General features: G+C 40.1%; 1 protein-coding gene across 1 annotated transcript; it reads right to left on the reverse strand.

Annotated features, from left to right (window-relative positions):
- Window positions 1–6376: 6376 nt before the first annotated feature.
- Window positions 6377–57334, reverse strand: LOC126469682 (exocyst complex component 3). The gene is made up of 12 exons (XM_050096835.1): window positions 56987–57334; window positions 40522–40630; window positions 39400–39548; window positions 23323–23521; window positions 22955–23209; window positions 22719–22874; window positions 19061–19186; window positions 18520–18696; window positions 18262–18437; window positions 10657–10774; window positions 7719–7871; window positions 6377–7641 (listed from the first exon to the last, which is right to left on the reverse strand). The coding sequence occupies exons 2-12, from the start codon at window positions 40609–40611 to the stop codon at window positions 7030–7032; spliced, it is 2211 nt and encodes a 736-aa protein (XP_049952792.1). The 5' UTR covers window positions 40612–40630; window positions 56987–57334; the 3' UTR covers window positions 6377–7029.
- Between the last annotated feature and the right edge of the window lie 14755 nt (window positions 57335–72089).

The raw sequence follows: 72089 nt of genomic DNA on the forward strand, positions 1-72089 counted from the left end.
AGGTATTTATTAGGTGTCAGAGGTCCAACTACACTCTAAGACAAAAAAAAGTGATGCATCAGTAAGCAATTACCCGAATGGGATGGAAATTGGTAGATGTGATCCACATGTAGTAACTAACACAAGATTACAGTTTCAGAAAAAATTGACGATTTATTCAAGAGGAAGAGGTTTACCAATTGAGCAAGTCAATAACACATCGGTAGGGACAGGAAAAATTCGTTTAAACGATAACACGACGAATAACGCAAATTGAGTAGTTTTTAAGGAAGTAATGCGAATTCGGCAGTTTTTAAGGAGGTAATGCAAATTCGGCAGTCGTTAAGGAAGTAACGCAAAATCAGCGTTTTTCAACAATATTTTTCTGTGTCCTCGGAAGAAATGTCATAAATCTAATGATGTCAGAAACATACTTAATGTCGAAATGTTCCACGTTCAACCGTCTTACTACTTTTTGCAGATGTGGCGTCACTAGTGGCCTTTCGACTATCGACTTTTGCGAGCGCGTACAAATGACCACTGTGCGAATTCCGATTGTCTTTTTTGTAGTGAATGCGCCACAGTATGCCGTTTCAAAGCAATGGCGCAATGAAAACCTATCACAAACACATCACAATGGTGAAGCCTACAGTAACTGCTGACGAAAGGGTGTGAGAATTTGAGATTGGTGGTTTATATGCTCCTGATAAGCTAACAGTGTTTTGTAAATTCTGCAATACCAGAGTTTCGAGGGAGTGTAAAGATTCAACAGTGAAACCTGTGCAGACTGAAAAACATAAGGGCAACAAGTTGAAATAAGCCAGTTTGCCAATAAAGCAGCAGTCTAAAATTAGCAGCAGCTTTTAAGCTGCAAAAAAGAAGAGCAATGACCAGAAATATATATCTAGAGATACACTAGACAGTGGTGTGATACCCACCCATTGCCTGCCATATGGCCTGACAACCAGGAGTAATTGTCTGGTGTGCCATTTCATTTTAGCAGGACCCCTTAGGTTGTCATCCACGACACCCTTACAGCACAGCAGTATGTCAGTCATATTCTATGCCGAATTTTGTTGTCCTTCATGGAAAGCCGTCCTGGGCTTACATTTCAGCAAGATAACACCCAATTGCACACAGCAAGAGTTTCTACTACTTGTCTCCATGCATCTTTTTAGAAAAAAAAAAATGCATCGGCTGAGATGACGAACTGTAATGACGGGTTGAAAACAGGAAAAGTCTCGACTTCTGAATAATTTCGCATTAATATTACTGATGAAAATTCAATTTATCTTTCCCTGAACATGCATTATTTTTAGTACTACAGAGGCTAATTAGCATCTGGAAGGTACATACCACACGAAAGGATGTAGATGCGCAAGTGGCTTACTAAAAAAAAAGAGGCACTACAAAATTTCTTCGAAGAGTGATCTCCCATTTTCGTGGTTATTTTCATTTAATAATGTGTAATGCCATAATATTCTGGGGCAACATGCCAGCATCGAAAACAACTTTCACTGTATGGAAAAAGAGTAATTTGAATCGTGTATGGGATACCACCTCAAGATAGTAACATTTTTCATGAAATCCGTATAACTACTGCAACATCAGAGGACATAGGCCTATATTCCCTGACGTGTTTGGTCATAAATGGCTCTGAAACTTCCTGGCAGATTAAAACTGTGTGCCAGACCGAGACTCGAACTCGGGACCTTGCCTTTCGCGGGCAAGTGCTCTGGTACAAGTAAAACTGAGAGGACGGGGTGCGAGTCATGCTCGGGTAGCTCAGATGGTAGAGCACTTGCCGCGAAAGGCAAAGGTCCCGAGTTCATTGAAAAATAATATCGAAGGAGTAAGAAATAATATATCTTTACTTCAGAACATTTTAAGGTATCTGCTAGACGCCCATTTACACTATGGACGAAATCTTTAGCAGCAGTAAATAAGACGATTTCTATCTCAGTCTTGTTATGTACGGAAATGGAAATCCTTGTGAACTGTCTATGAAAATAGCCATTCTCAACTAAGGGGGAAAAACTGTGGAACATACCACTGTCTATAAACTTCACTACTGTGTTGTAGTAGTAGTAGTAGTAGTAGTAGTAGAAATTTGTATTTATATTCAATGTATTTCTATTTGTACTTCATGTATTGTCTCGTTCCACATCTGAGCAACATGCTCACATGTACAAATTGAGACAACACATATACCATAAATAAACATCCTTTGTTTTCGTATGTGAATGTGTTCCATTGGTTCTAGAGAACAGAATTCTCAACTGATTTAATTTCTTATTTTTGCTATCTTAGACACTCAAGTATCCAAATTCAGAACACCAGAAGGATTTCTATATTCTAAAGTGTCCTAAGAGGCATACAGACAGTTGTTTTTCTCTCGTTCTATTTGTGAGAGGACCAGGGAAGGAAATGACTAGTAGTGGTAGTGGGTACCCTCTGCCACGACCGTATGGTGGCTTGCAGAGCATCTGTTTAGATGTAGAAATGCACTGTGACATTCTTGAGACAAGCACTCATTTCTCATTCCTACTAGGAAGCCTCTGCAAATGACAGATATTTTAATTTTGGATTCAGAGGTGACAGGATACATGGAGAAAGCTTACTATCAAGGACATTAGTACAAGAGCTTCCATGTGCAGCTGCCTATGTCCAAACAGAGATATCCAACTCTAGAATTGAGCGGCTCAGAGGGAGAATGCCATGCTCATATCTTTTTCCATTAACAAGGGGACCTTAAGGTCTCTGAAATCCAGTTCATGATGAGAAATTGCATGTTAGCAGTATACCTCAAGGGTGCACTTCCATAAAAGGTAAAGCACACTTGCCAGAAGATTCTGAGAAAAGGGCTGTTATGTTTTATGCACAGCTTGTATGCCGGACAATTTATATGCTATGGTAGCATAGCGAAATGGCTGGGCCTTTAGTAGACTCGTTTGCCATCAGTGCCATCCTGGTAAGCTCACACCTTTGGGAAACAATTTTATTTTTTCAATTGTTTTAAAAATTGTACTCTTAAATAAGTCAATGACCAGAAATATTATCAGTTACATCACAAACAAGATAATTTAATTTATGAAATTACTGTTACAACTAATTAACATAAAATATGAATTTTAAGTAATATTTTCTTTTTAAAAATTTGAATAATTTCAAGTGCATCTTAATGAAGGAAAATTAAAACTTTGATTACTATTGTCATTAAAATGTTACTAAAAATTTGATGATAATATAAGCTGTGGAGAGATTAAAAATATTCACTGTAAATTTGAGGAACCAGTTTCTACATGGAAGAGTAAACTATAGCTGTTGCCCTGTTGTACAAAAAAATAGGCATACTGTCAGGTGTCAACACCCTCATGGAACTAATCAACCAATGGTCCCTACCTACTACAGCATGATATATACAGTTGTACCCACCCTTACTCTTCTAGAAACTCTCAATGTGCCAGTTCATTCTTGACTTTCGTAGAGATTCGAGCATTCTCTACTGTGATGCATTACAGGAATTTTTGAAATATTATGAATTAAAAAGTCTGTTAATGAAAACATCGTGAAAGTATGAGAAGCTGGAGATGAAATCAGTCAAGATTCAATATATAGTGAAATGTTGAAGGCAAGGTTGATGAAAATAGTTTTGCCTACTTTTTCAGTCGCAGTCATGTTGTACACCAACAGAAAAACTTTCTGGCTAAACATAATTACATCAGAATCTTCACTGTCAATTTCTCGTGAAGCAATGTCAAAGGGTGAAAAAATTTATGAATGTACTATGGACACGCTGGCTCTGACAAGGAACCTTTTTCAAAACTCTAAGACTGTAACTCATCAGATGAGGCCGATCCCATTGGGGAAGACTCAGCCCGTTAAAAAAGAAGGAATATTTATCCCCATGGGAAGAATATAAAAAGGAGGCATTTAATTTGATAAGTATCAACAATCAATTCCTGGACATATTATCACTTTGTTAAAGCCAGAGAGAATTATCAACACGTGACTACTCCAAATTTACAATGATGGGCTTTAGTAGCAGCACATCAATTTACAGATTTTGAATTTAAAGCTTTTGACAAGCTGGGTTTATAAATTAAAAAATAAACATTGAATTTGTCAATGAAAAGTGATGAAGCTTGTTCCAAAAAAAGACAGCAAATATCAAAGAAACCTTGCCTTCTGAAGACATTTTTTGAACACAAAAGTTCAAATTGATACTTAATTTCAACAAAGATGATGATATCAACACTGACTAGAGAGGCAGATTATTGCAGAGTATTTACAAATTCATTTTGCTATCTATTTTTATGACTCTCTGACAAAATACTTCAATTTCGGTTGTTGTCTTTTTCCAGGTGGTGTACAACTGGACTCTGGCTGAAAAAGGAAGCAGAACTATTTTCATCAAAAGGAAGGACACAAATAAAATGACACATGTACCACTCAATATGATCTCACTCTGTGTAGGAAAGTCTACCTGAATTATTTGTTCGTTTACAAGAAGCAACCAGTAACTTTGACCCCTGAGTTTAAAAAAACAGTAATCGAATATGCACAAAAATATAAAAATGTCGTAATAATGTCTTTGAAATCTGCCAAGCTAGTGACTACTGTATATTGACTTTTTCCAACAGTATTTTAAAGTCTTATTAGGGAAAAGAACAGTTTCTATTAATTATTCAGTCTTGGAGTGGACAACCAAAGCCTGAATTGTATGATGAAATCTTTCAGAACAACAAGAAATCACTGACATGTACAAATAAAGTGATTCCCCCACAATGTACTCTTGTCCAATCCTGTGATGTCCTTTTTATAGACAGGTAAAAAAAAATTAATAAAGTGTGTACAAAATTGCGCTTATCTGATTGAAAAGAACAGAAATAAATTCCCATGAAGACTATAAAAATAAAAGCAACTGTCATTGCCAATTTCAATGAAATGATCCAGTATGCCTGGTATGCTTCCAGGCTATCTGATGAAAGAGAAATTTTCATGAATGTTAACAGAGTGTTTTCCAATAAACCAAAGGTAGGATCTTGCCTGACTCGCCCATATGGCAAGTGAGTCCGCTACAGACACAGCCATTTCACTGTGCTGCCACAGTATATAAACTGGCTGGTACATGAGCTGCATGTAAAACTTTAGAGCTTCTGTTTTTTCTTCTGGCTAGTGTGCTTTAGAACCTTTATGAGGTATACTACTAACATGCAAAGTCTCATCCCAAACTGAATTTCTGAGACCATACAGACCCCTTGTAAGGTGCAGGGAATTTTTTTTCTTCCAAGTATACAATTCCAATATTTCTACATGTGATTCGAAGAATGACCCTGCCCAACCTATAACACACATCCCAATTATTGTAGCACCAAACGGCAATTTGCAATAATTTGATAATGGTTCAAGATAGCCGATTTAAAAAGGGTTCAACCTAACATTACCTATTATGTGGGCAATGGGACATACATGAATAGAACAAACTGAAGAACAAAATTTTGCATAACGGCAGCAGAAAGGAATATTCCTGTCTCTGGTGAAATGTATCTTGTTCCTGTGAAGCAACTTAGTGACATGTAACACAGGTCTAAAGTCCACCAGCTGTTTTTATCGAACATTATTAAGAGAAACAAAACTTTGTTACTTCAACAAATTACCTTCATGCAATAGTCAGAACACCTGCTTATACAATCTTCTCGATAATTACAGGTCCAAAAAAGTCTACAAGAAGAAAAGCTACTGGCTAAAGCTAACACAGAAAAAAAATGCATAAATGCTACTTCTAATTCATTCTCTTCACATTGTCCCAGTCCAGAATTTAGAACTATATATTCCCTAATAGTTATCTTTCCTGTTGTTCTGATATTTATAGAAGTTCTAAAACAGACACCACTTGCGTACCCTATTTTTTTGCAAGTCAGCTCTGTTTCAGCTATTCCTATTTCTCTTCTACCTCTCATACTGATGGTACAATGATTGACAATGATTACATCTTGCAAACATCATCACATCACTCCGTTTTCAGGCCACAAATGGCCCATCGGGACCAACCGACCGCCGTGTCATCCTCATTTGAGGATGCGGATAGGAGGGGCGTGTGGTCAGCACACCGCTCTCCCTGTCGTTATGATGGTTTTCTTTGACCGGAGCCGCTATTATTCGGTCGAGTAGCTCCTCAGTTGGCATCATGAGGCTGAGTGCACCCTGAAAAATGACAACAGCGCATGGCGGCTGGATGGTCACCCATTCAAGTGCCGGCCACGCCTGACAGCGATTAACTTCGGTGATCTCTCGGGAACCGGTGTATCCACTGCGGCAAGGCCGTTGCCACATCTTGCAAAGGTGTTAGAAAAAAAATAAACAGGTGATTAAGATTATAATAAAAACATATAAAAATGATTGAAAATATTTATATTTTCTTGCACATTAGTCTTTTTATCAAATGTTTTTCACACACTTGATTCCAGTTTCAATAATGCTTACATTACAATTAACTTTATTTACATGATTCTGTACTTATACCACATCTTTCCAAAAAACAGTTAATTTACAGGGGGCCTTATACCACATCTCCTTCCAATCATTACTAATTTAATTAACAAAACTGACACACAAACACACAGACACCACCTATCTACCATTATACACAATTTACATGATTCTGTACCTTATACCATTCTTTCCACATCAAAGTTAATGTACCTGATTCTGAACCTTATATCATTTCTCTCCCACTACTCTTTATGTCTGCTATTACTAATGTTGATATGAACTTGGTTATTTACAATTTATTTTAGTATTTACATATTATTGCACATTTTGAAGCCAACAGCTAGCGCACTATTCTCCATACAAGAGCAAGTGTACTACTTTTAAACATACACACAAAATTGTAACAAATGTACTTTTTCACGATAGTAAAATGGTATTTACAAACACTGAATATATTAACAACAATTACTAACAACAATTACTAACATACATTTCAGCAATTTGTGTCCCGCAATAATGACTAACAAGCACTTCATTGAAAGAGGAACTCTACTATTAATTCAACTGAGAAAAAATAGTTTTTGGAACAGAAGCTCTTTGTCTACTACTATTTGTTTGGAAAATATAGCTAACTTTTTCAACACATTCTGAGCGGGAAATATCTCCTCTTAAACTTAAAAATTGTACCAGCTGATCTTTTGTGACATCTGGATATTTATCTACAAGACCATGAAGATCAAGTGACAGTATCTCTGGATCCTGAATCTTTAGAAGCTCAGCCAAATTGGCAATTATGTCAAATGGCGAGTCAAATTTTGACAGCTTTGGAGCAATACGAACAAAGAAGTCTTTCAATTGATTAGCTTCTTTCATTATCTTGATAGCACATTCTCTCCGTTCTTCATAAGATTTAAATGAAAGTTTCTTGTGAAGCATGGCAGAAATATACCGCTTTGCAACTAAATTTTGTGCCTCTGATAGAACGTAATCAAAATTCCGTGGTCTTAAATGACTGTAGTCAACAAAATAATCATCCAAGGTTACACATATCGTATCTACAGCTTCACTTTTGCCAACCCATCTAGGTGTTATCAGACTCTGAAAATGGCTGTCCAAGTCCAAAAAGGCTTCATCAAGAAGATACTGTGCAGCATCGTCCCTCAGTTGCTAGGGGGAAAAAAAAAATATCAAAAAATGAACCTCGCCCAATGAAACTGGGCACAATAATTAAAGTAGCAACTTACTTGGAATGTATTTAACAAAGCCTCAAATTTCATGCCTCCCTCATTGTCACGTACACCTGGAAGCCAATAATGCTGCTTCATCTGCTGAGCCAATTCGACAAAGTGTAGACAATTGTTAACAATGGTTATCATGTACTGTGTGAAGTATGGCATCTGCGAAAAATAAAAATAAATACACAATTTCTTTTGTCAAAAGAATACAATTTGATAATATGAAAATAAAATAGAAAATTCCAAGAGTGATTAGGATGCATACTATGTGATCTTTATAAACAAGAATATAGAGTTAAAATATTTAATTGCAAAACTAGGAAAAAAAGACACCTCTAATATGAGAGCAAAAAGGGTATTATCCAACTGGAACTCTTAAACTTTCTTCTCTCATACTCATACATACATTTTTTCAAGGTTGGTGCCAATATTATTGTGACATGAATCAAAGGAAGACCAATTCTAGAAACAGGAACCCACCGTACACTCAGGCACAGATGCAAGGTTGATTTTTCTGGGGTGGTAGGTGGGGTCACAGTGTCTTTCTTTCTTTCTTTGTTTTTTTTCCCCCTCCTTGGCATTGACAAAATTATAGTTGAGTGGTAGCAGCACACACAGTGAACCGTGCTCATTGTTCACTAAATCTGTATGTATCTGGCCCATAAGGCAATTACATCACACCAGTTGTGCAAGGGCAGAAACTCCTTAAAACGTCCACAAGTGGAGATGACCTCATGACCCTGGTGTCAAGTTTCACCGAGACTAGAGAAGCAATATGTAGCACAGCATGGTAGATGTAGTGCCGCATATTTCAGATTACCACATTTACATTATGTTTAACAGCATTCGAAGAAAAATAACCAATAAATCCTCAAGGTGTCAAAAGTTAGCATGTTCAAGTGCTTTTGGACAGTAGCCACCACTGGTTAGTAATCTCTCTCTCCAAATGCTGTTAAGTTACTATAAAGGTATGAACAAAACTTTTCTTTTCAGCTAAAAGAAATACTGTATTTACTCAAATCTAAGCCGCACTCGAAAAATGAGACTCGAAATCAAGGGAAAAAAAATTTCCCGAATCTAAGCCGCACCTGAAATTTGAGACTTTAAATTCAAGGGGAGAGAAAAGTTTTAGGCCGCACCTCCAAATCGAAACAAAGTTGGTCCATTGTAATATGAGACACAATTTAGGTCGAATGAATGTCTATACAGCTACAGTAGTTTGGTTCGAGTCGTAAGCTTAGCAGTTAAGCTTTACCAGGTAGCCATTGCTCTGTGTCAGGTGCTTCATCCATATTTATACGGGTACCCTTCCTTTTTCACGTGCTTCGTCTAGTTCAAATTGATTGCTTATTTTTCTTTGATCTGATAAGTGCCGTTCTCTTTGATTTAGGTGTTTACGTCACTCTAAGCTGAATATGCATTACTGTACTGTGTCATGCATTGTTTGTCGCATTCTGATAATGTGTGTTTACAACTTGTCGCCACTTACAATAAAAAAACAAAAGAGAGGAATCGTCTCATTAAGGAAACAATGGAAAGATACTGCTATTTATTGTTACTTACACTGCTGCTTTCTTCGATAATGATCAACAAGAACCAAACAATACAATGCGTATGATAGAAGATGTTCTGAACAAGAGTTTAGCGAAAATTTTTCTCCGTTTGAAAATCTTTGCAGACGCCTCTTTAGTACATTACATTCTGCACAGAAATTAGAGTCATCTTAGATTTAAAAATCTAGTCAATTGCCGTGCTTCATTTCTGACTACCACTATTAGGCATAAGAATAATACGAATATAAACATGACATTATATGTATATTCTTCCGTGTTTGCTGTTGTCTCACTCACTCAAGTTTCGTAGTTGATTAGGCAGACAGGATTTAAATGAGATAGCAGCAAACATGAAACAATACATGGCAAAACGTTTATATTCGTATTATTCTTGTGGTGAAGAGAATACTGCATGTGATTCACAATACATAAAAGTTCTTATTAGCAACCATCTCTTCTCCCACGTAGGGAAAAATTCCGAACGTAGAGTTGGCCATATTGACAAACATCCCAAACAGTCCTGCCAGTCGAATTTTCGTAGTACATTGAAATGCTGCTACATTCGAAGATGAACAATGTGGAATTTGTATTTACTTCATTGGATAATCTTCCACCTTTTTTTTAATTTATCTACTGACGGAGAGGTTTTGGCGCCAGTATTTATCCTTGTGGCTGCAAAGCATGCCTGTGTAGCGCTACATATATTCGACGGCAGAACTTAGTTGTGGCGGCACCTACTAACATTTTTCAGAACTTCTGCTTACTTTGCACTCAATTCTAAGCTGCAGGCGGTTTTTTGTATTACAAAAACCGGAAAAAAGTGAGGCTTAGATTCAAGTAAATACGGTATTGAGACATTTTTCTCTTCTTCCTCTCAGTAATTAGGTGGCAAGAATACTCACAAACAGAAATTTGGCGGGAATGACACAATGATGCCTTAAATTCTTGTAATGCAAGAGTGAAATGACAAATTTGAGCTCATTATACAGCAATCTTCATGTAGTGATTGAACATTCAGTTGGCTTCCACTGTGACCACTCTGTTTCATCTTTTTTGTACTGCTATCCGGACTCTTGTTACCAGCGATGATTTAATGAAGAAATTTACTCAAGAACCTCCTCAATCAGATTACAACAAAAGAAGTAGTGATGTCACACTACACTACTATGTAAAGAAGATTTTCATTTCATAATGTATCAAACTTAGCTTTTTAAATAAATTACAAAAATGTCTTATTGAAACCTTGACGCAATTTTCAAAATGAGTACTGCATAATAAAGAAATATTAGGGGAAAAGTTCATTTAATGATATGAAAACATTCCTGTGCCTGCACACTGTACTACATGGTGCTTATGCTTTAACAATGACCACAAACACTGAAACAATGACCTACCTGACTCCTATCTTCAAAATGCTTCTTTTTGAATTCCACTATCGCTTCACCATACATCTTTCCATATTGTGTTACTTGTTCCATGCTGAGAATCAGTGCTCTAAATGTGAGGTCCTGGCTGGAATTTTTTGAACACCAAATTAACATTTTAAGTATGAACACCTCAAAGACACATTACTTTGTCTAAAAATGTATAACTTTACACTGCAGATAATGGGGTGTATCAGTAAAATAATATTTGGTTGTCCTTAATAAATGAAATTTTGATATGTTCTTTAGTGCACGAGTGAACTGACTACCAAGCTACTCTATGCAGTTTATCAAGTCATTGTTTAGCAGTTTTCAGTATTATGGGCGAAACATACCACAAAGAGCCAGTTACACAAGTCAGTTAACACGACATGTTGACAAACTCACTCACTCACTCACATTAAAGGCTACACTACATTTGAGGACAACAATTTTACTTCTAAAGATGCACTGTGCAATTAAAATACTCGTAAAATCCTCTCACTCTGCTAGAAAAGTTTATTTATTCTTATTCACAGATGTCAACATTCAAATGAAATGGAAAGTATTGGTTTGGTGATTTACCCACATTTATAAGGGTTAAATAGCATTAGTCTTCCATAACTTACTTTTGACATAGTTCAATAATTCTCAGATACCAAGCCTTGAGATTGAGCGTTACACCAGTTGGTCCAGAATACAGAAAAAAATTGTCTGTGTCCTTGCTCAATCATCTTAGTATTTACTTGAAATTAATAAAAATCAAAAATCATTATGGTCATACCACCATCTAAATTACATTCCTTCCACTTCGACATTGTTTTAGATTTAATGTAAAATGATTCTTGTGAAATGAGAACATCAATTAATTTTTAAATTCAGCCAATGAAATGCAGGATAATGAGAAATATATATGAAATGCAGCATAATTATTACTGACACTAATGTACAGCCAGAACAGAATCAAACTTTGGATGGAGAGTACTGCTATTTACACAAACATTGAATATTCCAGAATGTTGGTATTTATACAAATATTTAAGATCACAAAATATAGAAGCAAAACATATTTGAAGAACATTCCATAGACTGTAAGTACTAAACAGCAAATAACTGCTTGTCACAGGGGTTGAACTGGTAAACCACAGTACAGCAACCAATGATGCTAATCACTAAACCACACTGACGCACCATTGGATGTGGCGCTGTTCAGTATCTAGAAGAAACAGTGACCTAATGTTTCAGAAATTCTCATTGGAGCAAACTACTGCACTCTGACTCTAGATCTTGTCAGTTGTCTTCCATATGGAGTCACTGGTGACTCCTCACATTCTGGTCATGTTGTTACATCATCTTCACTATGATGAGCATTGAAACTAGCCCCTCCTGTCAAAGCTTTGCGATCAACCAGTTTCCTTGAACCTACCTTTGTCAATCTGCACCTCTGGACTGTAGCAGGGCTTCACGCAGAGGATATGAATGACATATCTGTGCTTTTGTCATCTTGATGAAGGGTAATAATATTCTACTTTGTATGTGACATCCGACAAGCAAGGAAGGATATGATATGGCACAAAGTGGTACTTTATCCTTACTCCATGCACAGGCATACAAATTCAAACTGAATCCTGTGGGCTATATCTCACTGTCCCTGATTGGTGCTTGGCATTGCAGCACTCTCTTAGATTAGATTAGATTAGATTAGTTTTTCGTTCCATAGATCCGTGCTGAGGAGATCCTCGTGGATGTGGAACATGTCAATTTTTTGTAAGCTGAAATAACAATACTAATAGTATGAATATATACAACACATCATTTGTTTCTATTAAAAAATTCGTCAATGGAGTAGAAGGAGTTTGCCACTAGTAAGTCTTTCAGGCTCCTTTTAAACTGATCTTTATTTGTAACTAATTTTTTTTTTATATTTGCTGGCAAATTATTGAAGATGAGTGTTCCTGAGTAGTGGACCCCTTTTTGAACTAAAGTAAGTGCTTTTAAGTCCTTGTGCAGATCATTTTTGTTGCTGGTATTGTATGTATGAACTGAGCTGTTTGTTGGAAAAAGAGATATGTTATTTAGGACAAATTTCATTAAGGATTAAATACACTGAGAGGCAGTAGTTAGTATACCCAGTTCTTTGAAGAGGTTTCTACAGGACATCCGTGAATTTACTCCACAAATAATACGTATTACACGCTTTTGGACTCTGAAAACTTTTGTTTGCCTTGAAGAGTTACCCCAAAATATTATACCAGATGACATTATGGAATGAAAGTAGGCAAAGTACGCAAGCTTTTTCACTTTTATGTTGCCTATGTCTGCTAACACTCGAATTGCAAATACAGATTTGTTAGGCGTTTCTGTAGTTCTGTGGTGTGCTCCTCCCAACTACATTTATTATCAAGTTGTAATCCCAGGAATTTAAGACAGTCAACCTCTTCTATCTGCTCTTCTTCATACTTTACGCATATTCTGGGTGGAAACCACTTACAGGTTCTGAATTGCATATAGTGAGTCTTTTCGAAGTTCAATGTCCATGAGTTGGCTTTAAACCATTTATTAATATCGATGAAAATATCGTTAGGAGATCTTTCTAGAACTACACTCGACATACTATTTATTGCAATACTTGTGTCATCTGCAAACAAAACGAACTCTGCTTCTGGCAGTGTAACTGATGAGAGATCATTAATGTACACAAGAAAAAGCAATGGCCCTAAGACGGATCCTTGTGGGACACCACATGTAATTTCTTCCCATTCTGATGATGACTGATGACTTAATTCACTAGTTCCTTTCACTGACACCCTTTGTTTCCTGTTAGTGAGGTATGACTGTAACCATTTTGCAGCACTGCCTGTGACACCACAGAATTCTAATTTATTTAAAAGGATGTTGTGGTTCACACAATCGAATGCCTTTGACAAATCACAGAAAATACCTGCTGCTTGTAACTTGTTATTTAATGAATTAAGTACATTTTCACTGTAGGTGTAAATAGCCTTCTCGATATCAGAACCCTTCAGAAATCCAAACTGTGTTCTTGATAATATGTTATTTATGGTCAGATGGTTGAGAAGCTGCCTGTACATTACTTTTTCTAAAATTTTTGAGAATGCTGGCAAAAGTGAAATCGGTCTGTAGTTTGGTGGTATCTTTTTATCCCCTTTCTTGAATAAAGGCTTAACATCTGCATATTTCAGCCAGTCAGGAAATGTCCCTGTTATAATTGACTGGTTACACAAGTAACTTAGAATTGTACTAAACTCTCAAGAACATGCCTTAATTAACTTTGTTGATATTTCATCATAAGCACTAGAATGCTTTGTTTTTAAAGATTTTATTATGGAAGTTATTTCTTTTGGTGAAGTGAGTGACATATTCATGTACCTGAAGCTATTTGTAAAGGCTAGTTTCAGATATTCAAGGGCATTATTTACTGATCCTGACAATCCCATTCTATCAGTAACGGATATAAAGTACTTGTTAAATAGATTTGCCATACTATGCCCATCGGTTACTAATGTGTCATCTACCCTTAGTGCTATTTGCTCCTGTTCCTTTCTGGTTCTACCAGTCTCCTCTTTCACTATATCCCATATTGTTTTTATTTTGTTCCCTGACATTGCTATCTTCTTCTCGTAGTGTATTTGTTTAGATGTCTGAATTACTTTTTTTAATATTTTAAAGTAATCATTGTATTTAGCTAAATCATCAGCTTGGTCCACAGATACATTTTCCTTTTTGTCTGACAGGAAATCTTTATTCCTTGTGTAATCCATGGTTTTACTGTAGATTTCTGTTTCATTTGAGTAACTTTTAGAGGAAAGCAGTTTTCAAACATGGTACTGACATTGTTCATGAATATGCTATATTTTTCATTCATGTCATGAGCACTATAAATGTCTTTCCAGTTCATATCTTTGAGCAGTTTTCTAAAACACTCAATTTTTGGTTGATTGACTACTCTCCTGTACTCAGATGTAGCAGTCTTGATAATCTGCTTAGAATTCACATCTAAAACAAGGAGCTGCATGTCATGATCTGACAGTCCATTTATAACAGGTTTTATGATATGATTTTGTTCATTTGATTTGTCTATAAAAATTTTATCAATGGCTGTCCTTGAGGATTTAGTGATCGTAGTTGGAAAGTTTACAGTGTGTGTTAGATTGAAAGACAACATTACTAACTGCAGTAAATGTTTACTAGAAGATTGCATTAGAAAATCTGTATTAAAGTCACCAGCAAATAAAATTTCTTTGTTTCTTCCTGTTAAATAACCCAAAAGAGCTTCCAGATGATTTATGAATAGATTTTAATTTCCTGCAGGTGCTCGGTAAATAGTTACTGTTATATAGGATCTGTTATGGAACTCTACTTCTGTTGCACATGCTTCTAGATGCTGCTCTAAACAGAGCACCTGGGTGGCCAGGATCCATATGTGACCAAGCAGTATTGCTTCTTTGGTCCTGGTGATGTGGTGTTTCACAGTCATCCTGAGTATCGTCCAACTGAAACAACAAGAGTGTATCCATTGTCGTTTCAGCCTCAAGACCTTGGAGCAGGAAGAACAGTATGAAGCCCGTACTGTCTTGCTCCGCTTTGTTGTATGTGACTGTCATGATGAGCAGTACTGTACCCCAATATCTCAATTCGTCATCAACATACATCAAGAGCACATCTACTGGCATCTTATTAAAGCATTTTTGACCAACAGAATAATGCAGAACCTCACACATCAAAAACATCCCAAATAAGTGGCATAGTACAGGGGGAAGAAGACACTTGAAAACGAGAATCATTTCCTGATACATGTCATGTAAAATAAAAATAAAAGAAAACCTTGACTAGTAGCAGAAGTGTTATTTATAAACAAACCAACTCTGAAAACATTCCTGCAAAGAGGTGGAGGAGATTAGTGTTTAACATCCTGTCGACAGCAAGGACATTAGAGATGGAGCATGAGCTCTGATTAGAGAAGGACAGAGAAGGAAATCAGCCATGCCCTTCCAAAGGGAGCATCCAGGCATTTACCTTAAGTGATTAAGAGAAATCACAGAAAACCTAAATGTGGATGGTCTGATGTGGGTTTGAACCATCGTTCCCCCAAATGTGAGTCCAGTCTGCTAACCACTGTGCTACCTCATTCAACATTCCTGTAAAGAACATTGTGGACTTAGCAACTGATGGGGCTCCTGCGATGGAAAGGAGAGAAAAGGTATTCATAGCCTTGTGTTGGAAAAACAATAGCTTTCCAAAATTTCTGGCTCAACATCATGTAATACACCAGCAGTCACTGTGTGGAAAGCATTTAAATACGAACAACATAACGGAAACAGTCATAAAAGTAGTGAACAAAGTTAGAGTACATGAAATTCTACTGCAGTATTTACTGCTTCATACTAAGTTTGGCTTAGTAGATGTAGAGATTCACAATGTTACACTTTTTCTGTTTGAAACAAACCCTTGATGACAAGTTCTTCAATATCAATACACTGACATTCTTTCAGAGTAGAGAAGTGAATTCAAAAAAGCTTCCAAGATTTCAAAAGCATTTCAATTGCTGCACAGTCTGTTAAATCATGTTTTAAAAAGGTTGATGGTGAAGACTCCTCTCTTTGTGTCATGGAACATTGAGTCTAAATAAGTGTAAATGCTGAATTGGCCAGGATGGGAAAATGAGTGAAGTGTCTGGTGGTGTTAGGAGTAAACTTTCGGAAGAAAATACTGTTTCCAGTCACCAGTGAAGATGTTATTTCTCGAAAAGCTTATGCCTATGCCTACGGGTTACACTAACTCAAACTCGCTATGACAACCGGAGGCTGCTGCAGTTAAACTGAGAGGCATTGCGCCCCCAAAGGGAGGAACTAGTAACATCGGTCGTGGACTCAGCTGGCAGGCAAGAGAGCATTCCCAGTACTGACTACTGACACATTCTCATCAACCCATCTGGTGCGTCCCATGTGCCCCCCCCCCCCCCCCCCCCCACTGTCCTATTGATGGGCAGAGCTTGCATCATTGTGTGTCCCTTCGTCAGCAATACTACATGGGATAGTGTTTACATCGACTGAGCATGGGTGTTCCGCAAAACATCCAGTACTATGCAGGCCCAGGCTCAGCCATTGTCTTACCAAAGAGAAGTACAGTACATCACATGAAAGACAATGAAAAAGGAAAATTCAAAAAACCATTTTTCCTCTCAATAAAACGCTCACCCTTCACAGAAGACCCTGCTTCGGTGGAGCTGGAACTGATTTTCAAAATGATTTATCTTTAAAACCACTTTCTTCAAGCTCTGAAAACATTTCACCTCTTACTCCTAAAGTAAACTACTCAGTTTATGTCCAGTTTGGTCCTTAAGTGAAGGCAACGTTCAGCTTTACATACCTATGTGAGGTTTATTTTACTAGTATGAAATTTATACAAAACAAGTAGAGAAGCAGACTCATTAGTGAATACTGACAACTATATTTGAATGACAGCCACTACCCATTCTCCCAACACTAAAAAGAACACCTGTTGGTGACAATAAGTGCCACTCCCTCATTAAAGCTAGTAAGGCTGATACAAAAATCTGTTCTTACATTTGTAATTTATTACTCACAACACTTTTACATTTACTAGAAATATAAATTTACAGGCAATAAACAACTTTAAGATCTTTTAAAGTACTTATTTTTGTCCCATTTCTTTTAATGCCCCACAGTTGGACTCAAAAACAGTACAGTGGCTCAGAAGCTTCATACATTTGGCAACCACTGTGTTAGATGCAATTTTGATGATCACAATCATGACAGCCTGCAGTTTCTTGGCACATTGGTTCAACATGAAGTGTGATTGATTGGGGCACCACTGGAATGAAACAGGACATTGATGGTTTTACATTTAACGCTATCTGAACAGAAACTGCTACTACATCGGAGAGATTTTAAAGCCCTTGGTACTGATCCACCTTCAGACAACTCCACATCCCATATTTTGATAGTTTTCCTACGAGCACATGGTGGGGAACATTGATTGCTTCTTCAAAGAATGACTGGTACCAGTGCTTCCTTTGTTTTACATGTTCAAACATGTCTGGGATAAGGTTGGTTGGCAACTTGTTCATTAGCGTCATGTGGCAAACCACACTTTTGCTTTGTTGACCCATGTGGAGGAGGAGGCGGAGGAGGAAGGCGGAGGAGGGCAGATCTCAAGAAGTGTATCCCAGACCTCTTTGAATTCTCTGTCATGATATTAAACAATCTTAGCTTTTCCCAGTAACAAATAATCTAAGTTATATTATACAAAGGGGGGGGGGGGATGCCTCTTACTTTTGATTTGGAATTACATTTTATGTTTACTGCTTGGATATATGCAGAGAGAAATAGCAATTTAGCTACTATTGACCTATACATGGTCACCTGTTACGTATCACAACTTAATTAGTACCACACAAAAATTATTCACTAAAGAAACTGAGAGCAAGTAATATGCCTTTATAGTAAATATTACCAAGTACAATATTTTCTTTTAATCAGTGTAATTGCTGCATACCAGAGAAGGTGCATTCTTTCCATGCCGTAACAATACCAAATACTGAAAGTATATTACCTGATAGTTCTTGTTACCTGAAGATTCTGATCAATCATTTGAAACACAATGACTGGAGCAGCAGTGTGATAATAACCTTCTTGATCACCAACTTCTGGTAAAGCCCCACTGTTCCAGTCTGTTTTTTCTGTTTCCAACGTTTTTTGCATCCACTCAATATAGTTCTTTTGCATATTCTACAAACAGAAGGGGAGCCAAAAATCTGTTATTTTTAAAAGACAGAGTACTCTGAATTTAGTTCATGGTTAAGAAACTCACACTTAAATATTTCTGTTGTAGATCTTCTACAATTGCATTGTTTAGGAGTGGTCCAACAGACTGAATATTTAGTTCTGGGTGCTGCATTAGTTCTGGACCAACATACGTATTCATTATCCATGAAAGTATGGAAACATACTCATTGCCTTCCAGGCCATTGCTGATCAACTCCTGCAGCTGCAGAAAGACAAAATACAGTTGTATCAAAACACACAAAATTATAACACAGGAAAGTCCAATCCAAGCATACTAACTTTCTGCATTTTAGTATTCTAATGAAGACCAGTCTGAGGGCCAAAAAGTATCACAATGCAGATTTGTTTGAATACATAATGAGAACCGGCCCCAATCGAAAATCAAGCAGGAAAAGCAGTTACAGTTTCCAATTTCCACAGCACAATTTTTTGCTGTAGTATGTGTTAAGTATCTGTTATTTAGAATCAGAGCACAAGTTCACCTATTTTTTAGTCTGTTAAATAAAGTTTTAAGCATTGTGCATGGTTAGGAAGAATTACACTTTGACTTACACTTTTCTACTTACATGTCTAGACAGACATTTGTGATACATGTGAACATATGTATTCAAAATATCCCACTGTGGTGGAAAGCAAGGCACACACAATGTCTTTACAACTCTCAGGTCTTCCAGGATAAGCTGTCTTGTGAGCTGTGGGGGGAAAGAAATTAATTAGTGTGCACAGCAAATTGCAAACAACATTCATCGATATAGATGTCATCTGGAAGGATGAGGAGGAAAAATATTCTTCAGTTAAAGTCAAAGAAAGGAGAATAACAAAGCAACAAATATCTCCAAATAATATGACATTATATTGTGATTTGGCATAAACTTATTTTACCTAATTAGGACAGAAAATCAATGAAGCAGGAAGTGTTACAATGATTTTTTTTTCGTCATATGGCACAAGCATTTTCTTTCTGTATCATTTTGTGCTTCCAGAATAATAATTCAGTTTATTAATTTAATTCCACTTTGCATAATACTGAAAGTGGTACTGCAAAGGTTAATTCATTTAACGCACAATATTTAACCAAAAAATTTGAAGAGGTTCCACAGTAAATTAGGTATAGCCAGGATGGAAATATAACACAAAGAAAGTGTATAAGTGAAAGGTAAGACAATCATAATATGATATTATTAACCCTTTTCTTCTATATGTTCAAGTACACTAAACAAAACTGGCCACAAATTGATATTCGGGCAAGTATCAATGGAAAATTATTAACTTTGGTGGCCAATGGATGAATGTGTGACACTGCAGTGCAATTCCACCATGCAGCTAGCACGGATAGTAAACAGGGGACTTGTCGACACCAGGGCATAAAGTCTTTGCAAATTTCATTCGGAGTACTCAGTTGGACAGTAACTAAGACTTGCAAACAGGTGCCTGACCAATACATATAGATGTCAGTGTTTGACGGAGGAATTGAAGATGGGCTCAAACAAGACAGTTGGAGTAACGGGAGAATAGCTCAACATTTGAACAGGAGAAATGCCCCTATTCAACAATGTGGGCAGGAATGGATGGACCATGGCCGAATGCAGCATCAATAAGGAAGCAGTCGACCTACAGATATGATAATGTGAGGACAGAGCAATCAGAGGCACCATTCACCCAATGTGCAGCTGGTGCTCCAGTGATCACACGGAGCATTAGTAGGTGACTCTTCACAGAAAGGGGGTCAAGTTCACGGTGCCCTTTGAGCCGACCACCATTGACCTCTGTACACCAAGCCCATTTGTAGTGGTGTTGGCACATTTGGCCTGAAATATCGACTGGAGTAGAACTGCCTTCAGTGGTGAAGATGAATCCTGCTTTGAACTGAGCCTTGACGACTGTTGAAGATGTGTCTGGAGACACTCCAGACAGCAGTGGGATATCAACCTGAATTGGCCGCTGCATGGGCCGACAACCGGGAGTGATGGTCTCAGGAGCCATTTCATTTCATAGCAGGATGCCTTTCGTTGTCATCCGCAGCAGTCTGCAGCACAGTGGTATGTTACCGCTATTCTAGGTGCCATTTTCTTGCCCTTCATGGCAAGCCATCCCGGACTTATATTTCGACAAGATAATGCCCACTTGCACATAGCAAGAGTTTGTACTGCTTGTCTTCATGATTGCCAAACCCTACCTTGGCCAGCAAGGTTATCGGATCTCCTCCCAATTGAGAACGTTTGGAGCATTATGGGCAGAGCCCTCCAACCAGCTTGGGATGTTGATGATTAACACACTAATTGGACACAATTTGGCATAATATCCCTCAGGATCCCTTGTGTTTATGCTCTGGTAGCTTCGGTTATTCGCAAATTGAGCTTCGCCAATGAAGTACCCAACTGAGAAATATGAATAATCTGGCCAAGGATTCACTACTCCTCTTCGGTATCAAAAGGATGAACATGTCTTTACAGATAGGCACTACCACCAAACCTAGTCCACACAGACAGATTTACCATGCCATATCCTTACACACCCCCAATCCTCCCACTACCCCAAAAATTAACTACAAAAGACCACCTCCCTTGTCACCCCAATATCATCCTGGACTGGAACAACTGAACCATATCCTTGTCAGGGCTTTGATATTCTCTCATCGTGTCCTGAAATGAGGAATACCCTAATCAAGATGAGCAACTAGCTCCCCTTTCATCAATATGGGAAATAATTAACCGTGGCCTCCAAAAGTTCCAATTTACAGTCACTTTAATTTAAGAAATTCATAAAACATCTTTATTATGACAGATTTGGAAAAATAATTTTTCCTTATTATGAACTGTGACAAAGTGCAGGATCTGTATATTGTAAACAAAAATAAAACAGTGTGCTCTCTCAGAGTAAGACTGCAATCAGAAGTAAATTATTCTGAAGCTTCAAAGGACAGTTCTATCTGCTCACAAAATATAAATAGGAAAGCTATTAGCAAGTACTGTTTGTACGTTCCATAAAAATGAGACAAACTGTCTTGGAAGAAGAATTTAATATTATGGTTTCATGTACAATTGACAATGAGGAAATTAGAGGTGGAATGCACACCACTGCACTACGTTACACAGTCGAAATTACATTTGTATGAAATGGGGTTATGTAATGTAAAGTGAAGGAAGATTAGGATTTAACATGCAATGACAACATTGTTTTAGAGACAAAGCACAAGTTCAGACTGAGAAAGGAAAGGAAAGGAAATTAGCTGTGTCCTTTTTTAAATAAACCATCCTGGAATTTGCATTGATTGATAAATGGAAACCACAAACAACCTAAATGTGGTTGGCTAGATGGGGATTTGAACTCAGTTCTACTGAATGCTTAGCTATTTTTTTCCTTCAAATGTTCAAATGTATGAAACTTCCTGGCAGATTAAAACTGTGTGCCGGACCGAGACTTGCACTCGGGACCTTTGCCTTTTGTGGGCAAGTGCTCTACCAACTGAGCTACCCAAGCACGACTCACGCCCCGTCCTCACAGCTTTACTTCTGGCAGTACCACGTCTCCTACTTTCCAAACTTAACAGAAGCTTTCCTGTGAACCTTGCAGAACTAGCACTCCTGAAAGAAAGGATATTACGGAGACATGGCTTAGCCACAGCCTGGGGGATGTTTCCAGAATGAGATTTTCACTCTGCAGTGGAGTGTGCACTGATATGAAAATTCCTGGCAGTTTGGAAGGTAGGAGACGAGGTACTGGCAGAAGTAAAGCTGTTAGGACGGGGCTTGAGTCGTGCTTGGGTAGCTCAGTTGGTAGAGCACTTGCCCGCGGAAGGCAAAGGTCCTGATTTTGAGTCTCGGTCCAGCACACAGTTTTAATCTGCCAGGAAGTTTCATATCAGTGCACACTCCGCTGCAGAGTGAAAATCCCATTCTGTTCAAATGTATGATAGTGCAAATTGCTTGCTACTTCAAACACATAACACAAACAATTCTTTCAGACCATTGTCTGGGTTATTAGGATAAAAATTTTGAAAATGCATTAATAACAGCCCCAACTCCAATTTGTGGTGATTTCATAACCACCGGAAATTTATCAGGTTATCATCTTTTGCAGAACACACCACCATCAAAATCTGCACTTTCATAAAATTAAACACACAACTAATCAATATGAACTAAAGAGTTCTTGTATTTTTATGCATGAATAAACTGGATTAACTTCATTTGAATGGAATACTTATCTACATGATATACTGACCTCTAGGTATCTCACTAGCCACATTTTATTGTCTTCTCTCTCATCAACTTGTGTACCTTCAATCCGCTGAGCTACAGATTTTTCAAGCACATCCAAAGCTTTCTCGCGCCATTTCTTTGGTCTACCTGGTGGTAAAAACCCACTCTGTTTTTGACGCTAAAAATGAGAAATTGGAAGGTGAATTGTGTGTGTTGCATGACCGGTGACTTAATTTCAAAACAACTATTTATGACAACCTGAAGAGCAAAACTATCCGCTTTCTCTTCCCTCTCGATAATGCGAAGAGCAGTTACAATAACTGTAGGCTCTTTCCTCACTGTATTAAGTGTGCGGCTCAAGATAAGGCGTATCTGCTTCTCCAAAAGATTGGACAGCTCTTCCACTTCCTGGAAATAAGCTTCTAACATGCTTTTATCTGCAGGGGCCTGATTAGGCAACTTGTGTAGTTCATAGAGAAGATCATCTCTAGAATTTTCTAGGTCACTCAAACTCTGGAACAAAAGTATACAAAATAAAGAAATGCACAAATAGACAAATTTTACTGTATAAAACAAAAATTCCCAACTAAATACGTGAAAGTAAATGTTGTATAAAAATACGTTACCTGATGTGTGTATAAAAGTTTTCCTTCATTTATCATCCACTGTTTAGTTCTCTCAACACTTTCACGCACTGTAAAAATGTGCTTAAGATTCTCCATGGCTGTCACATATTGAGAATGTCTCATATTCTCATCACAGACAACTTGTAATTGTGAATGTAGTTGAGGAACTGCTACAAACGAATCTTCGATCCATTTTAAGCTGGATAAAACATACAAAAGCATTAATATTTTGACTATTTTTGCAAAAGTGATCATTAGACTGAGAAGTATTTATGCAACACAAAACAATAACTTAAAAGATCTTTTGCACAGTGTAGATTTTGTTAGGTCCTGCATGCAAACTGACAAATAAGTCATACACTGAACAGGCAGAACATTATTACCACCCACTTAAGTGCCTTACTAAAAATGTAACATCTTGTGGCTAACACAGCAGCAATGAAGGGATGCAAGCAGTCAGCAATAAAATTGGTGTAATCAGCAGATTTCATTGCACTTACTGTAACAATTACCAATGTTACAGGAGGTCCAATTGAATAAACCTATAGTACAATATAGAACAAGTGTGTGTCACAAGAGGGGAAGCAGTCTTTTCAGTAACTACTTGGTTTAACAATCATGTAAGAAGGTTGTATATGCGGATGAGACCTGGAGACACGAAGGTTTCAGATTGATTACATGATGTTACTGCACAGATTTCAAAACCAGATTTTAAACTGCAAGACTTTTCCTGCAGCAAATGTGGACTCTGACCATTCATTGGTTATGAATTGCAGACTTAAACTGAAGAGACTGAAGAAAGTTTGGAAATTTATGAGACAGCGCTTGAATAAATTGAATGAACTAAAGGTTGAGAGCTTCAGAGGGAGCATTAGATAATACCTCACTGAAATGGAGGAAAGGAACACAATAGAAGATGAATGGGTAGCTTTCACAGGTGATATACTGAAGAAAGCAGAGGATCAAATATATAAAAATACATGGACCAAGATATAACCAACAAGATACTGAATTAATTTAATTAACAAATGGACATAATAATTAAGAAATTCAGTGTATAAAGCATCCTTCTGTCACTGAGCAGTGTGTCAGCAGTGCGCAAATAGCAGCATTACTGCATTTACTATACAGTCTTGTATTTTAATAAACGTTTAAATTTTGTGTAGAATTGTTTGTGCTCTCTGTAGATTAGTTCAGACATTCTTTGCACAACAGTATATAGCATGGATAGGGACTGCGACTGCTGTGTTCGGACGCAGGCTGAGTTGGCATCCCTGCACTCCCAGCTTCAGGCAGTGTTGGCTTCGGTCACACAGCTTGAGGCTGTTGCCAATGGGCATCACTGTGGGGATCCAGACGGGGGTTTGTCGGAGACGGCCAGCTCCTCCCACGCACCCCCCACTGGACTACGGCTGTGGCTGCCTGGGATACTGCCCACAATGAGGCTGACCCCTCACCCGTGGTAGAGTGGGAGGTCGTCTTGACCTCGAGGTGTGGCAGGGGGCGAAAGACATTCCAGAGGGCTGAACGGATGGCCTCTTCAGTTTGTCTGACGAACCGGTTTCAGGCTCTGTCTTCGCCTGATACTGATCTTCGGCCAGACATGGCTGCTTGTCGTGTTCCAGAGGTTGCCTCTCAGTCTGCAAGATCCGGGCGGTCACAGAGGGTGGGTTTACTGGTAGTTGGGAGCTCCAACGTCAGGTGTGTAATAGGGCCCCTTAGGGATATGGCTGCAAGGGACGGGAAGAAAACCAATGTGCAATGTGAAAACCAATGTGCACTCCATGCACCGAGGGAGCCATTCCAGATGTGGAAAGGGTCCTTCCGGATGCCATGAAGGGTACAGGGTGCACCCATCTGCAGGTGGTCGCTCATGTCGGCACCAATGATGTGTGTGTCTATGGATCAGAGGAAATCCTCTCTGGCTTCCGGCGGCTACCTGATTTGGTGAAGACTGCCAGTCTCGCTAGCGGGATGAAAGCAGAGCTCACCATCTGCAGCATCGTCGGCAGGACTGACTGCGGACCTTAGGCACAGAGCCGAGTGGAGGGTCTGAATCAGAGGCTGAGATGGTTCTTCGACCGTGTGGGCTGCAGATTCCTCGACTTGCGCCATAGGAAGGTGGGGTTTCGGGTTCTGCTGGATAGGTCAGGAGTCCACTACACACAGCAGGCGGCTACACAGGTAGCAGGGGCTGTGTGGTGTGGACTGGGCGGTTTATTTAGTTTAGATGGCCTCAGGCAAGTACAGAAAGGGCAACAGCCTCATAGGGTGCAGGGCAACATCAGGACATGCAGGGACCAAACAGCAATCGGTATTGTAATTGTAAACTGTTGAAGCTGCGTTGGTAAAGTACCAGAACTTCAAGCGCTGATAGAAAGCACCGAAGCTGAAGTCGTTGTAGGTACGGAAAGCTGGCTGAAGCCAGAGATAAATTCTGCTGAAATTTTTACGAAGGCACAGACGGTGTTTACAAAGGATAGATTGCATGCAACCGGTGGTGGCGTGTTCGTTGCTGTTTGTAGAAGTTTATCCTGTAGTGAAATAGAAGTGCATAGTTCCTGTGAATTATTATGGGTGGAGGTTATACTCAACAACATAGCTAGGTTAATAATTGGCTCCTTTCACCGCTCTCCCGCCCCAGCAGCAATAGTGGCAGAACAACTGAGAGAAATATGGAATACATTTCACATAAATTTCCTCAGCATGTTATAGTCTTAGGTGGAGATTTCAATTTACCAGATATAGACTTGGACACTCAAATGTTTAGGATGGGTGGTAGGGACAGAGCATCGAGTGACATTATACTCAGTGGACTATCAGAAAATTACCTCAATCAATTAAACAGAGAACTGACTCGTGGAGATAACATCTTGGACCTACTGATAATAAACAGATCCGAACTTTTCGACTCTGTAAGTGCAGAACAGGGAATCAGTGATCGTAAGACTGTTGCAGCATCCCTGAATATGGATGTAAATAGGAATGTAAAAAAAGGGAGGAAGGTTTATCTGTTTAGCAAGAGTAAGAAATAGAAGGCAGGTTTCAGACTAACTAACAGATCAAAACGAAAATTTCTTTTCCAACACTGACCATGTTGAGTGTTTATGGAAAAAGTTCAAGGCAATCATAAAATGCGTTTTAGAGAGGTACGTGCTGAGTAAAACTGTGAGGGACGGGAAAAACCCACCATGGTTCAACAACAAAGTTAGGAAACTACTGTGAAAGCAAAGAGAGCTTCACTGCAAATTTGAACGCAGCCAAAACCTCTCAGACAAACAGAAGATAAACAATGTGAAAGTTAGTGTAAAGAGGGCTATGCGTGAAGCGTTCAGTGAATTCGAAAGTAAAATTCTATGTACCGACTTGACAGAAAATCCTGGAAAGTTCTGGTCTTACGTTAAATCAGTAAGTGGATCAAAACAGCATATCCAGACATTCTGGGATGATAATGGCATTGAAACAGAGGATGACACGCATAAAGCTGAAATACTGAACACCTTTTTCCAAAGCTGTTTCACAGAGGAAGACCGCACTGCAGTTCCTTCTCTAAATCCTCGCACAAATGAAAAAATGGCAGACATTGAAATAAGTGTCCAAGGAATAGAAAAGCAACTGAAATCACTCAACAGAGGAAAGTCCACTGGACCTGACGGGATACCAATTCGATTCTACACAGAGTATGCGAAAGAACTTGCCCCCCTTCTAACAGCCGTGTACCGCAAGTCTCTAGAGGAACGGAAGGTTCCAAATGATTGGAAAAGAGCACAGGTACTCCCAGTCTTCAAGAAGGGTCATCGAGCAGATGTGAAAAACTATAGGCCTATATCTCTGACATCGATCTGTTGTAGACTTTTTGAACATGTTTTTTGCTCGCGTATCATGTCATTTCTGGAAACCCAGAATCTACTCTGTAGGAATCAACATGGATTCTGGAAACAGCGATTGTGTAAGACCCAACTCACTTTATTTGTTCATGAGACCCAGAAAATATTAGATACAGGCTCTCAGGTAGACGCCATTTTCCCTGACTTCCGGAAGGCGTTCGATACAGTTCCACGCTGTCGCCTTATAAAGTAAGAGCCTACAGAATATCAGACCAGCTGTGTGGCTGGATTGAAGAGTTTTTAGCAAACAGAACACAGCATGTTGTTCTGAATGGAGAGACATGTACAGTCTTTCAGGTGGCCTCTGGCGTGCCACAGGGGAGTGTTATGGGACCATTGCTTTTCACAATATATATAAATGACCTAGCAGATGGTGTCGGAAGTTCCATGTGGCTTTTCGCGAATGATTCTGTAGTATACAGAGAAGTTGCAGCATTAGAAAATTGCAGCGAAATACAGGAAGATCTGCAGCGGATAGACACTTGGTGCAGGGCATGGCAACTGACCCGTAACATAGACAAATGTAATGTATGCGAATACATAGAAAGAAGGATCCTTTATTGTATGATTATATGATAGAGGAACAAACATTGGTAGCAATTACTTCTGTAAAGTATCTGGTAGTATGTGTGCGGAACGATTTGAAGTGGAATGATCATATAAAATTAATTGTTGGTAAGGCGGATGCCAAGTTGAGATTCATTGGTAGAGTCCTTAGAAAATGTAGTCCACCAACGAAGGAGGTAGCTTACGAAACACTTGTTCGACCTATACTTGAGTATTGCTCATCAGTGTGGGATCTGTACCAGGTCGGATTGAGAGAGGAGATACAGAAGATCCAAAGAAGAGCGGCACGTTTCGTCACAGGGTTATTTGGTAAGCGTGGTAGCATTACAGAGATGTTTAGCAAACTCAAGTGGCAGACTCTGCAAGAGAGGCACTTTGCTCTCGCAGTGTAGCTTGCTATCCAGGTTTTGAGAGGGTGTGTTTCTGGATGAGGTATCGAATATATTGCTTCACCCTACTTATACCTCCCAAGGAGATCATGAATGTAAAATTAGAGAGATTCGAGCATGCACGGAGGCTTTCCAGCAGTCGTCCTTCCCGCGAACCATAAGCGACTGGAACAGGAAAGGGAGGTAATGACAGTGGCACGTAAAGTGCCCTCCGCCACACACCGTTGGGTGGCTTGCGGAGTGTAGATGTAGATGTAGAAAAGGATTATAAATGTGCCTAAAAAATGAGACTGACAGAAAGTTCAAAATGACAAAGTTCCTGGCTAGAAGAGAAATGCAAACTGTAGATGCATGCGTAACTGCAGGCAAGATAATTGATGCTTCAAGGAAAATTAGAGAGACCTTTGGATAAAAGGGGAGTATCTGTATGAACATCAAGAGCTCAGAAGGTAAGCCAGTATTAAGAAAAGAAGGGAAAGCTGAAATGTGGAAGGAATATATAGAAGGTCTATAAAAAGGAAATGAACTTTAAAGCACAGGAAGAAGATGAAGGTAAGGTAGTAGATATGAAGGCTTAAGTTGAAACACAGCCCCTGGAGTAGATGATATTTCCTCAAAATTATTAAGATGCTTGGGAGAGCTATATATGACAACTATCCCATGTTGTGTGCAAGATATATGAGACAGGTGAAATACCGTCAAGGCTCCAAGAAGAATGAAATAATTTCAATTCCACAAAAGGCAGGTGCATTACTAATGAACCATCAGTTTAAGAAATCATGGTTGCAAAATACCAACATCAATTATTGACAGAAAAATGAAAAAATAGGTAGAAGCGAACCTCAGAAAAGATCAGTTTGGGTTCCAGAACAATGTAAGAACACACGTGGCAATACTGACCCTACGACTTGTCTTGGATGATAGGTTTAAAAAAAGACAAACCTTCATTTATACCATTTGTGGGTTTAGAGAAAGCTTTCGACACTGATAACTGAAATGCACTTTTGAAATTACGAATATAGCAGAGATAAAATACAGTGAAGAAAAAGTTACTAACAACTTGTAAAGACTCTGGGCTGCAGTTACAAGATTTAAAGGGCATGAAAGGTTTTTTGTTTTGGTTAAGGGCACAAAAACAACTAGGGTCATATGCACCCATGACAAAACCATAGAACATAATGACAAAAAAAGGAGTTGAAAACAACTACATGTCAAGTCCAATCGATGGAAGGAAAGACAGCTAAAAAACAGGGACTTGGAGAAAGGTCCATAAAATACACCATAGAGCAACAGAGGTCCTGATCTAAAGATTAAATGTCCTTCACCATATCGCTACGGTGGATAGAAAGTAAAACGCGGTCGACAGCCCGCACATCATTCGCTAAAATAGCCGATAACTCAGATGGCAAACATAAAAAAGAATGTAAGTGGTTAAAAAAGGGCATTCGGCATTCCGTCAGGAAAGGTCAAACCGTCTACGGTTGAGGGCAATGAGCACAAAGTGGTGGGGGAGCACCATTTAACAAATGGTGAGGGCTAAAAATACACAACCTACCTAAAATGATCTGCTCGTGGTGATCGGGCTAAGAGGGGGTTGTCCAAGCTGCTGGGAGAGGCTTAATTCTCTGGAGCTTGTTCCCATGAAGGGAGGACAAGTGGTGATGTCAAAGTGACACCACCTGCTGACAGACAGCAACACAGAGACCATAGGAGGGAATGGAAGAACTAGTGGACCAAGGTACGAGGACTGCAGCAGTGTCAGCGACCTCATTTCCCATCAGACCGACATGACCAGGAACCCACATAAACATCACAATGGCTACATCGTGAGTGAACAAGTGATAGCTTTCCTGAACCCACTGCACTAATGGATGGACGGTGTACACCACACAGAGGCTCTGAAGGGTACTGAAAAAGAGTCTGAGCAGCTGACAATTGAAAAGCTTCTGTTGCCAGATGTACTGCGAGGCCTGACACAGGGCAAAGGGCTCTGCTGTAAATACTGAGCAATGTTCCAGAAACCGATACCAAACATCATTGGTGCCAATGATGAAGGCACATCCGACACCACTGTCTGCCCGAGGGCCATCAGTGTTCACAAAGCTACTACGTGAAGTTCTGTGTGAAGGTAGTGAAACTTACTGTGATAGAGCGAGGCTGGAGTAGTGTCCCCAGGAAGCAAATCAAGGCCAAGATGAACAGGGTCACCACATGAAGCCAAGGTGGTGAAGAGTTCACATTCATCGAGAAATGGCAGGTAGCATGAGGTTAAGTTGCCAGAGCATGAGCCGAAAGCGAACTCCAGGTGGTCAGAGAAGAGGAACACATCCCATACCGGCAATCAAAGGAGTCATCGAAGGAGGTGGTACAGGATGGGTGGCCAGGCATGGCAGACAAACAGCACGCGTATCTGTTGACTAGAAAATCACGGCAATATGACAGCAGTAGTTCGGCAGCTTCTGCATACAGACACTCAACCAGGCTAGTGTAAAAGGTGCCAGTGGCCAAACAGATGCCACGATGGTGGATAGTATTGAGATGGTGTAAGAGGGACGGACTTGCAGATGCATAAACAAAACACCCATATTCTAGTTTTGAACAGGCAGTGGACAAGGGTGATCTGACCCGCTCCCCAGGAAGTACTGCCGACGACATGTGGGACACTGAGGAATCAAGTACAGCAGGCAGCACCCAGGTAAGACATGGGACGACCACGAAAGTTTCCTATCGAGTATGAGCCCCAGGAATTTCATATTTTCAGCAAACTGAAGAGCAACAGGCCCAAGATGTAAAGACGGTGGAAGAAATCAACTGCGCCACTAGGGCGGAAGAAACCAACTGCGCTGCCAGAAATTCATACAGTTTTGTCAGCGGAGAAGCAAAAGCCATTGTCAATGCTCCATGTGTAGAGATGATCGAGATACTGGTGAAGATGCCACTCCAGGACACTAGTCCATGGAGAACTGCAAAAGACCACAAAATCGTCTTCAAAAAAGGAGATGCCCGGTGGGAGACAGGCCATAATAGGGTTAGTGGCGATAGCGAAGAGGACGATGCTCGGGATGGAGCCCTGAGGCACACCGTTTTCCTGTATAAAGGTGTCCGAGAAGGCAGAACCCACACGTACCTTGAAAACTCTGTCTTTTAAAAATTCCTGAAGGAAATGGGGCATGCGGCCATGGAAGTCCCGTGTGTAGAGTGTACAGAGGATACCAGTCCTGCAGCAGGTGCTGTAGGTTTTCTCCAAATTGAAAAAAAACGGCCACAGTCAGGTTATTCTGCAGAAAACCATTCATGACATGTGTTGACAAAGTAAGAGATGGTCAACTGCACTGTGCAGTGGTTAATAAATTGCGAGATTTGAACCACCATACCAGCCGGGCATGCATCGTACACTCCATCACCTTGCAAACACAGCTGCTGAGAGAAATTGTGTGATAACTAGAAGGATGGTGTTTGTCCTTACTGGGCTCAGGTATGGGTATGACAGTTGCTTCACACCAGCATCAGTAAAACATGCCCTCTGCCAAAATGCTATCACACGTATGAAAGAGAAAGTGCTTACCCGCAAGAGAAAGGTTCTGCAACATCTGAATGTGAACAGCGTCCAGCCCTGGGTCGGAGGATCAGGATGAAGTAAGAGTATGAGCTAGTTCCCTAATAGTAAAGGTGGCATTGTAGCACTCACGATTCTGAGAAGAGAAGGGTATCGCCCAAGCCTCCTCCACTCATTTCCGATGGGGGAAGGTGGGGTGATAGTGGGTGGAGCTTGAAATCTCCACAAAATAGTGGCCGAAGTGTTGGAGATAGCAATGGCATCCACTATGACATCATCTGCTACTGTCAGGCCGGAAATTGGGGAATGGACCTAGGCCACAGAGAGTCATAGGAGGTTGGCCCACACAACGGAAGAGGGAGTGGCACTGTTAAAAGAACTAGTAAAGAAAATCCAGCTAGCATTTTATGCTATCCCGAGGAACAAAATGAGACTGTGTAAGCAACTGTTTATAATGAATGCAATTTGTCATCTTAGGATACGTTTAAAAATGTGGAGAGCAAGTCTCTGCACGCAAATTGCGTCACCATATGCCTCAGTCCACCAACAGATCGGGACACGGCATGGTAAAGTGGAAGTGTGAGGAATGGAACATTCTGTGGCGGTAAGGATAATGTTTTTAAGATATTCTACGTGGTCATCACAACTGGGAAGGGAGCCACTTTTGGTGATGGAGAACCCGCCTACAATCTCTAACGGCTGAAGTGATCTCTGCAGTCCACCACGGTTCCATCTTCTGACAAGTGGATTGACAGGAAGAGGGGATGGTTTGGCTGGCTGCCAAAAGAATGGCTGCCATTGTATGCTGAACAGCCGCATCGATACTGCCTTGCAATCAGGAGCAGGACAACAGCAGAGGTTAACCCATCCCTGTCAGTATTACGGAGAACCCATCTGGGCATGCGTCCAGAGGAGTAATGCTGCTTAAGGGACAGGAAGATTGGAAAGTGGCCACCATCACTCAGGTCATTGTGGACCTTCCAGTGGATAGATGGTAGAAGACCAGGACTGGAAAAGGACAGATCAATGTCTGAATAAGTTGTGTGTGCTAAACTGAAGTGTGTGGGGGCACCAGAGTCCAAGAGGCAAGCATCAAGCTGTGCCAGTGAAGTTTCAATGTCCTTACCACAGCCAGTGATCATTGTAACACCCCACACACGGTTATAGGCATTGAAGTAATCCAGGACTAGGAAAGGTGGGAGGAGCTGAGAGAGTAATGCAGACAGTACATCCTGGAATAAAATGTCATCGGGAGGGAGATGAACATTACAGTGTGTAAACTTTTAGATGGCAGACCTCTCCCTAGTCCTGAATCGGTAGAAATCGGTAAACGTCGGGAGGCTTCGGTAGGCACGCAGTTTCGACTGCTGCCAACATTACGTAGCTGACTGTGTTGTACAAGGTAGTCATTGTCGTCTGCTTCGTTATTGTTTTGTGCTATACTGTACTGTGTGTTTTTATTGTACAGTTGTGCTAAACATTATCAAAATGAGTGAAGAATGAATGGTTCAAATTGTTCTGAGCACTATGGGACTTAACATCTATGGTCATCAGTCCCCTAGAACTTAGAACTACTTAAACCTAACTAACCTAAGGACAGCACACAACACCCAGTCATCATGAGGCAGAGAAAATCCCTGACCCCACCGGGAATCGAACCCGGGAACCCGGGCACGGGAAGCGACAACGCTACCGCACGACCACAAGCTGCGGACCCTACCGGTAGGCCTACGGTTAGAAGGAAACCAGCAATATGTAGCGATGGTCGCAAAATTATATTGGGTGTGATCGAATGCTACGAAAGGGAAAGGGAGCAGAAAAAATTTCTTCACCCCATTTACAAATCTTCAGTGAGAGCTGCTACATACACAGGACAAAGCATGCGTAGCATTGGAAGATTCAAACAGTTTACCAAGAATCGTCCTGGCGTATCACCACAAACGCGAGTTTTACTTCCAAGCCTTTCGTCTGCTTTCGTGTAAGCATGACGCGCAATTTGTAGTGCCAGCACTGCAACTGGTAGGCGTGCCTTGTCCCCTCCTCAACGGCTCCTCTCCCCTCGCCAGCCAATGCTTGCTTCCTCCTCTCCCCGCACTCCCCTCACAACTCTGCCGTCTTACAGTTAACACACTGTACAGATTGTAAAATCCAGATGTGCCCTTCCCAAAACAGCCACAGCCTCCAGAGATGTATCAAGAGGCACAATGCTACTGTATAGAGTGTCCAGCACATTTGTACAGACTCCACCCGATACCATCTCATAGTTGGCACGATTATCAAAATAACCTCAGCAAACACGAAGGGCAGGGGTCCAAGCTACTGGAAACCACATTTTCTGGATGGCAATACAGGATGCAGCATAAGTGCTTAAAAGCTGTCGTAGCTCAGCCCGGTGGAGGAAAAATCCATTACAATTCCACTGGAGGATCACACTCTCTGAATACTGTGGGGACATGAAGTGACCAGGGTGGAGGGGGCATGGGAGGGGTGAGGGGGTGAGGTTATAGCCCCGGGTTACATGCTGCAACCAGTTGGTCATGAGGTTTCTACAGCACACTGCCATAGCAGATCTGGTGTCTCAGGGGTCACTGGGATCTCCACCTGGGGCACAGGAATACATGCAGAGTCTGGTGGTGTGGGGGCCACTGTAATTTCCTTTGTCTTAGACGAGTTCTTTTTGTCCTTCTTCTCCTTATGAGGACTGGAAAGGTTTCCTCAATTGGTTTCAGGGACAGTGGAAGAACAAGAAGTCCAACAGCTGGCATCTGACTGTGGACAAGCTGGAACCATGGAAGGAAGAGTCCCAAAGGACCTCTTCCTAGCTGGAGAAGCCAGAGGAGGATGAAGCACCTCAAACTGGGGAATGGGGAGCAGTGTCCCCAGCAGGTGGGGCGCCAATACTCTTGAAGGGGGCATGGTGAGGCACCAGAAGGGCCCCCAACCACCTGGGCAGGCAGGTGGCTCTGAGGGCCCACTGTAAGAAGCGCAACAGAAGAAGGCACCATCGAGAGAGAAGGCAATGACATTGCAACCGTAGTGTACAATTGAGCCATTTGTACAGGATTAAGACATTCATACTTTTTTTGGCCTCTCGATATGTGAGCTTGTCCAGGATCATCTACATCTGGATTTTCTTCTCACACTTTAAAATGGAGCCACCTGGTGAGCAGGGACAGTCGTGCTCACTACAGTTTTACAGATGGGGGGGGGGGGGGGGCCACAAGGAACGTTTGAGTGCAGCCGATGCCCACAATCCCTGCAGACAGGGTTAGTGGTTCAATGGGAGTATGTGTCTAAACTTCATACACCTGAAGCATCTCATAGGAGGAGGAACATAGGGTTTCAGATCACACCCTATACCATCACCTTGACCTTCTCAGGCAATGTATCACCCTCACAAGCGAAGATGAAGGTCACGGTAGCAACTCCGTTTTCCCTTGGTCCCCTAAGTTCACCTGTAGCTCATCATCAGATTGCAAAAGACGATCATGGTGAAAGATGATGCCCTGCACCTTATGAGACTTGTCGAGAGTGACTGTCACACGAATGTTACCCAACTTTGCCTGTGACTGAGCAGGAGATGATGTTTTAATCAGGAGGGAATCACTCTTCATCTTAGAGATGGCTGCATTCCCCTGTATTTGTCTTCAATGTATTCCACAAAAAATAAAAGTTTTGTATCAATCCTGATACAAACCAAGTATTGAGGAGAGGATTTTGCTCTTTGTAGTCTAGTCCTGGATTCCTCCCGTCCTGCATTCCTCCCACAGCGTGGCTAAAGAAGGCAACGCATTGGGATTGTACTTCGTTGCATCATAAAAGGCCTTTATATTCGAAGAGACTGCTGGGGCCATGTGACCACCAGCAGGACAAAGTTTAAGTCGCTTCATGTGCGAAGTATCTGCCATGGTGCCACCCACTCTGGACAGGGGCTCTCCCCATGGGCATCACCCAGCCATAGCAATGGCTACCTGGCCATTCTCCCATTCCCTGGAGTCCCCATGTCCCAGTCATGAGGGGTACATACTCCATGGCATACGTAGGAACTGTGCAGTGCAGGCACCTATAGTGTAAACCCTGCATGGTCAGGGGACTACCATTGTGCAGGTATTTGATGACCTCGGTGGAGCCTACACCAAAATGGGCCACCTTCCCTGCATCACACATACTTATGTAAAATTTGGAAAGCTGGCAGGTCAAACTCAAGAATGGGGACCATATAATTGTTAATGGAAGGTGAAGACAGCACCACGGAGGAAACTAGAAATCAAGACCAAAAGTGTGAATGAGTCCCAGGCAGGGTCTGCACCAAATGGACCATCCAATGGAAACAGAGGAGATAAGAGAGAGCTGAAGTGTAGGTTGGCAGCACAGAAAGGTGAAGTAGTGCTGCAAAGGCTGGGGCTCCTTGGTAGCCAAGCACGTACTCACCAGAGTAGTGAGCCCCTTAGGAGGTTTGTTGTAATTACAAACAATACTATTTTCAGACTGTACCTGGTTTGTAACAACAAAATCCATAAATAAGAGTATCATGACACTGCTGTTAACACACCTAGATTTTAAACAACTGTTGACATGAGGTTTGAGGAACTACATCAGTTAATATTCTTAGAGATCATTTTTGTGCAATGAATACTTCAGATCACAGAAAGGAATTGCCCTTGAGTATTATTCTATGTAACATTAGTGAACGGAAATGTACAAATTAAGCTAACAATTTGGAGATTTTATAACCAAAAGCAGCAATCACACATAAAGCAAATATTGTCAGACTTAACAATTTTATATTATCTGTGAGAAGTGACTTCCAATTTAAGTTCATATTAATATGCATGTCCAAGAATTCTGAACAATATTTTCCACATATTTCCTATACCCCATGATATATTGTTATTAATGGTGTTATATTCTGTCCTGTAGAGAAATGAATGAAATGTCTTTCTAATTACTGCTACTGGCAATTTGCTGATTTTGGAGAACAATCTCTCATACCCTCTGTTGGTTACCACTACATGGCTTGATGCAATATTTGCAACATAAGCAAGGAGAACTATTTCAGCCATCTCAGTATGCCATTTATAGACAACATGCACAGGAGTGGACTTAAAATATCAAAGGAGAAGCCCAAAAACTTAACTGAATTTTTAAAACTTAAATAGTTATCCTCACACAAAGTTCAGATAAATTATAAATGCAATAGGAATGACTCATATTAACACACATCATTTTATCTATTTCAGCGTTTTTAGAAGATTTAACACCACTGAAGATTTGTGCAGATGATCGACTTTTGAACAGTCACACCGCAACATGTTGCAGAGTGTCATTTGACAAGTTACTCAAATAGACCTCAACTTACATTAAGTCACCTCCCAACGTCAAGGCGATGTTTTGAATAGCTTGCTTTAATTGTTTCCTGAAACTTTTCTTATTGCTTGCCCTAAACCTCCTCATTTCTATAGATTAAAAAGGTGTTCTTTCTGGGTTGGACACAATGTGTTTCAATGGTTTTTACGGGAATGGTGTAGCTCCTTCAAATGCTGAGCCCTATGATTACTGGAATTGATTTAGCACTAAAGTAGCAGATTAAACAGTGATGGCACTTCTTAAGGTGTACCTGCACGAGCAATTGTTTTTGTAAGTAGTACTGCTATCTTTGGTGTTGTGATGGGGTGATATAGTACTCTGAAAGTTTTGAAGCGGAGCACACTTTTTCTCTGGCAGAAGGTTTGTCTTGGTTTAATGTCAACAATGGCGAAGTGCTACTGGTCATGCACCAAGTTAGAGTGCAGAAAGTTGTCGTTGAGGTTATGTAAAGAGCAGCCATGCAAGCTGCGTCGTACATAAATAGTATGAAGAATTTGCTAAAGAATATAATTAAAAGCTGAAAGTGTTTTGTCATATCATATGGTAAAAGTATGTTTGAGTAATTCTGTTTATTCACAGAAAGGTGCACAGAACTATTTAATGGGGGCTATAGACAAAATGGTATTGTAGTTATTGATTAGTGACTTTGTTATTGGAATATATTGTAATTTTCCATTTTTATTTTGTAATTAAGAATTAATATTTGCAAAATGAAAGAGACATGTGATTGTATTAGGCACATGATCAAATTATTTAGTAACAAAGTTCGTTATCTCAGTAAAGCTACCAAATTCGAGTCAGACAGTTACAAAAAAAGCATTGAACTACCATGACCAGGACATTATTTTCTTTACATGTTTTCCTCCATGACTTGAGCTTTGGGTAATGTCTTTGGTCTGTGTGTTATCTTATTCATGATTGATGTGAAATAAGTTGCAATATGGAGGTGAACAGAGATTTGTGTCATTCTGGCTTTGGCATAATATATACATTTCGCCACCTACAGATCTTTTCCTACTTTATTCCAGAACAATTGGATATTTATTAGTCCATACCAAGTAACTCGAAAAACAATTAACATATGCTTTGGTGAGGTGCTGGCTGTACGCTTACTTCCTGTTGATTACCTGAAAATCAAATCCCACACTGTATGAACTTCTGGCACTTTAAACATTGTATCTACTTTGTGATGCATTGATCAGAATACACACTGAGTCTCAAAAATCGTGCTTTGAAAAAATCCAGTCACAGTCATTGCTCAGACACCCACGAGCAACAGGGAAGCACTATTTTGGGTCTAATTAGTGATGAATTATTGATTCTCAACAGTGTAGCTGATTTTATATTTGGTAAAGCATGTGGAAACTATACCAAGAAGTATTTACAAGTAAAGGACATGCAGATGTGTAGGAAGGAAATTAGTAGAAGTTGTTCTACCAAGATTGGTAGGATGGTACAGTACTTAGTACTGGGTGGAGCAACACTGCAGATGTGTGAGAACATGTACTGGAAACTGTAAGTACTGCCACTAAGGAACTGGAACTGCTGCTCGACTTATGCTATGTAGCAAGCAAGGTGCCAATGTGTGACAATATAAGCTGTCAAGGAAAATAAGATTGTGACAACAGACACTGAGTGTTGTGGGAGACATGTAAGTACACACACAGAGTGGAATACTTGCTAAGATAATTTGTAGATGCAGGTAGCTGTCTATCCATCAACACAGATTTTGTGACATGGCAGCATTTTGCAATTACCAACTCTCATAAAATTCAGACATCTATGTTAGTTGAGTGCAGTAGGTGTAGCTGATTTATAAAATTGTAGCTTAGTTTCAATGTCTGGTTGCCAGCAGTAGTGCTAATAAAACAAGTGACATGACAGATGATACAGAATATGAATGTGGTAGTGGATGCTTGAGTAGGCCTACTGACTTATTTCAAATGGTTTCTCAGCTGTTGGGTAGTACATGTTTAACTAGACACAGTTTTAATTAAAACTGCAAACAAATCATAAGCATATCAGTGACATGGGTTCCATGGCAGACAGCTTAGTCTGCACTGGATAACCTGTAGCAGCCTTCTTTTTCAAGAAATACTGAGTTAGAGTGCCCAGTTTTCATGAGCTAATGTGTAAAGTCAACAGTAAATCTGTACTCTACTGTATCTTTAACTAGCTGAGGAAGTTCATTACCATTCATATTTAAAATTTGTAGAAGTTATTACTACATAAATAGAAAACTGAAGACTATTTGTAAAGAGCATTAACTGTAACATTCCAATTAAGCTATTATTAATACATGAAGACATACTTTTCCTTTATTGTTTGAATATCATTGAGAGCTGTTTGCAACTGGTTTAGCCCAACTTTCACACCATCAAGCTGGCTCTGCATGGCCGTCTTCAACATAGCTTCAACAGATGCTTTCTTTCTGCTTACCCGTCTCTTATACTGTTCAACCTTCAAAAGCAGAAATTTTATTACTAACTGAAAAAGTACTGGAATAATAAAGTTACAAGTTTCCAGTTTATAGTGAATATATTTGTTGAAAACACATTTAATGGACTTCATCTTAAAAGGTTATGAAATCAACACACAAAATTACACTCCAACTTCAAAGCATTTCCCCAATTTATATACCTTTCAAAACTTTGGTAATTTATATAACCATTACTTTTGAATGTGTGGCTTTTATGCCAACCAAAGGAAATTAAAACAGTGCAATTACTTTTTACAGCTTTCCACTGTTACCAGTGTTTCTAAACCACTAAAGACAACAATAAGAACAACTAGTCTTTGAATAATCTTTAAGCTCCATCCACTGTGTTTATCCTCCATATTTTAAATTGTTTCATGTTAAACAATGCTACTTCCCTGGAATTATGATATTGATTTTCTCGCAGGGTGAATTAATTAGACACGAAAAGCCAAGTTTGTATCCTACAGTTCAAATTCACACAGAACTTATTTTCCTCCAAATGTCCTCATTTTTTCGATGTTCTCAAATCTTATGGAAGAACCGTGTCTAGTTTACCCTGTTTAAATATGATTGGGGGGGGGGGGGGGGGCTAAATAGTTTGTTATACAACACAGAACTGTAGCAGACTACAGACACACTTCAAGAAAACTAACAGTAAAGCTAGGAACTCCATGGTTTTCTTTTGAAGACAAAGTAAAAGAAAGAAAAGTTGATATATTTGAGTGAAATTCTGTGTAATAAGATAAAGAATAACCTAATGTGAAAGCCATATACACACAAAATTATGATGCACATAAGAAATAGCTTACAATGTGTGTGTGTGTGTGTGTGTGTGTGTGTGTGTGTGTGTGTGTGTTTTGCATACATGTATATCACAAGGAATGCTATCTAATAATACTGAAAAGGAAGCTCTTCTTTGTAGTAGTTTTAGTGATAGATGTTTTGCAGTTTTACCTTTTCCAACTGGTCAGGTCGTTGTAACATGTTAATTACATGTTTTGCTGCTGTGGCTCTTGCTTCCGCTTTTAACTGTTCAACATCCATGTCTGTAATACACGATTACCTATGCAACAGAAAACAATGTCACATATAAGTTACCTGTTACAGTGAGTATCACACTGAGGCTGGCAAAAACAGTCTCATAAATTCAGACAACCAGTATTAATGTTAGTATTAATAATTTATTCATCCAAGGATTATTTTAAATTACAGATGATGGTGATTATGGATTTAAAGGGACTTAATATCTTTGTTATCAGTTCTTTGTCGCCACAAGAAATTTACATAATACTATGGGGAACAAGAGAAGAGGAGCTGACAGCTTCAGGGTTTGTGGCATCATCATCGTCGTCAATAATATGCGTGACACGATGTTAAGTCAGACGGATAGAAGTGAGGGAAAACCTAAGCAGCTACAAACTGTAACCTGTCACTGAAGGATACTCCAAAAAGGGTCATCATAGCCAGTACTACTAAAATGGGGTGTGAAAATGAGGGCAGTATGGGCTATATAGTCAATTAGCTTAAACTATTACATTAATAAAATACATGCATGAAACATTTAAAAATGTTGGCAGTGCAGAGGTAAAAAGTAGTTGGAGACCACATGGTGCAGCACAAGTTACCCCTTACACATTCACTCCTCACATGCAAAATATTGAGATGCATTAAATCGATACATCTATACAAAAACAAGTCATTGATTGACTTTGTTAGCAAAATTTTCAAAAATTTCTTGACCAATTTGATTCAGATTTTTGCACGATACTCTAATAAATGTTCAGACGGACATACACCACATACTCCTTTAACATATGTGGTATATAAATATATATGTAGTGTGGTGTCACCGCCAGACACCACACTTGCTGGGTGGTAGCCTTTAAATCAGCCGTGAACCGTTAGTATACGTTGGACCCGCGTGTCGCCACTGTCAGTGATAGCAGACCGAGCGCCACCACACGGCAGGTCTAGAGAGACGTCCTGGCACTCGCCCCAGTTGTACAGCCGACGTTCATAGCAATGGTTCACTGACAAATACGCTCTCATTTGCCGAGACGATAGTTAGCATAGCCTTCAGCTACATTTGCTACGACCTAGCAAGGCGCCGTATTCAATTGATAATTAATATTATGAAGCATGTACCGTAACGAGAGATGTTCTACAATTGTGGATTAAAGTTAAGTATTCTACCAGTTACCTCCTGTTTTGCTAGTCTTATTTCTCTGACCTGTTCCAGACCTAACACCAGTCAGCGTGTAATTAAACGCGTGCATTTCGGCCTCCTCTAGAAAAACAGTGTTGGCTCTTCTGCCAACACTACATGTAGCATATAAAACGGAAAGATCTCTAACAAAAATCTTGAAAAGTTCTTGACCGATTCACTTCACGTATATATAATATACAGAAGATACATTGTAAGCAAAAAATCTTGAAAAGTGCTTGACCAATTTACTTAATTTTTTTACAAGATTTTATAATGAAAATGCATTCTGACATAGATTATGTAATTTTTCAATAACAATTTGCAGGTTTTCTGCTACAACCAACTGCGAGAAAGAAAACACAGTGATGTGAAAATGTTCAGTTTTGTAAACTTTTTCAGAGTCAATTTTAACTGATACCAGGGCATTTAAACCAGCAGTCAACTGGTTTCTCTCAGATACATTCTTCTTCTTCTTTTTCATATACATTTAAAAAAATTGCATGCACAACAATGTGCTGTAGTATTTTCTCCCTCAATGTTGGTTTTAACGGAAAATAGGAAATTTAGTTTTTGTGGCTTACTGGTGTATGACCAGAATACTAGCACGCAATTTGAATCATTTGAAATGTTGTAACCCTACCCGTTCAAAGATTAAGAACTACACAAAATATTGTCATTGAAGCTACTAGCCTTACAGATACAGCAGCTGGAGAGATCCCTCTCATATCCCATATAACAATAATACCAACTGTTTTCCCATTAATTTTAAGCAGTGTCAACACCCAGACAAGGTTTTGTTTGCAATAACAGTAAACAAGGTTCAACATCAGAGATGATGGAAAGGGAAATGGAGAGAGGGGGGGGGAGGGGGGGGGGGGGGACGGACGACAGAGACAGACAGGGGGAAGGAGGAGATGAGGACATGTACCCAACCATCAAACATATTTAGCAGTTACGAAGCATTGCCAGGTTTGCTAGAATACACTAAAATGTATTTTTCCTCATGAAACGTGCTGTTAGCTGCCTGTATCTGGGGTATGGATGTAGACTCGTCTCAGATTAGCCAGTTGGAGGAGAGGGTGGGGGGGAGCAGAAAGAGAGAGAGAGAGAGAGAGAGAGAGAGAGAGAGAGAGAGAGGGGGGGGGGGGGGGGGAACTATGGACATACCAATGGATCAAAGGTGAGATGAGATGCCAAAGGTGAGATGCTCAGACTCCAGACTGTAGGATCTATGTCCAAGAATGTTCCATGGGCACTACTGAAATGTGTTGTAGCTCCAGTGTTAAGTAGGCTGACTCCCAGCTCTGAAATTAATTACTTGGTCCCTGCTAGATGTAGTTTCACTGCCGTACAGAGGATTGTGGGGATTAAAGTCTACCAGTAGAAGGAAGGGTGGAGGCAGCTGTTCCACTAATTCAACCAGCTCTTGATATTTTATAGATCTGTCAGGGTTGGTACAGTTACCTTAACTGACAAGCAGGCACTGGCAGCCACACCTTCTAATGCAGTGGTCTGTTGCACAGCTTATTGAATGCATCAGAGTGAATGGGCATGCAGACTCCTTAAGATGTGCTCTCAGTGTTACAGTGATTTTTGCAGTAGTCATTACTGTTCCATTTAAGAATATCAGACTGGGATCTGAGAAAGCAGTGATGGGGAAACTGGAGTCTCAGTTACTTTGATGCGGAGTCATGTTCCACCTGAATGTGAGATTCTTCATTGTCATTCATAAATTCAACTTCTGGGGGGGTATTAATTGGAGCTGCAGAATTTGGTTTAATGTTTGACTCTTCCTTCTTGTCACTACAAGGTTGCAGTTTTTGGAACTTTTTCCTGCCTCGAGTTCTGAGGCAGATTACCATTCTCTTCTACAACCCACAGCCTGTGGCTATCAGCCACTGGTTGGTAGTAGACAGTTGATATGTTTAGTCCTTCAAGGGGAGGAGGGGGATGGTAGGGGGGGGGGGGGGTTGGCAGGTGTCTTCTTCCCTGATGATGTGTATCTCTAGCTCCACTGATGTGGTTAGCACTAGTGCTGTCAGTTTCAGGTCAAGGGAGCTGATATATCCTCTCACATCTGAAAAACAGGCATAGGCATGTAACCAGTAGTGGCTGTCTGAGACCCAGTCATCTTGCTAGGTGTGGATTTTGACACAATGCTTGCAAAGTTTGATAGCAGTTCAGTGTTTTTACTGTGATGTATCCATTTTGGCTAGACTGCCATCTTCAAACCATGAAGTCGCTATCACTCTGTATTCTGTTACTATGTTGTTAAGATTTAGGACTCTCATCCTATCAGCTGCCTTGTGGTTGGTTTGCTGCTGTTGTGAATCATCCTTTCTCATAATTTTTATAATTTGACATTTCATTGTCAGATTTGACAGCTTTTTGACCCGACCCCTCCCTCAATAGTGGATTGGCTCCTGCGCAGAATTTTGGGTCCAAACATAAATCCACTCTAACAGTAGGTGCAGAAGATCACAGCACATGATGGATAAATTATGCTCCACATTAGGTGTTCTTTCCAAATGGCCCACACTTCTATGAAATCTAGAAAAGTGGAGGTCAAACCCTATAAGGGGACTAAGTAATTAAGCCAAATGATTAAGGGAAAGGTTGTAAGCTGTGCTAAAACTGTTACAGGTGTCCTAATAATAGCCGAGTCATCATGGTAAAAGCTTGACTAGTTATAAGGCTCTTTTTAGTTGCTCTTGCTATAGCCAAGGAATAACCGTGGATCTATGATAGCCCTCGATACCAAAGGGGGGATTTTACAATTACAATGGTATACGTTTGCTTACTACAAGAAAAAAATGTAAGTCCTTTATACAGATGTATGAATTTATAAGTGTGTTTAATGAGAAGAGGGCAGACAGTTGGCTGTGGCTTTGTTGAAATAATTTCCAGCATTTGGCCAAAGTGATCTAAGAAAACTTAAGTCAAGATGAAGCTAATGTCTTAACAGATGCCCTACCTTATTTCGTTTATACCAAATGTACAGTGCTCTTACATTTATACATACTTGAAACTATTAGTTTGATAAGATGGAACTGTTCACTGCTTATCAACACACACCTACATGCGACTTCAGGGTTATGACTATGCCACGCTAAACCTCTGTTACATCTCCATGTCTACCCTACCTATGTTTTAGGTGTCACTTTTTATTAACCTCCACTGTGAGTTCTCAAACTATTCTTTCACTGTGTAACATGCATTATTTAAGATGTGCACTCTGCCTTTTTAATGTACTTTAGTTTTCCCTTACATCTCCTTGGGCTACGTATTATACACTTTTAATCCGTTGCAGAAAATGGTGTTTTGAGATTTAAATTTATTTTTCCTTTGAAAATGTATGTGCAAACTAGTTTTTATTACATGATCGTGTATAGAACTATTTGTGACATATTTACATATGATTTTTCTGGTTTGCACAACAGACTGGTATATGAACTCACTTGTTGCATTAAAGGTAGTAAAATACTTGACTACTACTAGCCCAACTACTGCTTTTAGTTATCATACTTATTGTCCTTTTCCTCAGTTTGAAAATTTGTCCATGTTTTGTGCATTTCATCACCACAGAAGAATTCCATAACTAAGAACTAAGTGTAACATATGAATGACATGTCGCATCATAACACACTGTCTGTATTATTGTGATGATTACTGTGATGATGTAGATAATAGGAACCTAAGGATATTAAAAAAAAATCAATGACTTTTTTTTGCCAGTATATATGTATGTGCGTTCCATGTCAGTTGATAATCAATATTGATCTTTAACACACAGTTTATAGATTTTTCGTTTGTTTAACATGACAGAGTTGTCTTCTCTCATAAGCCGAAGTGAGTGCTATTTGTTTTCTTTATGTCCTGGGCTGTTGCTAACTTTGGCACCCAAATTTTCAGGTATTATTATAAATACTCATTAGATATCCTTGTTATACCTAATGCTTTTAATTTTTAGTGGTAGTTTATGATCAATTATCAAATACTTCAAGCAGCACTTTTGTAAATTCTTTGTACTTTTACTTCTTCAGAAGTCAAACTGTTTTTGTTACGAAGGTATTATTTATTCAGTTACTGTACCTCACTTATCTGCCTTTCATGATAAATTCTGCTGTTTCTGAAACTGATTGGGGGGGGGGTTACGGAAACTGGCTTGTCGCTTTCAGTATGACTTGTTTTGTCTTTCTTTAGAAGAAGAACAAGTCATCCATGCTTTAGTCTGGAAAAATAACTGAATTATAATAATCATTTATGTTTATTAGTGGAGTTTCTATGCTGTCTAAGAATGCCTTCAGAATAGATTGTTACATAATCTGTGCCCGCTGACTTCCTATTTTTTTAATTTTTGCATTCCCTTCCTGACTTCATATTCTGTTTTGGAAAACCAAAACACTATGCTTGCTACATAATTCATACTGGGTGTTGTACCTGTTTTAGGGAAATTTTATTGCAGCATCTTTGAAATACCTGAAAAACAGACCTTTACAAAATGTACTACTCCCTGTGGATGTTCTGCTTATCTACCTCCACATTTTTTTCTTTGTTATTGTACTTCAATCTGCCTTTTCCCATTTTATGATGTCCCACACCAATTTTCTGCCTTCTATATTATTCTCTCTCTCCCCCCTCTAAAATCTCTCCCTCTCTACAGTCGGTACTGTGATAAGAATTTAGGAACTGTGAAATAGTAAGTGTTTTTGTACAGAATTGCAGGTATTTATAGTTATCTATTTATTTTCCTTTGCTAATGCGTTACTGCTGCTGAAGTGACCATGTTTGGAAATGTCCCCTCAGCTAGTCGGAACAATATCCAGAAATCTGAAAATAGTTTTCTGTACACACTTCATTCGAAGTTTGGTTGGCCAATACCCTGGAGAAAGTATTTATTTTACATTTCACAAGATTCTTTAATAAGTATGTAGTTATGTGAGATTTTCAAAGTCAGCAAGTAACTTTATTATCGAGCAGTTGTGAAATAAGAGCATAACATATACTTCACATCTACCAGCACACTGAAAATTTTCCTGGCTCATATCTTTAAGCATATGGCCTAAGGCTGAAGGTGCATTTTTAGCCATCTTTGTATTCACCATTTGTAACATTTCAAAAGTACTCAGGATGTTTACAAAGTTCCTCATTCCATCCTTAACACTGGTGTCTATGTTCAAATCTCCAGATAAGATTTTATTAGTTTTGGGAGCTGAGAGACTACCCAAGATTTTAATTACTTTGTTGAAAAAGGTGTGCACATTGCCACTAAATGAGAAATACACGCACAAAATGATTAACTTTTCATGGATGTCAAGCTTCAGTGGCTGACTTTTCAAAAATTTCATGCACATTGTGATTAGATCTTGTCTATCTATTAATGTGTTCCATTTCTAATAGAAATGCATGGTCCCCCAACATACGTTAGTTTTACAGTAGCAGCTTTCCTACCTTATGGTGATAGCACTACACACTGTATTTCAGTGTCTGTACACCAGCACTCTGTAATGCTGGGCCAGCCACAGGGTGCGGATGTCACGTGTGCAGGGCATACAGGCCATGGCATGGCCTGTCTCGGCTTTGCTTGTTCCTTGCAGGGAGTACCCAGTACAGAACGACATTTCATTCAATACTGCGATGTGGCATTTATCAGTAAGCACAACTCTCTTCAGTTCGGCAGAATCTTGGTGTCTGCACAGTTTACCCTTCACTGTTTGTTCATGATATGAAGGATGTCACAGGTCCAGTGGCTATTTGGATAAAAAGAGGCAGTCTAGCAATCCATCATCTTAAGCCTTTAAAAATGAGTGGGGATTACAGAAGAGTGATGAGAATTATATATACGCGGGTTGGAATTTAAATAGTGACAACTATTTATTCACAACCGATACAAAAGAGTTACATGTTTGCACCTGTTACTGTCCTTCGAAGTAGTCACCAACATTGTGTAGAACCCATTGCCAGTGATGTGGAAAGCGTAGCATACCATTAGCAGAGCCTGTTCTGTTGATGGTGCAAATGGAGCGGTCTACTGCCCGTCAGATCTCTGGAACAGTTCTGAAGTGTATACCACGAAGTGGTTCCTTCATCTTCAGACTCAAATCAAAGTCACAAGAACTTCAGTCCGGGGAGTGTGGTGGATGGTACAGTACTTCCCAGTCCCATCAACCAAACAGAGCAGCCACAGCTTGTGCTGTATGCGTCCGCGCATTGTCGTGCAAAATGATGGGTTGGTTGCACAGAAAGTGTCGCCGCTTCTTTCGCAAAGCTGGTCGCAGGTGATGCTCCAAAAACGAGAAGTAATATGACTTAAGTCATTGTGACTTTGATTTCATTCCGAGGATGAAGGAACCACTTCACAGCATTCGCTTATGAACTGTTCGAGAGATTCGACAGGCAGTAGACCTCTCCATTCGCACCATCAACAGAACAGGCTCTGCTAATGGTATACTACACCTTGCACATCGCTGGCAACTGGTTCTGCACAACGCTAGTGACTACTTTGAAGGACAGAAACAGGTGCAAACATGTAACTCTTTTGTATTAGTTGGCAATGAGAGAGAGAAAACTGACTACAATTAACAGATGGGATTCATTGCTCTGTACATCAAAAGCACTTTGTGCTAAATTTTCAGGCTTGGAGCTTATAGAAACTGGTGGTACGAATAGAAAATTTCTGAAGTGGTATGCAGTGTGTCAACTGCAACGGTTTTCAATGGAACTGAACAAAGACTATGGAGACTTTATATATTACTGTTAAGTAAACGAGCATGCCTGGAATGACTTTTCAATTTACAACTCCCTAATGTTGAATTTATGATGAAAAAAAGGAGTTCAGGAACAAACATTAGAACATCCAAACTGGATTGCAGACCTTGCATTTTAAGTGGACTTGGCTACAGACTGCCCACAGTAAGAGACTGTAAGGTATTCTACATTGCTTTTCTCAGGTAGTTTCCATGTTTCCATAATGAGGGTGCAAGAGTGTTACAACATTTTGACCAACCTATGTGTATTAAAGACTCTTTTTATTACAAAACAAAACAAGTCACAATTGCGTGCCAACCTGAATGTGGAAAGCTGCGCAATTGTCTGTGTCTGTCTGTCTGTCTGTATGCCAGCAGTTTGTACAGGATAAAAACTGTGTGTCTTCAGTGCATCAAAAATAATTCAATAATACTGAAAATTTGTTTTGCTTCTGAGAAATGTGAAATGCAAAACCAAGTCATACGAAGTGTGGCTGCAATGGCATTTAAATGTCGTGCATTTGCAGTTTCACTTCCTTATGGTGAGACAGCATAGCGTGGCATTGGGGGAAATGTGCCAGCCAGGCTGGGTACTATAGTAATCATGCAAGCGAAATTCTTGGCCACCTCTACTGCAATGCACACCACTATGCTATTCAAAGACTGATCAAGCAGCCTTTTTTGTTTTCGGTAGGCTACATATCTTGATAAGGGATTTATAATTCTGTGATGTTTGTCATTACACTTTCTTTTTCTTTCATGTTACTGGTAAGTGCTTCCTCCTGTGTGACACATTCTACTTTCTGTGAACCTTTTACAGAAATCTCTAAATGTGATGAAACCACTGTTTAAGTAGGGGAATCTGTTGTCACAGTCTATCCTATGAAAGGGTTAGTTCTCTTGCCCATGACAACAGCTTTGACCATGAGTGGCAAGCCATTCCTACCCTCAGTACTCTTACTACCTAGTTACACAAACCTTCTCTCCCCAACCCTGCTGTGGGGCAGGCCATGCCTAGTGAAATGCCATAGCCCAGTACTCCCTACCAGCATCAGAACAATGTACTCATGTGCAATATTTAGTGCAACTACTAAAACAACACTATTACAGACTTGTACCTATTACACAAATACCATGTTTCGTTCACAAGCCTACTAAATTTTTAATAGCATAAAATTCACCATCAGAAAAATGAGTTTTCGCCATTCATCCCTATTTTTGATAGCAATGGGGAAGCTATTAAGTTGTTATTACAATGCTTTCCTTCTTGCTGTTTCAATTTCAGTAATTTTAAATGAATCATTAACAGTCATGCCTTGGCACTAAGAGGCAGCCTCGGAGTTCATTTGGCAACCCAATGTATACAGATAGCTCCATGAGATGAGGGCATTCTCACACACCTTCGACATCTTTGTTCCTTCTGAACATTCCAGTGCGGCCACAACTCATTAATCGCTCTGCCTGTGCAGAGTGTAACTTGTGACTAGAATGTATTCATTCCTTCATTAACAGTTAATAGGGGCAGCCTGCTGATTACATAGTCATTCCACTGCACAAACAGTGCCACCATTCCAACAAGGAGGCCATGACATGTTTACAGTTTCAAGTGTGCTGTGCATTTTTATTTGTTAAAGGATGCACGAACACACAATTTCGAATCTTCAATAAATCTTAAAATGAATCAAAATTCAAAATTATTTCCTTAAACACATAAAAACTTAGAAACCATGGCTACAGTAATGTAAACTGTTTCTGTGGTTTCTGTGTACTCCCAGGCCAAAGTGGAACTTGAACACTTAAGTCTACCTTTTGCAGTTAATAATTTAGCATGTTCTTCATGGAATGTGTACCACTATCAACAGCCATCAGTACCCTCTCCAAGTCCACATTAAATCACCACACAGTAGTGAAGAGACAAGGTTCATCGTGGTGCTGGATTAGCTCAACAGAGCATACATTTGTACCACCAGTTAAAGAGTCCATATTTTCAGGTCAGTACCTACTTCAAACACCATTTCTGTCTAAACTGTTACATGCTGCACTCACTATTACTTCCTGGTCATCTTTACTGAAATCCTTACATAGGGGTAGTAAGTCATAACACCTGACAGCCTTGCTCAGCTAAACAACAGTTGTGACCTGATACTATGATCCTAACTTTTGTAACTTATGGTCTGTACCTCTGGTGTGATTACTACCAACAGCAGTACTTTCTTCTTCCAGACATTAAGAATGTCACCAGCTTTCCTTATCACTGCTACTACTTCTGCTTGAGGATCTTCTCCAATCAACTCTGGCAGCTGAAACTTCTTTCTGGTACTTACAACAGTACTGCCAGATTGTTTGTCAAAGTTCTGATTCTTTATGATGCTAAGTGCTGTGCATTTTCACACAAGAATGGAATGACAAATGAATTAAAATTCAGACAAACCCTCATCAATGGATCATACACTCAACTGTGTTATGACTGTGGGAAGATAGCAATAATGAGTTTTTGTTCATGCAGTTGATGATAAAAGCTGGTCAGTTAAGAACCAGATTTTTTAAAAATTTTATGTCAATGACAAAAATTATGAGAAAAGTGTTCCAACTGCACATTTACTATCTGTTAGTGTAGTTCGGCACTCAAACAAAATAAAAATTTATTAATATCAGCTTTATATCACCTTCAGCTATTTGTGTGGTTTAGATACACTGATAATATTGTCATACGGACACATGGTGAGATAACTGTTGCATTTTTTATTATTTTTCACAGCTACATTTCAAGTAGTGTTTCTCAAACTGTCATGCCAGCTTCCTTTGTGTCTGTCTTAGCCTTACCAAAAATCATATCTACACCTCAACATACCTCAAGTCAACCAACAAACAACACTAGTCTGACGGTTGCTATGCCTTCCATGCGGAGTGTGGCATTCACAGCAAACTTCTCCCCTCAGATACTGACTCCTTATGGGAACACACTACCAGTCTTAATAGCCTACCAGTGCCTCAGCTCATCCTGGAACTATTGATTCCTCTCAAAAGTAACAAACGGGTGCACCTTCTCATTACCTTGTACCATACTGGTATATAGTATAGTAACCAACATCTTCAGATGGGCTGTAATTTTCTGAAATCATACCATGAAATGAGGTCCACCCTATTCATAACTGTCTCCACACAACCTAAAATAGCTTTTCTTTAAAGTCATGTCCTCACCTTATGAATTTTATCACTGAATTCCCCCACTATAAGACTTTTCCTATGCACTCTTCTAACACTATCTATACCCGCCCTATTACTGGCAAGACCTGTTCCATCGTAGAGAGATACACCTGCTAGACAACTCACATCATATTCCAACTTACGAGCAGTCATTGCACAACCTTTTACATTGGTGTGACAGTCACCCAGCTGTCAGTAAAGATGAATCCACAAAGATTATACTTGCAACACAAAACACCCAGTTGCAGATTCTGTTCTGAACACAATAATGATGACCTTTGTGCCCAATTTACCACATTCTGTCTTATATTCTCCCTCCAGGCATTAGTTCCATAGAATTTTGCCAATGGTAACTTCCTTTACAACATGTTATTGATTCCTGCCACCCATTTGGTCCCAATTTATTACATTTTTTCCTTTACTCCTCTACTGTTGTTTATCTTGGTCTTTCCATATTTTCTTTTTGCACCTTCTGCCTTTTTCATGCACTTTAATTTCTCCCTCGTTTTGGTTCTTTCATGACAGACTTCCACTCATTTCTGACTTGCCAATTATTCTCTCTGCCCTCTTTAGTTTCCCAAGTTTCGAATCCCACCTAGTACTAAAAATCCAGCATTCCATTCTATCTTGTCTGATTAGTCTACAAATATCTGAAGCCCTGGGTGACTTTAATGAATCCAGAAGCCTAAACAGTCTTTTCTTCAAATCCCTTTCTCTCTTCTGCCAGGGTAGAAGAACACCTAATTCAAACACTGAACAATATTACATTTTTCTACAGGTTTCTATCTGCTGCCAGCTGATGAGCAAATTCTATCTTTCCATACTATCAGTTTCATGTCTGAAAGATGCCACGAAGAGAAATTAAATGGAATAGACATTGTTTAGTAAAAATGAGTAAAACTAAGTTAAGCACATTGGCAACTAGTTAAGCTGTCTCAATTCTTGAAATGGCACAATTAATTACAACACATTTACAAGATAGACACCAAAACCAATGTAATTCTGTGATATATGAAATGAAGATTAGGTTACAATTTAAAGTGACATGATATGTGTGTAAGTTCTGCACTCTAACTGCCTCAGAACTGCTACTTGAACTGATCATTACCTGAAGCCGAGGTTCCCATGTCATCACATTTGTATACATCACAAACACTCAACAAAACTACCACCTTCCCAACATAACCTAGACAACAGGCTATGCTACACATAAATCTGTAACCACATACTAAAAATACATTCCAAGTATTATGTCCTAATCCTGCTTGGTTCTGAAAAGCCACTTGCAGCAATATACAAACATATCAAAGAGATACTAGCTGTGTAGCTTTTCTTGTATCTACAGGAAGAGGTATTGAAACCATCAGTTTTAGATATTATAATGTTTAACCTGAAGTGAAATGTCTTCAGTAGTACTGTATTCAAGGTGTCCTTGGATTTTTGAAAGTCTTCTGTAATGTCTCTAATTAAGGCAGACATATTACTGCCATTGTTGTAGCCAATCAGTCACTTCTGGAATCAAGACAAAGGCTGATGTAGTAAGAAAAGGGCATCAGGAGTGTCCCCCAGTATTCTGAAGCACACAGCAGCTACATATATTGAATAAACTTTTGATTAATCATAAGATACCTATACCTAAGTGTATCTTAATCTCTGTCACTTCAGGCAAGCAAATGCATGTGTACCATTTGCCACAGGTTTCAATTCTCTCCAAGCAACCAACATCAGCTTCTTGAAAGATCATGGTTCTTAGACTACAAATTGAGTAATCATCTTCAAACATATTTGGTTAAGTATCCCAGTAATGAAGCCGAGTATGACACCTGTTTGACACAGTAAAATTTACCATCTGAAAGTTATTTGTACCATAATGCCCTTTGCACAATTTTCTCTTATAATAAGTAGTCTTATACCCACATGTGACTTTAATGTGGTCTTTCAGAATAACGTGAAACAAGTGTTTAGACAGAAAAAATTCTCTATCCAGCAGTACGACACACATTAGTTTTTCTCATTTTATGTACTGTAGCAATATTCTCTTTTTAGGTGGAAAATGAGGTAGTTTGAACAGAGAAGTGCGTGTCCTGTGCGTTTAAACAATATCCCCCACCCCAAATCTGAAGCCTCTGAATGCAGGAGAGTAGTATGGATAGGAGGCATTTCTGAAAGATGAACCAATCCACCATCAACTCTCAGAAAAAATTTTATAGAACAGGGCAAACCTCAGCATTAGTCCACACAGAAGCACAATAACCCTTTTATCACTTCACTATGGAATCGGGTGTACAAGTTGGAAATGTGCAGCAGACCACTTGTGAGCATAAAGGTTACAAAAAGCACAAATATTTGTAAAAAAAAAAGAGAAAACTGCTGCAACAGAGACATAGGCCCTCAGTTACAAGAGAAGTTAGGGGGAAAAGTACCAAGTCACCAGCATTTTCAAGCCAAGTGCTGAGCTAAATTGTGTGATTCAGGGTTAGGGCATTTGTGTAAGGATTTAATTGAAGATTATCTGGTATTGATACTGGATGAGGCAGGGAGTAGTACAGGTAGGGATACGGCATACATCGTAGTTTCTGGACCTGAGAAAAATAGCTTCCTTAACTAGAGCCACCAATGTGAGCACAGCTGAATTTTTCCAGCAGCATGATCCACCTCATCTTGGCAGTGCTATACAGTCAGTAAATGAAGAGCTGGTGCTGACGATTGCTGACCGGGTGCACACTGCACTGGTGCCAGTGTTGCTATCGGGAGATGGGTTACACTTGACAGGGTCTGCACCTACACAGGACTGGAAAAGGGAGGTTAGTGGAGTTAATTAGTGAGAGTCCAGAGAGTTCATCAAAATGTCCACAGAAGATGGAATGTACCACACTGAAAGGCACACACATATATCAGAAATTTGCTCAAAATTATCAATTTTTCATCAAAATGTTCAGTCCATTGAAACTCAATTACACCAGCTTGAAATTTAATTACAGTATTTTGCAGCATGGTAGTATTGTATTATACAGCACTGGTGTAGAGATTATCAAATACAGCATACAGTGCTATCTCCATACGAATGCCCAAGTTGCTGCAGTGAACTACTGTAAAGGGTGTGGATCGTGTATTTGTATTTGCGGTGGCACACAAAACATCTATATCAATCTTAAACAATATACTTTTTTTTAAAGCAAATATCACTTAGTATTATTGTTAATATTGTCAGTTGACAACACAATTTCACAAAGTTAAGATGACGAGCACCCAATGTACTGCAATAATGTTAGCTGTAGCTAGCAAGAAAAAACAGAAAACAATGAAAACGAGTATAAGGGTTAGAAAGTGGCTGAGAAAGAAGAGCGACTTGTCACATGTTGATTTATTGAGAAATCATCAGAACCACATTTCCAAAAGATTTCATAAACTATTTTCACACCAGTCCCACATCACACAACTAATAATGTTGATATGACATTGGGGAAGAAAATATGTCAATGAGTTATCAGTCACTACAACAAGAAATTAGGAATAACCTAATAGATTTCTGGAGACAGAAAGGTCATTCAAACAGTAAGTTTACTTCTGTAATATCACCAAACAATTGATGAAATCATTATGGAAACCCGTGCAGCAGCTATATCTGTCCAGGAAGGCTACATTAACATAATTAATTTACAAAATCTTATGTTTTGTGATAATTTGGTGACTCATCCATTTCACTGACTTCTTATTAATCATTGTAAATATAATACTTTTCACAGTATAAGCATTTTTCTGAAGTGCTGTGTAATTCATGAAGCTATAGCAGATTTTCAAATTAATATAGTACGCAATGTCAGAGTATCCTAAAGTGGTATGTACAACTGACAGTATATCAATATGTGCCGTCACACTGTCAATATATTGACAGATAACATTACAGAAAGTGTAAGAGGCCTCTGTAGACTCTTCTAAGGTTTTTGACACTATTGATCACAAAATACAACTAAACAAGCTAAAAGCGCTAGATGTATGAGGTATAAGAAAGTGTTGGTTCCAGTCTTACTTGGAAAAAAAGTTGCAGTAGCTACAGTGTGTTCACACATCTACTGATAAATTTTAGTACAATAGTTGTCAGATAAATGTGTGTACCTCAGAGTAATGTATTGGGTCTAATTCTGTTTTTAACAGAGGTATATCAATGACTTTCCAGACAGAATAAGACATGGCAAAAAAGTTAGCGAATAATGATACATTTATGGGCTTTGGAGGTAGTTTTGTGAATGTACGTGAAAAGGGCATGACAGCAGGTTCATGGTTCTGAAATTACCAGCAGGTTTCCTTGATGTCTACAGTGCTGAAAAGCAAAATCTACTTTGGACCAACTGAATGACTATGTGCAATTGACGCCGATGACATATTTGGGAGGATGGAGGTTCCTCTGTCTGGTCATACTGATTTAGGCATTCTGGGGTGGTGGTATCTTCATCAAGGCTATGGTTGACCACCTGCACTACCCTCATATGGAGGATGGAGGTTCCTCTGTCTGGTCATACTGATTAAGGGATTCTGGGGTGGTTCCTTCATCAAGGCCATGGTTGACCACCTGGACTACCCTCATAAAGCAAATTTATGTATTCTGTGTGTGTGTGTGTGTGTGTGTGTGTGTGTGTGTGTGTGTGAGAGAGAGAGAGAGAGAGAGAGAGAGAGAGAGAGAGAGATCATATTACTTTCAGTGTATTATGATATATACAATATCACTGTACCATGGGCCCTGGATGAATAATCAAACCAATTATAAAAAAAAAAAAAAAAATTGTAAGTAAACAGTTAAATCCATCCACATTTGGACAAGTTATCGTATGCTGATCAGGCTTTCAGCCAATAAATATACTAGACTTAAACCTTACAATAATCTACTTAACTTTTTAGTCAGTCGGAAGCAACAAAATAATTACCAAGCCTGGCAATTATTTCAAATTTTTCTCGCTCTTCAACAACGAACTAACCTGTAGGGACTATATCATTCTATGGTTTCACCCTTTTTTCCCCAATGTTTGTTTGTATAATTAAAATTAGCACTTGGGATTTAAATTATATCAATCCTCACAACGAGAGCAACTGAAAGAAGTTTGTACCCACTAGAAACACGTAGCCTACCCAAAAGTAGGCCTACCTATCTCTTTAATCTTATGTTTACTTACCCCCTTACATAGCAGTAAATGTATCTGGGCATAAATATACTGAAATTCTCCATATTTGAGAAGATTTTTGGCACTATTTGTGTGTATCATACCTGCTTTCCAAGTTTAAAATGTATCGCACAATTTAATAGATGTCCATCATATTACAACCACTCTGTGAAACACAATACGCCCACTTTAAAAAGCCCGTTTTTCTTCACACATAAAACTCTTCATTCAGGACTTAACTGAAGAAAACACAAAATCAGATGATTTTACTGGGTTTCCTCTCACGAATGAGACCTAAACCCGTTAATTTCTTCATCATCTTATTCCACCACCCTCAAACGTCAACACCAATCTGCAATCTGCCATCACACCACAGAACACAAAAACAGAAATGCAAGGCACGTAAGTCCACACAATGCCTTTCTTTCTGTTCAACTTTGCGCATGCGTATAAATTTCCAACAGGGCAAGAACGCATGCGCGTTTGTGCATGCGTGATTTCCTGGGATTGCAGGTCGTGGGCTAAGCCTAGCCTTGTTTACACGACGACACTAGGTTGCAGGCAACTGCTCTACCAGCCACTGCGCATGCGCGCAACTCGGTGAAACTACGCACTTTCGGCGTGTTCCAACCTTGGCGACATTAGTTGCATGAGTTTTGAGGTTATGTGTGTTCATAGAGTGTAGACAAACTGAAATATGAAGTGGGGAACGGAGAATAATGTTCGCTTTTTGAATATCTATGCTTTGCATAGGTGTTTGTGGGATTTCAGTGATGCTGATTACAAAAATAAGCAACATATTACTGCCGCTGAGACCGTCGTGCGATTATAACATAGATGGTTTGACAATATCTGAGCTGGAAAGCAAAATTTATTGAGGTAGGAGCACATATACAACTGAATTAAGAAAAATATAAGCAAGTGTAATTTTAGCTGTGGTAATGCTCTCGTCTACAAGACTAAAATCCCATCGTTAGAGTTGGCCAACTCTTGTTAAGGGATATTGTTGACAGGAGGGAAGGCAATACAAATTCAAGAAGCAGCATTCTTTATTCAATATTCATCTTTTTAAAACGTCGCTGCAGTACTCCCCATTCACATATGTTAGAATTTTGAAATATTGTCACTGTAAAGATCTCTCTTCAAGAGAGCAGATTGCAAACCATTCTCTTCTTAATCCGGCCTGCTCCTAGTAATTATTGTTGCTAATGTTAATAATTATTACTGTTAATGTTAATAATTATTACTGTTAATGTTAATAATTATTGGTGTTAATGAAAAAGCGTCATCACCAACTAAAACCGCATGTTATACATGGAGGTAACTTCCATGATGTTATAGCATGCCGAGTGTTCTCGATTGTAATGCATGCAATGTTATATTTATTTTCAGTTCTGGCTACAGTGCTTCATGCATTACAATATCTTTATTCCTAATCAAAATATCCACGGGTGTGCTGCCGGTCTATAGTGTCCAACGGGCACAATATTTCGGCGATCATACATGTCGCCATCATCAGGTGAACTGACGGACTGAGCTCCTGTGAACGTGCCGGCACGGAGATCCGTACGCTATGGCTGCTCGGAGGGAACTGGGTTTAAATACCCTCCGCCCGCGGCGCGCTCCCTCCACCGTCCGCGCCCCGCGCCACGGTCGCGCGCGCGGTGGAACAGATTGCGACGGCGTCTGAGATGACATCGGTGTGATGGCTCTGTCCGCCGTGATCGTCACAACTATACGTTTGCTCGATTTACTCTTAATTAACCCGATCGCTGGTTCCCAAGCCCTGCTAAGATTATAGCCACAGTCACGGTTTATGAGGTCGTCATTGGTGCGAATTTCGATGGCCTCTCTAACAACGCTGTCCCAGTATCTCGACGTCTGTACCAGAATCCTCGTGCGGTCATACTCCATGGCGTGATTTTCCGACAAACAATGTTCAGCGACCGCCGACTTGCTCGGATACATCGGTCGAGTGTGCCTCTGGTGTTCACGGCATCGATCCTCGACGGTACGCATCGTCTGACCAATATACGACTTGCCACATTGACACGGAATCTGCTACACGCCGGCCTTCCTCAAACCGAGGTCATCTTTGGCGCTCCCCACCAGTGCACGAGTTTTATTTGGAGGACAAAACACAGTTCCGACCCGGTGTTTCTTCAGAATGCGGGCGATTTTCCCCGAGAGTGCGCCTGTGTATGGAATAAATGCAGTGCCTACCTCCTCCCTCATGACTTCATCCATCTCAACAGGTTGTGCTGCAGTGGTTGGGCGGAGAGCACGTTGAATCTGCCACTCTGAGTACCCATTTTTTCGAAATACAGTTCTCAGATGTTCCAATTCCTGGGGTAGACTCTCTGCGTCAGAGATAGTGCGCGCCCTATGTACTAGAGTTTTAAGTACCCCATTTCTCTGTGAAGGGTGGTGGCAGCTGTCTGCGTGCAAATACAGATCAGTGTGCGTAGTCTTCCGATACACCCCATGACCTAGGGTGCCGTCAGCCCTTCTCTTGACCAAGACGTCAAGGAAAGGTAATTTACCCTCCGTTTCAGTCTCCATAGTGAATTTCATGTTGGGGTGTATGGAGTTTAGATGTGTAAGGAAGTCAAGGAGTTTATCCATACCATGTGGCCAGATGACGAACGTGTCGTCCACGTAACGGAAAAAGCAAGTAGGTTTCCATACGGATGACGACAGGGCTTCCTCCTCGAAGTTCTCCATGTACAAATTCGCTACCACCGGTGAGAGTGGGCTACCCATGGCGACTCCCTCCGTTTGTTCGTAGTATTCTCCATTAAAAAGAAAATACGTGGAAGTCAAGACATGCCTAAAAAGTTCAGTGGTCCTCTCGTCAAACTTCTGACTAATCAATTCTAGTGACTCTCGCAGGGGTACCCTCGTAAACAAGGAAACGACGTCAAAACTCACCATGCTATCTGACTCATCCAACCTGAAGCTATCAAGGCGTTTAACAAAATCCACCGAATTACGGATGTGATGAGGGCATTTACCCACATAAGGACTTAATATTCCCGTCAGGTATTTGGCCAACAAATATGTAGGTGCCCTGATGTTGCTGGCAATGGGGCGTAATGGTACCCCCTCTTTGTGTACCTTCGGGAGTCCATATAGTCTAGGCGGTACCGGACCTTGGGGTAACAATTTCTTAGCGTCACCCTCCGGTAAATCTGCGTCCTTGAGAAGCGCCCTCGTCTTGTTCTCCACCTTCTTTGTAGGGTCAACGTTGATCTTCCGGTAGGAATCGTCATTTAGCAGGCTCTTCATCTTATCAGTGTAGTCGTTATGGGAGACAACAACTGTAGCATTGCCTTTGTCAGCCGGTAAGACAACAATTTCAGAACGCTCCCTCAGATCACGAATGGCCGCCCTCTCTTTACTGCTGATATTTGATTTCATCGACTTGTATTTCGTCAACGCACGACAAGTTTCACGACGTATTTCCTCGGCCGGCTGATTCTGGCGGAAGTCGAGCAGCAACTTGTTCAACAGCACTAACAATTTCTGCGACCGGAGTGAGCTTGGGGGTGGGAGCGAAGTTGAGACCTTTCTGCAAAACCGAGACCACATCATCACTCAACACCATGCCACTCAAATTGATGACAGTCTTGCACGGAACCTGCAGGGATGGTTTGTCAAGGAGACGTGAGAGAGTGCAATTCACCCGCCGGAGCCTTGAGTTTATCTCACAGGAATTACTCAAACTACATTTGCAACTGGCTAGTAAGTTCACTTCTTGTTCCTGGGATTGGATTGATGGTGTCACCTGGGTGTCAGCTGATTCCGCCCATAAGAAGGCTACAGGACGTCAAACAGCTAAGTTCTCACGTCTCCTTGACAAACCATCTCTGCAGGTTCCGTGCAAGACTGTCATCAATTTGAGTGGCATGGTGTTGAGTGATGATGCGGTCTCGGTTTTGCAGAAAGGTCTCAACTTCGCTCCCACCCCCAAGTTCACTCCGGTCGCAGAAATTGTTAGTGTTGTTGAACAGGTTGCAGCTCGACTTCCGCCAGAATCAGAATCAGAATCGTGAAACTTGTCGTGCGTTGACGAAATACAAGTCGATGAAGTCAAATATCAGCAGTAAAGAGAGGGCGGCCATTCGTGATCTGAGGGAGCGTTCTGAAATTGTTGTCTTACTGGCTGACAAAGGCAATGCTACAGTTGTTGTCTCCCATAAGGACTACACTGATAAGATGCAGAGCCTGCTAAATGACGATTCCTACCGGAAGATCAACGTTGACCCTACAAAGAAGGTGGAGAACAAGACGAGGGCGCTTCTCAAGGACGCAGATTTACCGGAGGGTGACGCTAAGAAATTGTTACCCCAAGGTCCGGTACCGCCTAGACTATATGGACTCCCGAAGGTACACAAAGAGGGGGTACCATTACGCCCCATTGCCAGCAACATCAGGGCACCTACATATTTGTTGGCCAAGTACCTGACGGGAATATTAAGTCCTTATGTGGGTAAGTGCCCTCATCACATCCGTAATTCGGTGGATTTTGTTAAACGCCTTGATAGCTTCAGGTTGGATGAGTCAGATATATGGTGAGTTTTGACGTCGTTTCCTTGTTTACGAGGGTACCCCTGCGAGAGTCACTAGAATTGATTAGTCAGAAGTTTGACGAGAGGACCACTGAACTTTTTAGGCATGTCTTGACTTCCACGTATTTTCTTTTTAATGGAGAATACTACGAACAAACGGAGGGAGTCGCCATGGGTAGCCCACTCTCACCGGTGGTAGCGAATTTGTACATGGAGAACTTCGAGGAGGAAGCCCTGTCGTCATCCGTATGGAAACCTACTTGCTTTTTCCATTACGTGGACGACACGTTCGTCATCTGGCCACATGGTATGGATAAACTCCTTGACTTCCTTACACATCTAAACTCCATACACCCCAACATGAAATTCACTATGGAGACTGAAACGGAGGGTAAATTACCTTTCCTTGACGTCTTGGTCAAGAGAAGGGCTGACGGCACCCTAGGTCATGGGGTGTATCGGAAGACTACGCACACTGATCTGTATTTGCACGCAGACAGCTGCCACCACCCTTCACAGAGAAATGGGGTACTTAAAACTCTAGTACATAGGGCGCGCACTATCTCTGACGCAGAGAGTCTACCCCAGGAATTGGAACATCTGAGAACTGTATTTCGAAAAAATGGGTACTCAGAGTGGCAGATTCAACGTGCTCTCCGCCCAACCACTGCAGCACAACCTGTTGAGATGGATGAAGTCACGAGGGAGGAGGTAGGCACTGCATTTATTCCATACACAGGCGCACTCTCGGGGAAAATCGCCCGCATTCTGAAGAAACACCGGGTCGGAACTGTGTTTTGTCCTCCAAATAAAACTCGTGCACTGGTGGGGAGCGCCAAAGATGATCTCGGTTTGAGGAAGGCCGGCATGTAGCAGATTCCGTGTCAATGTGGCAAGTCGTATATTGGTCAGACGATGCGTACCGTCGAGGATCGATGCCGTGAACACCAGAGGCACACTCGACCGATGTATCCGAGCAAGTCGGCGGTCGCTGAACATTGTTTGTCGGAAAATCACGCCATGGAGTATGACCGCACGAGGATTCTGGTACAGACGTCGAGATACTGGGACAGCGTTGTTAGAGAGGCCATCGAAATTCGCACCAATGACGACCTCATAAACCGTGACTGTGGCTATAATCTTGGCAGGGCTTGGGAACCAGCGATCGGGTTAATTAAGAGTAAATCGAGCAAACGTATAGTTGTGACGACCATGGCGGACAGAGCCATCACACCGATGTCATCTCAGACGCCGTCGCAATCTGTTCCACCGCGCGACCGTGGCGCGGGGCGCGGACAGTGGATGGAGCGCGCCGCGGGCGAAGGGTATTTAAATCGGCAGCCGCCGCGACCGAACCCAGTTCCCTCTGAGCAGCCATAGCGTACGGATCTCCGTGCCGGAACGTTCGCAGGAGCTCAGTCCGTCAGTTCACCTGATGATGGCGACATGTATGATCGCCGAAATATTGTGCCCGTTGGACACTACAGACCGGCAGCACACCCGTGGATATTTTGATTATCAAATACGCCGGGAGAAACTCAAGAATCACATCTTTATACCTTATTGCATAATCAACTCTGTTTAGAAGAAACGTTAACAGTTCTGGTGACATCCTAAGATAATTAAAATAACTTCTTGGGTCTTCCATTACAAATTACTTCAGCAAGGATGGTGAGCAACCGTGCTGACGTCTTTTCTTCATCCAGTCACGAATCGAAAAACGTTTCTTATGCAGCGATTCCATGCAACAAGCTTTAACTCACAACTCGTGCGACGTGCAGCTGCCAAAACTTTCATTTCAGACACGACTCAGGAACTCACAAAACCACGAAACTGAAGTATATACTGGTTTCGCCGTGTCCACAGTCAAATATGAAACCATTTGCGTGCAACTCACTCCACGCAACGAGTGGCGCAACCCAATGTCGTCGTATAGACTAGGCTTGAGGCGCATTGCTTCCCGCCTTCGGTGGGAATCCTTCTGCTTTTTGACAGACGACAAGGCAGCTGGGTTCATGTGTTTTTCATTGTGTTGTGTATTGAGGCTAAGCTCTGAAAGGGTTTATGTGCAATAGTGGTTGTTGGCTCCAAAGGAAGCACACTTAAATTTACACATGATTACAGACAAAAAAACCATATGGAGTCCCGCTTCTAAGGATTATTTCAATGAAAATTGAAATGTGACAACCTGAGCATATACTATTAGATGAAAGTCTCCAATCACATCACTGTAAAGAATAATATACAGTAAGTTTGACCGATGGCCCTTGTAGTCTGGTCCCTTCAATCCCACAGTAAGTTGGAAAACAGAGAAGAATAAGTCTGAAAATTATGAAAAGTGTATACGAAAACTGTGAACGAATATTCATGCTATGACGACTTATAGCACAACTACTGAAGAAAAATGATGGGGGATGTATATAGCTTAAGCACAAGGGAATTAAATCATAATTAGAAAGTCTTGAGAAAAATAGATGTAAAGGTTTTGCTGAAAAATTAATTACAGTACAAATTTTACACCACTTTAAAATGTTTGAGTGATGGGAGATATTTTGTATAAGGTAGTCTCATACTGAATAAGAATACATTTAAGTGCTGTTACATGCTACTTTGAATAGTAAAATGAAGTTTTGTGCTTAGATTAGATTAGATTAGATTAGATTTACTTTCATTCCAATTGATGCATAGTGAGGAGGTCCTCCAGGATGTAGAACATGTCAGAAAAACAACAATACATGACGAATATTTAGTACTAAAATAAATAAGCTATTGTACCATTTCACAGGTCCCAAATGGAATGATCATCATTTTTTAATGAACACTATATGAAAGAGTCATTTTACAAATAGTGATGCACTGAATCTAAAATAAAAAAGTTTTTTATTTATTTATAAGGTAATAAATGAGCAATACAACTACTATAATATTTATTTACAATGAACACATTACTGCACTGAAATGGTGCAGAAGTTAGATTGTACTTACACACACTCACACACACACGTCAGTTACTTCTACTGAGAAATTCATCCATGGAGTAGAAGGAGCTGGCCACCAATAAATCCTTTAGGCTTCTCTTAAACTGAATTTCATGGGTGTTAAGCTTTTTGTGACTGCTGGCAAGTTATGAAAAATGTGTGTTCCTGAATAATGCACACCTTTTTGTACAAGACTAAGTGACGTTAAATCCTTGTGAAGATTATTCTTATTTCTAGTATTGATCCCATGACTTGAGCTGTTGGTTCGAAAAAGTGATATATTTTTAATGACAAATTTCATTAAGGAATAAATATATTGGCAAGCAGTAGTTAGTATCCCTTATTCCCTAAACAGGCTTCTGCAGGATGTTCCTGAGTTCACACCACATATAACTCGTACTGCACGTTTTTGTGCTCGGAAACTTTAGCTTGACTTGATGAATTACCCCAAAAAATAATCCCATATGACATTATGGAATGAACGTAAGCATGGTATGCCAGCTTTTTCATTTTATGTCCCCTATGTCTGACACAATTTGAATTGCAAATAGAGATTTGTTAAGACGCTTCAGCAGTTCTGTGCTGTGCTCCTCCCAGTTGAATTTATGATCAAGCTGTAACTCCAAGAATTTAACACTGTCCACTTCTTCTATCTGCTTGTCATCGTATGTTAGGCATATACTCGTGGGACACCCCTTACAAGTTTTGAACTGCATGGAGTGTGTTTTTTCAAAGTTTAGTGACAAAGAATTGGCTAGGAACCAGTGATTAATGTCCACAAATATTTTATTAGCTGATCTTTCTAAGACTACACTTGATTTGCTATTTATTAAAATGTCTGTATCATCGGCAAACAAAACGAACTTGTCATCTGGTAATGTTACTGATTGACATATACAAGAAAAAGTAAGGGCCCCAAAATGGAACCTTGTGGGACCCCACATGTAATTAGTTCCCAGTTGGATGATGCCTAATAGCTTGATACATGTGTCTTTCCTAATAACACCCTTTGTTTCCTGCCAAAGATATAAGATTCGAACCGTTTTGCAGCATTTCCTGTTACACTATAATATTCTAATTTACTTAAAAGGATATTGTGATTTACACAGTCAAATGCCTTTGACAGGTCACAAAATATACCAGTTGTCTGCAATTTTTTGTCTAATGAATTAAGCACTTTTTCACTGTAAGTGCAGATAGCCTTCTCAATATCAGAACCCTTTAGAAATCCAAACTGTGACTTTGACAGTATGTTATTTGAGATAAGATGGTTATAAAGTCGATTGTACATTACTTTTTCTAAAATTTTTGAGAATGCTAGCACAGTGAAATTGGACGGAAATTTGATGCTATTTCTTTATCTCCCTTCTTAAACAGTGGCTTAACTTCAGCATATTTCAACCATTCAGGAAATATTCCACTGATAAACGACTGGTTACACAGGAAGCTTTATCTCTAGAAGGAAATTTTCACTCTACAGCGGAGTGTGCGCTGATATGAAACTTCCTGGCAGATTAAAACTGTGGTCCCGAGTTCGAGTCTCAGTCTGGCACACAGTTTTAATCTGCCAAAGCTTAATATGTTACTTAGCTCAGAATCACATTCCTTAATTAACTTTGTTGATATTTCATCATACCCACTAGACGTTTCTGATTTTAAAGATTTTATGATGGACATTATTTCTGCTGGGGTATTGAGGGTCAAATTCATATTATGGAAGTTACTTGAAATGTCTGGTCTGAGGTATTCCATAGCAGCATCTACCAAACTTGACTACCCCATATTTTCAGTAACAGTTATAAAATGTTTGTTAGAAAGTTCTGCAACACTATACAAATCTCTCACCAATGTATCATTTACTCTTAATGCTATTTGTTCCTCTTCGTGTTTGGTTCTACTGGTCTCCTCCTTCACTATATCCCATATTGTCTTTATTTTGTTATCTGATATGACTATCTGTTCCTTGTAATATATTTGCTTTGATGTCCATATTACAGTCTTTAATATTCTGCAGTATTTCTTGTAATGTGCTATAGCATCAACATCGGAACTGTTTCGGATTGACAGATACAGTTTTCTTTTTGTTTTACAAGATACCCCTATTCCTTGAGTAATCCATGGCTTCTTTGTGGACTTTGCTCTAACCTTGGTAAGTTTTGGGGGAAAACAGTGTTCGAATAAGGTAAGCACTTTATTAGAAAAAGTGTTATATTTTTCATTCATGCCACGAGCTCTGTAAACATCAGCACTGACTCCTGTGCTACAACTGGCCAGCTCCTAAGCACCCTTTCCACATTGGTGAGGTCAGCTCTGTATTTTCAGATAGGAACCCCCTTGTTTCCATATTATGATTCTACGTCAGAAAATATGTACAGTTTATTCAAACCATTGTTTTTCATTCGTGGTAGATGGTGATATAATGACAAATATCAAGTATGCCTGTTTCTGCTATTAAGAACCGAAACATCTGACTCTACATTTCATTTACGATGGAAATGTAAACCTTTGTGTTCTAGTGGTTTATATTTATGTTCGAAAATTACTTAAGTGTTGCAAATTCGATTGTACATTACAACATGGTCAGCCATTTCAATGTCTGGTTAGATACTACGTTTAGCGTGAACTAGTAACAACATGGATGCAATAATTTTCTGTTCCCATCGGGATGCTTGGCATCGATGAGTGGAGTTACCCCAAAATATGATACCATATGACATAATGGAGTGAAAATAAGCAAAATATGCCAGTTTTTTATATTTATATCTCCAATGTCTGACATCATTCGCATTGCAAACACAGACTTGTTTAGGCGCTTTAGCAGTTCGTTAGTACGTTGCTCCCAACTGAATTTATTATCAAGTTGTAGTCTCAAGAAGTTTACACTCTCAACTCCTCCTATTTCCATGTCATCATATTTTATACACACACCAGAAGGAAGTCTCTTGGAAGTTCTGAACTGCATATAGTGGGTCTTTTCAAAGTTTAATGACAGTTAATTGGCTATGAACCACTTATTAATGTCAGTAAAAATTTGATTAGCTGTCCTTTCTAAATTTATATTTGATTTACTATTTATTGCAATGTTTGTATCATCTGCAAATAAGACAAACTTGGCATCTGGTAATGTAACAGATGACAGGCCATTAATATACAGAAGAAACAGTAGTGGACCTAGTATGAAACCTTGGGGAACACCACATGTAATTTCTTCCCAGTTGGATGATGTCTGATTGCCTACTGCTGAAGTGTTATGCAATGACACCCTTTGTTTAATATTAGTAAGATATGACTGAAACCACTTTGCAGCACTACTAGAGACGCCATAATATTTTAATTTACTTAAAAGAATGCTGTGATTCACACAGTCAAACGCCTTTGACAGGCCACAGAATATGACAGTTGCCTCTAATTTGTTGTCCAATGAATTAAGGACATTTTCACTGTAAGTGTAAATAGCTTTCTCAATATCAGAACCCTTAAGAAACCCAAACTGTGACTTAAACAGTATGTTATTTTCACTAAGGTGCTTAAGTAGACATTTGAACATAACCTTTTCAAAGGTTTTTGAAAAAGCTGGCAAAAATGAGATCGGTTGGTAATTTCGTGGCATTTCTTTGGCCCCTTTCTTGTGGAGAGGTATAACTTCAGCATATTTAAGCCAGTCCGGGAATGTTCCAGTGACAAATGATTGATTACACTAATAACTTAAGATATGACTAAGCTCACATGAACACTCTCTTATTAACTTTGTTGATATGTTATCATAACCACTTTAATGCTTTGATTTTAAGGACTTTATGATGGATTCTATTTCTTTGGGTGAAGTAAGTGTCAATTCCATGTTACTGAGATTGCTTGTGTGCACTGGTCTCAGATATTCCATTGCATTATTTACTGAACCTGACAACCCCATGCTAGAGACAAAATACTTGTTTAAATGGTTTGCAACACAACATGCGTTTGTTACCAGGGTTTCATTTATTTTTAGAGCTATTTGTTCCTCCTGATTTCTGGTCCTACCTGTCTCTGACGTAACTACACTCCTGGAAATTGAAATAAGAACACCGTGAATTCATTGTCCCAGGAAGGGGAAACTTTATTGACACATTCCTGGGGTCAGATACATCACATGATCACACTGACAGATCCACACGCACATAGACACAGGCAACAGAGCATGCACAATGTCGGCACTAGTACAGTGTATATCCACCCTTCGCAGCAATGCAGGCTGCTATTCTCCCATGGAGACGATCGTAGAGATGCTGGATGTAGTCCTGTGGAACGGCTTGCCATGCCATTTCCACCTGGCGCCTCAGTTGGACCAGCGTTCGTGCTGGACGTGCAGACCGCGTGAGACGACGCTTCATCCAGTCCCAAACATGCTCAATGGGGGACAGATCCGGAGATCTTGCTGGCCAGGGTAGTTGACTTACACCTTCTAGAGCACGTTGGGTGGCACGGGATACATGCGGACGTGCATTGTCCTTTTGGAACAGCAAGTTCCCTTGCCGGTCTAGGAATGGTAGAACGATGGGTTCGATGACGGTTTGGATGTACCATGCACTATTCAGTGTCCCCTCGACGATCACCAGTGGTGTACGGCCAGTGTAGGAGATCGCTCCCCACACCATGATGCCGGGTGTTGGCCCTGTGTGCCTCGGTCGTATGCAGTCCTGATTGTGGCGCTCACCTGCACAGCGCCAAACACGCATACGACCATCATTGGCACCAAGGCAGAAGCGACTCTCATCGCTGAAGACGACACGTCTCCATTCGTCCCTCCATTCACGCCTGTCGCGACACCACTGGAGGCGGGCTGCACGATGTTGGGGCGTGAGCGGAAGACGGCCTAACCGTGTGCGGGACCGTAGCCCAGCTTCATGGAGACGGTTGCGAATGGTCCTCGCCGATTCCCCAGGAGCAACAGTGTCCCTAATTTGCTGGGAAGTGGCGGTGCGGTCCCCTACGGCACTGCGTAGGATCCTACGGTCTTGGTGTGCATCCGTGCGTCGCTGCGGTCCGGTCCCAGGTCGACGGGCACGTGCACCTTCCGCCGACCACTGGCGACAACATCGATGTACTGTGGAGACCTCACGCCCCACGTGTTGAGCAATTCGGCGGTACGTCCACCCGGCCTCCCGCATGCCCACTACACGCCCTCGCTCAAAGTCCGTCAACTGCACATACGGTTCATGTGCACGCTGTCGCGGCATGCTACTAGTGTTAAAGACTGCGATGGAGCTCCGTATGCCACGGCAAACTGGCTGACACTGACGGCGGCGGTGCACAAATGCTGCGCAGCTAGCGCCATCGACGGCCAACACCGCGGTTCCTGGTGTGTCCGCTGTGCTGTGCGTGTGATCATTGCTTGTACAGCCCTCTCGCAGTGTCCGGAGCAAGTATGGTGGGTCTGACACACCGGTGTCAATGTGTTCTTTTTTCCATTTCCAGGAGTGTATATCCCATATTGTTTTTATTTTATTGCTGGATGTATTTATCTTCTTCTCATAATTCAGGTGTCTAAATTTCTGGATAACCTTCTTCAATATTTTGCAGTAATTTTTGTAATGAGCTATAATGCTAATATCGAAGGTGTTCCTACGTATCATATAGAGTTTCCTTTTTGTCTCACATGATATGTTTACCCCTTGTATGATCCATGGTTTCTTATTAGACTTCTGCTTAATTTGAGTTACCTACAGGGGAAAACAATGTTCAAATAAGATGCTAACTTTATTAATGAATGTATGTATTTTCCATTTGTGTCTTGCATGCTGTAAACATCCATCCAATTAATTTCTTGGAGCAATCTCCTAAATTTCTCATTTTTGGCTGTTTTATTGGCCTTCTGTACTCAGTTCTGATAGATGTTTTACCCTGACAATTCTCAAAATTTAATTTTAGGTGTTGCATGTCATGGTCAGATAGCCCATTTACTACTGGTTTTGTAATGTGGCTTAGTTGCCTAGGTTTGCTTATAAATATATTATCAATGGCAGTCTTAGAATATTTGTATACCCTAGTTGGGAAATTTACAGTAGAGATTAAATTGAATGACAATGTAACGGATTTCACTAACTGTTCACTGACAGTGTTTTTCAGGACATCTATATTAAAATCACCAGCAACCATTAGTTCTTTGTTTTTTTAATTTTAGATGAGATAATAAATCTTCAAGACCGTTTATAAACAGGTTGGAATTTCCTGAAGGTGCTCTGTATATGGCAACTATTATAAAGGACCTATTATGAAACTCTGCTCTAAGCAAAATTTATTAATGTCAATGTTCTTAAATTTAAAACTGTTTTTAACAAATGTGGCAACTCCTCCTTTCTCCATCTTTTGTCTACAGAAGTAGGAGGCTAACTTAAATTCCGTAAGGTTTAACATATCTATACCAGTGCACACATGATGTCCAGAGAGGCAGATTATGTCCACTGGGTTCAAATACTCTAATTCATCAATGCACACAAGTAGTTCATTAATTTTACTTCTACGCCCTTGAATATTTTGATGCACTAAAGATAGTTGGCATTTCACATTTACCGAGATAAAATCGGGTGGAAATAAAATTTCTGCTGATTGCTGTAAATTTTTAACCAAGAGCTGTGTTCGCTGATCCAATGTGCCAGGATTATGCTGTCTGATTTCTTTATCAAACTGAAGGTTTGTTTCAATCTTTACTTCTCTCAGAACTTGACTTCCTTCTGTCCTACCTATCTTAAAGAAGGCGCTGCTCCAACACCTATGACCACTGGTATATTACCACTCATGACAGTGCCTCCCCCCTTACATTTCCTGCTATTAGCCCAGCCAGTTTACCCTTCCCTTTCCTGTTGAGGTGTTGGCCATGTCTAGTATAATCCCACCTACTGAGAGTATCAACAGGAACCAAACCAACATGTGACCCTGCACCCGACCAAAGCAGCCATTCCAACTCCAAATTAACTCTCCCGACAGAAGAGTTTGAATGAGCTTGGTCATGGCGTCTCAGAAAAGACACAAACTCAACACTGGTATGTCTCGTTGCTGATGCAATCTTTGCCAGGTCACGCTCTATATTATACCCAGGATCTCTTTCAATACTATTGCCCAGCCCACTGGTAAATTTGCAGGAAAAATTGTCAGGAAGTTCGTAGGACAGGCCCTAAAATTGGCAACTAATTAGGAAAAATTGGCAAATTGGTAGGACAACCCATAAAATTGATAGGAAATTGGTAGTGTAGGTTATAAAACTGGCAGGTCAGTTGCGTTAAGATCACGATGTATTCCATAGGGTTGTTTTATATTTTCCTTTAAATAGTTTCCAGAACATCCAGTGCATATCCTGCAAATTTCGATTACTTTCTCCTCATAAATACTGCATATCCTGTATTCCTACTCAGTATCCATGTTTTTCCACATTTGTACCATTTTCCATATTTTCCATATTTCTCCATATTTTTATGACATACTGACTGAAAAAAATCACAGCACCAAGAAGGGGTTGTGCAATATAAACGAAAGTTGGTAGGCGTGTTTTTACATCTGAAGGATGATGTCTGTCCAAATTTCGCGCCAGTCTCATAAGAGTGGCGCCAGTAACACCTGTATGAAGAATCAAATCAGGATTGTCTTTAATACACAATGTAACGGTCGTGAACGTTAGTTACTTT

Source organism: Schistocerca serialis, chromosome 3, assembly GCF_023864345.2.
Source record: "Schistocerca serialis cubense isolate TAMUIC-IGC-003099 chromosome 3, iqSchSeri2.2, whole genome shotgun sequence".
Taxonomy (NCBI): Eukaryota; Metazoa; Arthropoda; class Insecta; order Orthoptera; family Acrididae; genus Schistocerca; species Schistocerca serialis.

Excerpts from the sequence above, each read along its gene's own strand:
- LOC126469682 (XM_050096835.1), bottom strand. The coding sequence starts at position 40,611 with ATGGATGTTGAACAGTTAAAAGCGGAAGCAAGAGCCACAGCAGCAAAA. Across the intron at positions 39,549-40,521 it reads GACCTGACCAGTTGGAAAAG|GTTGAACAGTATAAGAGACG; the intron begins GTAAAACTGCAA and ends CTGCTTTTGAAG. Across the intron at positions 7,872-10,656 it reads ATTTTGAAGATAGGAGTCAG|ATGCCATACTTCACACAGTA; the intron begins GTAGGTCATTGT and ends TATTTTTCGCAG.